The 55,531-nt window shown below is 37.9% G+C and overlaps 3 protein-coding genes across 3 annotated transcripts; 2 read left to right on the top strand and 1 right to left on the bottom strand.

Moving 5' to 3' along the window:
- The first annotated feature begins 19,069 nt into the window (after positions 1-19,069).
- On the top strand, positions 19,070-31,464 carry LOC100888183. Its single transcript, XM_030978806.1, has 11 exons — positions 19,070-19,163; positions 20,910-21,032; positions 23,816-24,013; positions 24,806-24,900; positions 25,505-25,618; positions 26,775-26,807; positions 27,842-27,953; positions 29,174-29,216; positions 29,599-29,730; positions 30,795-30,820; positions 31,403-31,464. Exons 1-11 carry the CDS (start codon positions 19,088-19,090, stop codon positions 31,462-31,464), a joined length of 1,014 nt encoding a protein of 337 aa, XP_030834666.1. The 5' UTR covers positions 19,070-19,087.
- Positions 30,983-46,478, bottom strand: LOC591617 (oncoprotein-induced transcript 3 protein). The gene is made up of 11 exons (XM_011666488.2): positions 46,338-46,478; positions 45,465-45,578; positions 42,468-42,584; positions 39,331-39,450; positions 38,584-38,697; positions 37,514-37,704; positions 36,163-36,331; positions 35,468-35,678; positions 34,306-34,405; positions 33,212-33,381; positions 30,983-32,307 (listed from the first exon to the last, which is right to left on the bottom strand). Exons 1-10 carry the CDS (start codon positions 46,411-46,413, stop codon positions 33,226-33,228), a joined length of 1,368 nt encoding a protein of 455 aa, XP_011664790.2. The 5' UTR covers positions 46,414-46,478; the 3' UTR covers positions 30,983-32,307; positions 33,212-33,225.
- Positions 46,479-50,857: 4,379 nt separating this feature from the next.
- LOC105438542 (allatostatin-A receptor-like) lies at positions 50,858-52,799 on the top strand. The gene has a single exon (XM_030978996.1). The coding sequence runs from the start codon at positions 51,090-51,092 to the stop codon at positions 52,323-52,325; it is 1,236 nt and encodes a 411-aa protein (XP_030834856.1). The 5' UTR covers positions 50,858-51,089; the 3' UTR covers positions 52,326-52,799.
- The last annotated feature ends 2,732 nt before the right edge of the window (positions 52,800-55,531 follow it).

Below are 55,531 nucleotides of genomic sequence, written 5' to 3'. Positions count from 1 at the left end.
ATCTGCTCTACGTGTTTATTTAAAAGAGACAGTGATCATCAAAAAGGTTAGCACAACCGAAAAAAACAAAGTTTAAATCGTTATGTATCCGTTGAGAATCTCTTGGGTATGTTCCGGGTTTCGCTTCTTAAAGATGCACGATAGCAATGAGAGAGAGGGTGAGAGAGAAAGAGAGAGAGGGGGAGAGAGGGAGGAAGAGAGAGAGATAGAGAGAGAGATGGAGAGAGAGAGAGAGACAGAGGGAGAGAGAAGGAGGGAGGAAGAGAGAGAGGGGGATAATTTTTCTGCAATATTTACTATAATTCGCAAAAAGAATTTTGTATAACCCAAAACAAATCTTTATTTCTGAATTGGGGGTGCAATAATTTGTAGAACGTGCTCTGAGTGCTTGCAACAATATGGGCACATCCTGCCAGCCCCTCCTTCTTCTAGATCCATCTATGATCAATCTATCGTTTATAGATTGTAGAATATCGAATAATTATTAAGAATAAGAGGGTGGTAATACTTTACTTTGTAGTTACTGAATAACAGCGTTGCTTTTTCTGCTTCCCACTGCGTCGAATGCCACTGGACCCTAAAGTAAAACAAAATTATAATGATAATAAGGATAATATTTGACAGTATTCATAATAAGAATAGTTGATTATGAATGTATAATACATTTTTCGTTGTTTTATTAAATACTATTTGGAATGAAAGAGCTAGAGATGTAATATTAGAGCAACGGCGATTCGTGTAGAATTGTACTCTAATTCTGAAATCAATCAAAAGACCGACACTGACCGACACAGAAAATTATTTTGTGTAGCGCCCTCTGCAACAAAACTCAACTATTTTAAGCTTTGAATATTGGTCTTGGGATCTTCATTGGCGGTTTCAATAGCGATGGTATTATAGCCTTCTGCTTCTGCTTGCATCATAGTGGCTAGTTCCACCATTTCCTTTTAAATAACAAAGGGGAAATGAATCTTTAATAATAATAATAATAATAATAATAATAGTGGCTACTTGTATAGCGCACAGGTCCACCTTTCGGTGCTCATGGCGCTTATTTTTAGTATAGTTATTTATAAATAAACACTCTTCTTATGCTTTTTTTTTTATTTTCATTTGTATCATTATTGTTATTTTTCTTTTTTAATTATTATAATTATGATGATGATCACCATTATTGCTATTAAAATTGTCGTTACCTATACTGCAACTACATGAACTACTCTGAATATCATTGTGTAATCGGGAACTATTGTCTGAACTTTGCCATTTTTCCCACCGATAAGATTTTATCCAAGTACATGTATCATTTCAAAAGCGTAATACAATTCGGTAAATAAGACAATGTATCCAACTAAAAGAAAGTAAGGTTGTTCGACCTCATAGGCGATAATTTCACGGTCAATATATTAAATGAATAAATATTGTGTTGAGCCATATAAGCAGCATACCGTATCCAAGCAACTCTGCACGCACCAGCGTGTACCAATTGTTTGCAGGCTCGAGAAATCGATATTACACTTAAGTTGTTGTAACAATTTAGAACAAGGCAATGTAACATACAAAGTATTAATTGAATAGGAGTATAATAAACATTCTTTGGACCGCTCATTGACTTTAAAGCTAAACTCTACCTGCATCTCAAATACACTTTTGACGTGAGCGACAACGAGCTAATATTGAAGGTTTAGTAATAGTTATAACATCAGATACAATCATAAGTATGATAAATACAGTGCAAAAAAAGCTAACTAAGGTGGGGGGTCTACTAAAAAGCAAAGCTTGTATTATTTAGGTCCCAGTTAATAGGTTTGTATATAAATTAGGGTATCCGAATAAACATAAGGTATTAACAAAAACATATGTTTATACGAGGGTAATATATTCTTTAAGTGACATATTTTACTAAACATAAACAATTGAGAAAAAAAAGGAAAGAGTTCTGTGCTTTCCTCAGCATAACCAAATATATATCATTAAATAGAAGGATCAGTGCTTTTTTCAGCACTGTTATCATTAGTTCAAACCAGTTTTTGCCTTATCATATCAGAAACATTCCACGTTGGTACTGTATAGACGCGTAAGTTGACGAGTTTCCTTATAGAGGCCAGCTATATTAGTTTGGCTAGTAGGGATTAGACACAGTTACAGCACAGTGGACATCGACCTGTACAAATAATCAAGAAAAACGATTTATTAAACAATTGTTGAACAATCATGAATATATCCGGAAGGAAGATAAAACAAGATATATTTGGGTTAGGCATCATGCTTGGTGCATCACTGAGGCTGCGTCGAAGGCCTGATGATCGGTATTTACTAGTTACACTCATAGTTACAGCACAATGTCCATGTACCTGTACAATGAAACTGAGAAAAATGGTCTAATTCACAAACAAATTATATTAGAAAGGTAGATATAGGCAAAGTAGATAACAAAAACTAGAACGAGTGTTAGACATCAGGGCTGGTAGATTGTGGAAGTCATGTATATGACGAAGTCGGCGAGAGAAGGCCTTACAATCTTGTTTGCACCCTGTAACACGAGTGACGCACATGTTTACAGCACGATTGATGCGCACCTGTCAATTTAAAAAAGGAAAGTGGTTAAATTGGCAAATAAATCATATTAGTAAAGTAGAACATAATTATGCAATGAATCGAGAAAACTTTTAAATAGAATGCATTTTACGAAATAGTATGACCTATAAAGCAATCAATGTTCACAGACCAATGTTGTATACAAATTGTTTATTTCCAAAAAAATGGATAGGACCAGGGCGTGTATGCATATCACATAGACCATAGCATCTTATTAAATAACTCTATGCACGCACCTTAGCTGGGTTTGATTGACACGATCTTACGATCTTCAGTAGATCAAGATGGATGCCCACTATACCGATCCAGACCTACTAAAACTCACGCCTATAGCTGGTCCCTTATATTTTGTGTTGCAAAGTAGAGTAGTAACTGTTCTTTGTACATTGTGTACTTTTAGCAAGTACTAGATGTACTTTATATAAAATAGATCAAATTTGAAATGTAATTCTTTGTTTCAAAGAAAGGACTTATGGTGATTGTGCATAAGACCCATTTGTAAGTGTATAGGTTGATGTTATTGCTTCTCTATTGAAATAATTGTTTACATTGTGAATCTTACATCAGAAGCGCAATTTGATTTATTTTACATTGTCAACAACTTAAATGGTAACCCCTATCGCAATTGAAAGTGCTCAAGGGGTTACAATTTCAAAATACTTGTTTAGGAGGACAATTTTCCAGACACCCCTAACATCCTCGTTTAGGGGGTATCTGGAAAACCTGTGGCCATGCATGCTTACAGTATTTCTCCATGACTGAGACCCCGGGACTTAAAGATATGCTCTTTCTCTCAAGTTTAGTTTCTGTTAACAAATAAAATATTATTTAATTTCTAGATCATTTCGCACGAATCTGTCATTTACCTTGAGTCTTGATGGAAAAGGAAATAATGCCTTTAAACTTTTTTCTTTCGGGTTTTTGTTTCCGTTATTAACGTGCAATGTCCAGAAGAACTTTCTGATTGAAATGTGGACACGGACAAATATGTGTACTCGCTTGTGTAAGCGACAATAAAAAATTTAAAAAACAGGTTGGTTTGCCTTGTTTATTTTTTTCTTGCTTTTTTTTTTTTCCCGTGTTCACGCACAAAAAATTGCTAGCCTTCAAACAACAAATGGTTCCCATCCAGATGTCTACAATTATCGGGTGTTTATGTGTTTTTCATTATTCAACGTGTGAAGATGGGCGCGGTTATCATATTGGTTCCATGTGGTGATATAACGCAAACATTTAGATACAGTGGCGGATCTACGTGGGATTGGGGGGTTTACCCCCCCCCCCCCCTTGGGTTGCAAAGTGAAAATGTGATGTTCATAGAAAAACGTCATGATGATAACGCTGGATATAACTGTGTATTACACTGTTACTTAATTTCAAAAGACGTTATCATGCACTGCTTTTTATGGTCTCAATTGTGTAAGTAGATGCCAAGAAAACATCACTTTTTAAATTAGCTCAGCCGGCTACCGCTGGCGGTAGGAAATGGCATTCATAAGCATGCGCCGGCTGCCGCCTTTCGAATGGAAACCGAGCCTCAAATCCCAGCCTGGCGCAAGCCGGCTGGGCTAATAAGTGAAAAATAATTGCCCCAGCCAGGCTTCGGCCGTAATTGCAGCCTTGATGCGCCAATACGTGAGGCGGCAGCCTGCTGGTATCGATATTTTTGACGCCTCGCCTTACCAGGGTTCAAAATAGCAACACCCAAATTTGATCGATCGGTCTGTGTAGCTCTAATAGAAGCGCCCAATCACAAACAACATACTTGTCTGTTTGCGTGTACAAGGTGGTTGTGCTTTCAGGTAGCTCTACTTTGTTGATCAGAAATCTTCTATTTTGGACTAAAGGTAAGAGTTTATATTTAATATTGTGTTTCAGGATTCAAAAGAGAATCGTAATTCAATTCAATTTCAATTTCAATTTATTTGCTCATAAAAATCCAGAAAACACGTGCAAACATTCATAAATCAACATGATACAAAGGATAAAATTCACAAGAAAAATTAATAACAAAGTATACATTTAGATTAAGTATGAGAGGGACAGCAAGAAAGGAACAAGCCTTGTGATTAGCTGACCCTGTAACATAATACATTAAGGACGCTACAAAAAATAACAAATCACTTACAACAACATAAAGGGGGGGGGGTATACCTATACATTTAAACAAACAAACTTGGTGAATACCTGTCTAAAATAAAGTGCCTAGATTTTGACTTAAAAACATTTAACGAAACTGCTTGTTTAATATCTGAAGAAAGAGAGTTCCAGATTTGGGGTCCTTGAAATAATATTGAATTTTTAAAAGATGAGAGCCTCGGTTTGGGTAAATGAAAATCATTAGCATTTCTTGTATTGTATCCATGATATTCATTATTGAACTGAAAGAATGTTTTAATATAGTCTGGCAAGAGGTGATTGTTACATAAGTACATAAATATAAGTACCTGAAATACATATATATCATGAAATTTCAAAACACCTGATTCAATAAATAAAGGGTTGGTATGGGCAAGGTAAGGTGCATGAGACATATTTCGTATTGCACGTTTTTGTAAAATAAACAATCTATCAATGTGATTATTACTTGCATTACCCCAGACAAGAATACCATAACTAAGATACGGATATACAATTGCATAATAAATCATTTTTAAAATCTCCTTTGGAAATGATCTTAAACAATACATTATTCCTATATTTTTTGCCAGCTTATTGCACAGACTATCAATGTGATTTTTCCATGTAAGTTTATGATCTATTGTAATGCCTAAAAATTTTACTGACGTTACACACTTAATATCTGTATTGCACAATCTAATTGAAAGATAATCTGGTATCAATAAATTACTAAAAATAATATAACTGGTTTTTGCTACATTGATTATCATTTTATTTGCGTAAAACCACTCAGATATTAATTCAAGTTCAGAATTGAATAGATTATGTAAGTCCTGACAGTTAGGATGGGATAAAAACAGACTGGTGTCGTCAGCAAACATAATACAATGTAATAATTTAGATACTTTACTAAGGTCATTTATAAATAAAAGAAACAACAGTGGTCCTAAGATAGAACCCTGTGGTACCCCACATGAGATAGTCCCTTGCTGTGATTTGCATTTAGAAATTTCAACATATTGTTTTCTATTTGATAAATAACTTTCAAATAATTTAAGTACAATACCTCTTATGCCATATAATTCAAGTTTGTGTAATAAAATAGCGTGATCTACTGTATCAAAAGCCTTCTTCAAATCTAAAAACATTGCAATCATATATTTCTTGTTATCAAGAGCATTAACAACAGTGTGAACAAAATCAATAAGAGCCGATGACGTCGAATGTCCAGGACGGAAACCATATTGGTTCAAAGATAATATATTGTACTTGCTTATAAAATCAAATAATCTATTGTACATACATTTTTCTAAAATTTTAGAGAAAATTGGCAAGACTGATATGGGTCTGTAATTTGCAACATTTTCACTTGAACCATTTTTATAAACAGGAACCACACGAGCAATCTTTAATTCATCAGGAAATATACCTAAATCTAAGCATTGATTGAATATTGCACAGATGGGTTGACATAAAATATGTATAGATTTCTTTATAACCTTGATACTTATATCATCGTACCCAGGACTGCAATCTCTCTTTATATTAGACACAATATCAATGATCTCGGAACATGTGATTGGTTTAAAATAACACGTATTAGAATTCCTATCCAAATAACGACAAGGATTCAAATTTAAATTATTGCCCTGATCAACAGGATATTTCAATTCAGATACAATATTAATAAAATATTCATTAAATACATTACAAATTTTGGAGGTATCATGTAACACCTGATCATTAGATATCAAAAAATTAATACTGCACTTTTTATTTACACGACCCATTGCACAATTAACTATGTTCCAAGTCTTTTTCATATTCCCTTTGGCTGTTGCAAAATTTTCCATGAAATAGTGTTTTTTAGCTTGTTTAATCATATTATTGACTTTATTCCGACATTTTCTGTACACTTCTTTTCGATACGGTGTTGGGTTTCTCAGATAAAGTCGATATGAACGACATTTTTTCTTTGACAACTTACGAATATCAGGATTGATCCATGGTTTATTTTTTTTGGGTGTTTTTTTCAAACATTCTAAAGGAAAACACAGATTATATACATTTAAAAACCTCTCTAAAAATTGCACATAATTTACATTTGGATTGTTATTATGGCAAGACCATTGGATCATCTGAAGGGATCTTAAAAAACAATTTATACTTTTATCATTGATTATTCTTAAAGGCTTATTCAAATTTTGCTGAGATTGAATATCATTCCAGCTAATACAATATACAGGTAAATGATCGCTGATGTCTGTTATAAATATTCCTGATTCAACATTGTCTACATTATTAGTAATTACATTATCAATCAAAGAAATTGTGTCGTCAGTGATTCTGGTAGGATGGTCTATCAACGGATACATATGATGCGACAATAGTAAATTGATGAAATTATCAACATGTTGCACTTTACCTACATTCAATAAATTGATATTGTAATCACCTAATAAATAAATTATTTTATTTTCCCTATTTACAACGCTAAAAACATTTGAAAATCTCTCTAAAAAATCATCAACAGACTGATCCGGAGGCCTATAAATTGACCCAACAATTATACCAGAATTCTTATTGACAATTTCCACAAATACACTTTCAATACAGCTATCGGTCTGTTCTAAGTCGGGACGTCTTATATATTGCACATTATTGTTTACAAAAATCCCAACTCCTCCACCCCTTCTTGACAAGCGGCTAACGCCTTCAAATTCATAACCATCTATATTACACAAAGGGTGTATGGTGTGCTCCTGGAGCCAGGTTTCTGTGACACATAGTACTGTAGGCTCTAGTTTCACACTGTTTAAGAATTCAGTGATATTATCAAAACTATGAAGAAGACTTCTTGAATTAAAATGGATACATGAAAGTGGATTTGCAGATTTTGCTTTGTTTGTAATGTATGTATTAAACTCATCAGGTGTAAAATATTTCTTACAAGGACAAAAATCAATATTATCAAGCGATAAAAATTCATGCAAGGTGTTTAAGTCATGGTTGCATTTACTTAGGCATTCTCTCAAATTGTTACAGGTAGACATTTAACAACAACCAAAAAACAAAAAAAAACAAAAAAATTGATGTTCAAGAAAACAAACAAACAGTACTGAACAAAGGCTAAGTCACCTTAAAAATGTACTTAAAAATGTACTTAAAAAATGTATTTAAAATCGTACATAAAAATAGACATAAAAATGGAATATGTAAAATAAATAAAATGCCTATATAGGTATCGGAGGAATGGATTGGTATATTTTAGTAGTCTGCTTTATCAAAAAAGCTGCATGAGTTGTAGAAGTGAGACATTCCAACAAGGTGTTATACAGTACATCATGAATGTGTTTTAATGTTTTTCAGATCTCCTTCACTTGCAATAAGTTTGGTGATGCTCTTACCTCCGGTTGCGTTGATAAGAGCAATGATTCGACCGTCGGAAGACCATGCAGCTGTGACACCTGAAGTCTTACGTGTTGCAGACAGAAGTTTCTGGTTCTCAACTGTCAAGTCTTCGACAATTACTATCCCTGTTCCTTTCAATTTCTTTCTATTGTAGATGACCTCTCTCCTCTTCCTGTAGGTTGTCAACTTGACAATTATGGGACGTGATCGGGCCTTCCTAGCTGATGAAGCATCAGTCAACGATGTACCTGGTGCTGATGGCTCACTGTTATCATGCAGCCTTCCTGTACGGTGAGTGCGATCTAGGTCTCTCACTGGATCCAAGGTTACACCAAGCTTGCGAGTGATGACGTCAGCTACAAGGGCATCTGTGTTTTCCCCTTTCTTTTCTTGCAGACCAAATATCCGGATATTTGATCGTCTAGAGTACTGTTCCATTGCATTGATGGCAGATTCCATTCGGTTGATATCATGCTGTTGATGAACAATTGTTTCTTTCAGGTGTATAACTTCTTTCTCTTTCTCCTCAAGGTTCTTCAGGACATCAAACATATCTCCCTGGATTTTCTCAATTGAAGTAAGAAATTCACCCATTTTCTTATCAATAGCTTTACTAACAATGGCATCCAGGAGGTTAGTGAATTCATCATTCTTGACTAAGTCTCTTATTACCTGACTAGTTACAGCAGCTTGTTGTCTTGTATTAAGTGATGCAGCCATTGTGATGATAACGAAGTCCAATGAGCATTCAACTGATACAGGTGTGTAGAATGAAGAGAATTCACCTATTCCTTTGAATAGACCATCGGAAGTTCAGTGCACATGTTTCAGTGTAGCTCTAATTCCAATGTGAACTGCACTCTCAGTTAAAAACAACCCCATAAAAACCAGCACATGGGACCAGAAGATAAAAAGGAAGACCAGTTTGAAGATGTCTCACTTTTCAATCCAATATTCTCCAAGCTAAATCAAAGTTCTATACATCCTACATTCCGCAGATATCTTCTATAAGTTATAATCGAGGATAAGGAGAGAGCTAGAGCGGAATAGTGTTTGTAGTTAAAAGTGACGAGAGATAGAGAGAGAGAGACAGAGAGAGAGAGAGATTTTTTTTCTCTTTTCCTCATACGAGGCACTTTATTATTTTATATCATTTTAACAACATTGCATATAGAGTTTAATAACAATATATATATATATATATATATTCGCAATCAAAAAACTGATATAATAAAATAGGGGAAACATAAGGAAAGTGGAAGGGAAAGATCAAGGCATGAATATAAATGCGTTAAAGGTTCAACTGAGAAAGATTTATCTTGATATTACTTTTTAATTGTTCTTGGTTTCTGTATTGCCAATTGACATAAAACGTAAAATCGCTTTTGAAAGTCATCCAAATTGAATAACTATTGAAGGATTTACTTCTAAGGTAATTAAGTATATACACCTTATAAATTGCATACTGTGCGTAAACAATTAGTACGTTCATGAACAGAAACTCCGGGTCTTCAATGTTGAAACCATTTAATATGATTTTTTTATTCCAACTCAACATCTTTTTGGAACAAGTTCGTTACCAGATGATGAATTTTTTGCCAAAAGACTGCGACTTGGCGACATCTTAGCAAAATGTGTATAAACGATTCTGATTCATTGCAATATGTACAAAACATATCGGATGTAATTTTCCACTTGTAAAGATTGTCTTTGAAGGGTAAAACTTTATGAAGCCGTTTGAAATTAAATTGTCTTACTCTGTTGTCTTTGATCTTTTTTAATTTAAAATCTAAAACATGCCTCCACTCAAAATTGATTGGTAGTTGCAGTATTTCATGCCAAAACAATGACACCGGAGGATTTTCTTTTTTGAACTCATTCAAAAGAATATAAAAGTGTTTTGCTTTCATGAGACTTAATTTAATCAAGTCGCAGTTCGATATCTCAAACATTCCTTCAGAAACTTCTGTTGCAATTGGATTAAAATTTGTATTTCTTATTTGTTCTACCCATACTTTTGGAAAACCTCTTTTTAGTTTCGAAAGTTTGAAGCTATCTAATAAAGAACTTGTACCCAAACGTTCGAAGAGATTGTTGCTTGACACCCATTGACCGTTTACAAATACATCACTAACTTTACAGATTCCGTTTACATTCCATTTTTTTTTAAATAAAACATTTCGTTCATGTTTAATGTTACTGTTATACCACAGAATTTCATTACATATGTCTCTTACATTCAGGAAATGAACATATCTTAATTCGCACCAGTATGTGAGTAAGTTAGCATAGAATAGAATATTGGTAACTTATACATCTTACATAGCGAGAACATGTCTTGAGCAGTTTACTTTCAAAATTAATGGTAGGTCTTGAATAAAACTGATCCAATATCTGAAAAGTATTCTGCATTGCGACTTACCTCCTTTCATATATTTTGAAAACCAAGATAATTGCAAAGATTGGAATTTGGTTTGGATATCTGCCATGTTTAAACCCCGGTTCTAGGACAATTACCCCCTGGGCAATCACTCCCCGGAAATTTAACCTCCGGAAAACTACCCCCGAAGGACAATTACCCCCCCGGAAAATTACCCCCCCCCGGAGAATAAACCCCGAGGACAACTACCCCCCCAAGGACAACTACCCCCTGAGGACAATTACCCCCCGGAAAATTACCCCCCAGACAACCACCCCCGAGGACAACTACCCCCGAGGACAATTACCCCCCGAGGACAATTACCCCCGAGGAGTACCCCCGAGGACAATTGCCCCCGATGACAACTACCCCCGAGGACAACTACCCCCCGTGGACAATCAGGATTCAATAGCAAAAGACGATCTGATACATTGAGAGATGGCTACGAGCCTATAAGACCCCCTTCATGAACCCATATTCGTTCAAATACTAGCACGTTGTCTTCCTCGATACTAAACATTTCCATTTAATACATATAAGTTATACAACGGCAGTACGGCTGCTGATTTCCACGAAGGATGGAAGTTTTAGGTAATTGTCAAGCGCTTCTCAAAATGCGTAGAAATACATTTCTCTTGAGCAGCGTTATTTAAACTTTTTGAGTCATGGTACCCTTTTAAGAAATGAAAAGTTTCTCCCAAATCCAAAAGTCTTCACAGACTATCTATTTTGCAAGACTCAGGCACCCGCCAAGTTCTATGTTCATGGGTGTCGATCCCGGGGGGGGGGGGAATGGATGGGGGGATATATCCCCCCTCCCTAATATTTCAGGTGGGGGGCTTGGCCTGTACAATCATTCCCCCCAAACAATTCACTATCAAAACAAAAAATGAAGAGAAACATTAATGATGAGAGCCCGATGAGAGTAGTTAATGGTTATTACTCGCAAGATGACCATCAATATACACATTTTGCTATCTCATTTTCATAATACATACGTAAATGAGACATCCGTATATGAGACAAGAATAAATTGAAATCTCGCTCATACGACTTAATCAGGAATTGATGAATTTATTCAATTTATTCAATCAACAGCATCATAGAAATGCAGTGCGCCAAATGCAAAGCCGCAGCGTTAAAAAGCAACGAGCTAAATGTCAAGCGCGAAGCGAAAAAGTGCAAAAAAGAAGTAGAGAGAGGGAGAGAGAGATAATGAGAGATAGAGAGGATACAGGCGCGTATACAGGGAGGGGGGGTCACCCCCCTCCCCCCCCAAAAAAAAAAGAGAAAGAGAGCGAGAAAGAAGAAAGGAAGAGGACGTAGAAAGAAAAAAGATTAAGAGTCGAGAACGGTACAACGAATCGTCATCTTTCTCTAATAATGTAATGAAACGTCAAAGCTTCGCGCGGAAGGGGGGGGGGGGATGGGGAACTGAATTCAGACAAGGATTAAGAGTCGAGAATGGTACAACGAATCGTCTTCTTTCTTTAGTAATTTCATGAAACGTCAAAAGAAAATGATTTTTTGACAAGGATTTAGAGTCGAGAACTGTACAACAAATCGTCTTCTTTCTCCAAAAAAATTAATGAAACATCAAAGCTTCCGCGCTTCGCACGGGGGAGGGGGGGGGGGGGGGGGGGGTGGGGGGACTGAATTCAGACAAGGATTAAGAGTCGAGAATGGTACAACAAATCGTCTTCTTTCTTTATTAATTGAATGAAATGTCAGAGCTTCCGCGCTACGCGCAAAGGAAGGGGAATTTCACTCAAACAAAGATTAAGAGACGAGAACGGTACAACGAATCGTCTTCTTTTTCTAATAATTTAATGAAACGTCAAAAGAAATTGAATTTAGACAAGGATTAAGAGTCGAGAACGGTACAACAATTCGTTTTCTTTCCCTAATAATTTAATGAAACGTCAAAGCTTCGCGCGGGAGGGGGGCGAACCATGGCCCTGGGAAGCGGAGTGCTGGGAGTGCTGCAGCACCCCCGGAAATTTTTCAGGGGGTGCATAGCACCCCTGCAATTTTTTTGTATGATATATTTAATGTAGACTACATCATTATGCTTCGTTTATGAAATTGTCACAAAGCCGACAGCCACAAATTATGCTTATTATTATTATTATTTAAAAAAAAAAATTCTTTCACAAAATCCTATAACATACCCGCGACACACGTGCGTGGTGACAGCTAATAGTACATGGGTCTGGTGCCATGCAAAGCTTGCAATATGCCAATCTATGTGTACAGTGATGATTGCATTTTTTGTGTGTTAACAATGGCAACCAGATTGCTGGAAACTGAATTCAGACAAGGACACGATACAACGGATACAATACAATCGTCTTCTTTCTCTAATAATTTAATGAAACCAGAAAGCTTCCGCGTGGGATAGGCGAAATGATTTCAGACAAGGATTCAGAGTAGAAAACGGTAGTACAACGAAATTATTTATGAAACGTGACAGCTTTCGCGCTTCGCGCGGGAGGGGGCTCAGGGGGGAGACTGAAATTAGACTAGGAATAAGAGTCGAGAACGATACCACGAATCATCTTCTGTCTCTAATGATTTAATGAAACGCGAAAGCTTCCGCGCTTCGCGCGGGAGGGGGGCAACTGAATTCAGACTAGGATGTAGAGTCAAGAACGGTACAACAACATTATTTATGAAACTTGAAAGGTTCCGCGCTTCGCGCGGGAGGGGAGAGACTGAATTCAGACAAGGATTAAGAGCCGAAAACAGTACAAAGAATCGTCTTCTTTCTCTAATAATTCAATGAAACTTCATAACTTCTGCGCTTTGCATGGGATGGGCGACACAAGAATTAAGAGTCGGGAACGGTACAACGAATCGTCTTCTTTCTCTAATAATTTAATGAAGTGTCAAAGCTTCCGCGCTACGCGCGGGTGACGGAAAACTGAAAAATAACTTAGTTCCTGGCCCCGGGTTAATAGTGTTAAATTTGTAGACATTGGGACATTGGAATTAATATACTTGTCGGTAATTGGTGGCTCGTTTTGTCGGTAATCGGTGGCCTCCCACCCCCCCCCCCCCCCCTACTGAAAAAGGTATAGCGATCGACGCCTCTGATAACAACACAGTTTATACACTCGAAATAATTTTTGCAAGTACTACTGGTGAAGTACCAGGCCCAGGGGCGGATCCAGCCGGCGGCAGGGGAGGTGGCCCAATTCGTGAGAAAATATTTAGCGGCGAAACAGCCGGCCGATAATTCGCATAGTGGGGGAGGGGGTGGGGGGGGGGGGGGGGGGGGGGGGGGGTAGTGAGCACTAATTTTTTTTTTTTTTGCTCCCGCAAATTGAAAATCGTGCCGGCCGATAATTCGCTCAGGCCCCCCCCCCCCCCCCCCTCCTGGATCCATCACTGGTGTCCAACAATTTTCCACAAAATAACTAAAATTTCTATTGTGCAAAATGGATGATTCCGGAGAGTCTTTGCATTTTAGAGTTCCTAGATAATATGCTTTCCATAAGACTCTCATTACCTTAGCCTGTTTATACACTCTTTTAATTCAATAGACTTGAAATTTCCCTGTGCATTAACCTGTACAACTATTATTACTTTTACCTCATTTATCTCTAATCTTTTTTTTTTAAGAGTACCTAAAAAGTTTGTAAAATAGGTGTTTGTAGTAATATTTTAATCATGAAGTTTGTATCGTTATGCACATAATCAAGAAACTAAGGTTACCTGTTTACGATTCTATTTCATATGGTGTTTTAATTATTATGATAATCAGAACGATTTGATTGCCGTGCACTAATCAAGAACCCAAGGTTACCTGTTTACGATTCAATTCCATATGGTGTTTTAATTATTATGATAATCAGAAAGGTTTGATTGCCATGCACAATTTTATAATCAAGAACCCAAGGTTACCTGTTTACGATTCTATTCCATATGGTGTTTTAATTATTATGATAATCAGAACGATTTGATTGCCGTGCACTAATCAAGAACCCAAGGTTACCTGTTTACGATTCAATTCCATATGGTGTTTTAATTATTATGATAATCAGAAAGGTTTGATTGCCATGCACAATTTTATAATCAAGAACCCAAGGTTACCTGTTTACGATTCTTTTCCATATGGTGTTTTAATTATTATGATAATCAGAAATGTTTGATTGTCGTGCGCTAATCAAGAACCTACCTGCTTACAATTTTACTATTCCAAACGGTGTGTTTATTGTAGCTTATTGTATATGCTAAGGAGTATAATCAATCCATCGGAGTGAAAACATGATTGGAATTAGTACATACAATCCATGATTGTGCAAATCGATATCTGGGGGCAGGCAACGTTCGGTCAGATTTTAGCTTTATAATTAAACAACGTTTTGCGTAACTTTTTAAAGTTTTGTTAACAAAAAAAAACCTATAGACGCCCTGTGTGTATTTGAAATTTTGGTTTATTTTGCTGAGAGAATATAACAAAATTGTTGCTGAGACATGTTGAAGAAAAATGGTTTAATGGAAAAAGGAATAGATTACACTTTTCTGCTCATTATTAAATACAGGGAGGGGAAGTCCACCCTGATATTAAGTTAGCTTCATTAGAAGCAGAACAATAATTTGGGTTTTCTGTTGCACGCAGAAATTTTGTGTATTCTTTCATCAATATTCCACTTTAAACGCATTTGTTTTGAAAACCCTCGCAGAAATGTCTTAAATTAGATCCTCTTTCACATTATGATACAATTACAAATTTTACCATCAAACTTTGGGGCTCCCAACGCTTGAAAGGCTCTACACCAGGCGCGGATCCAGGATTTCTTAGGGGGGGGCCCAAATTTGAAATTATGCGACCCAAATATCGGTACGTAATGGTGACCTGCATTGACGTAGAGTGGGGGGTGCAGGGAGGGGCGATTTCCCCCTCCCTCCTCCACAAAGCGCCAAAGATTTGACGTTTCATTAAATTATTAGAAAAAGAAGACGATTAGTTGTACCGTTCTCGAAAGTAATCCTCGTCTGAATTCAGTTTACCCCTTCCCCTCCCGCGCGAAGCGCCCAAGCTTTTACGTTTCATTAAATCATTAGAGAAAGAAGACAATTCGTATTACCATTCTCTACTCTTAATTCTTGTCTGAATTTGGTCTCCCCCCCCCCCCCTTCCTGCGCGAAGCGCGGAAGCTTTTACGTTTCATTAAATCACTAGAGAAAAAAGACGATTCGTATTACCATTCTTGACTATTAATTCTTGTATGAATTCTGTCCCACTCCCCTCCCCCTCCTGCGCGAAGCGCAGAAGCTTTGACGTTTTATTAAATTATTAGAGAAAGAAGACGATTCGTATTACCATTCTCGACTCTTAAAGCTTATCTGCCATAGTTTACAGGAGGGATTAGAGCGCTCTGCAAGGTCACTGGACAGGTGGTTATCTCATCAACTCAGCTCTCAGTTAACATAAGAAAAAGAGGATCATGGGGGACCAATGGTCACCGATTAGACTTTGGTTGTTATATAGAGGGCGCAAGTAGCTACAAGTAGTGCAGTGGGCCTTTAATTCTTGTATGAATTCATCCCATGTTTAAACGTTTCTTTGAACTTAAATCTATCTAATAACAAAAATAGGAAATCATGACCCCGGCCCCACCCCCCCCCCCCACTCCGAGAACGGACGGACCCCATGCGTGTTGCCAAAATGTCCTTTTCGTAACAAAAGAAAAAGGTCGACCCGTATTGACTTTACACACAGGACTTTTGCTGAAAAGGGGGGGGGGTGCTGAAAAAGGCTCGTATACAAAAGAAAAAGGTCGAGCCGTATTGACTTTACACACGGAACTTTTGCTGAAAAGGGGGGGGGGTCGGTTGAAACACGCATATGCGTACCCTAAATAACACTGAGTGGGGGGCCGGGATCATGACAAATGTTATCAAAAGCCTTTTTGAAATCTAAGAAAATCAAAATACCAGGAGAATTTCCATAGTAAAAGTAATCAATCACGTCTAAGACAAGACGAATATTCTGCACAGCAGAACGTTGTTTTAAGTATCCCGTCTGATCGGGAGAGACTAAAATTTCCATTTCATTATGCAAACGTTTACAAAACATTTTTGCAAGGATCTTGTAGTCGATGTTTAACAATGAGATCGGTCTCCAGTTATCTACTAAACGCTTGTCTCCCTTTTTATGAAGTAATGTTATAACTTGCTTCTGGCTTTCAGACAATTCTTGTTTTGCAAATCCTTCATTTAAACTGTCGATCAACATACACTTCAAGTCAGCCCAGAAACACTTGTAAAATTCTGCAGTCAGACCATCACTGCCTGGAGATTTGTTATTTCTCATTGAATTTAAAGCATCCAAACATTTTTTCTCTGTGATCGGTCCTTCACATAATAAAGCTTCTTCTTCAGAAAGAGTAGTTAAGTTTGTTGTTTCTAAATACTTTTTCATATCAGAGATATCATTAAATGTATGCTTAGAATACAATTCCCTATAATATTTAGTTATTTCTCTAAGAATATTTTCGTTTCCAGTAATTATTTTCCCTTTGTTTGTAATACAATCTAATTCCTTTCTCTTCCCATTTCTTTTTTCTCAATTGAGAAAGTACTTGGTTGACTTTTTACCCTTTTCCATCCATCGTTCTCGAGATCTAATAAATGCACCTTCACATAAATGTGTGTGCCATTTTTCAATCGTTTTCTTTATTTCTAGCATTCTGTCTATATCTTCTCTAGTATGGTTACTGTCAACTTTTCTGCAAACCTCTGTATATTCATTATACATTTTCTTGTACAGATTAAATTTTTCCTTCTGCCTCTGTTTAGAAAACTTCATGGCAAATTCTCGTATTTTTATTTTACACATATCCCATTTAGTTCTTGCATTCATTCGATTATGGTTAGTCTTCAGTAGATCAAGATGGATGCCCACTATACCGATCCAGACGTACTTGTCCCTTATATTTTGTGTTGCAAAGTAGAGTAGTAACTGTTCTTTGTACATTGTGTAATTTTAGCAAGTACTAGATGTACTTTATATAAAATAGATCAAATTTGAAATGTAATTCTTTGTTTCAAAGAAAGGACTTATGATGATTGTGCATTAGACCCATTTGTAAGTGTACAGGTTGATGTTATTGCTTCTCTATTGAAATAATTGTTTACATTGTGAATTTTACATCAGAAGCGCAATTTGATTTATTTTACATTGTCAACAACTTAAATGGTAACCCCTATCGCAATTGAAAGTGCTCAAGGGGTTACAATTTTAAGATACTTGTTTAGGAGTACAATTTTCCAGACACCCCCTAAGATCTCGTTTAGGGGGTGTCTGGAAAAAACCTGTGGCCATGCATGCTTACAGTATTTCTCCATGACTGAGACCCCGGGACTTAAAGATATGCTCTTTCTCTCAAGTTTAGTTTCTGTTAAAAAATAAAATATTATTTAATTTCTAGATCCTTTTCGCACGAATCTATCATTTACCTTGAGTCTTGATGGAAAAGGAAATAATGCCTTTAAACTTTTTTCTTTCGGGTTTTTGTTTCCGTTATTAACGTGCAATGTCCAGAAGAACTTTTTGATTGAAATGTGGACACGGAAAAATATGTGTACTCGCTTGTGTAAGCGACAATAAAAAAAAAAAACAGGTTGGTTTGCCTTGTTTGTTTTTTCTTGCTATGTGTTTCTTCCCATGTTCACGCACAAAAAATTGCTAGCCTTCAAACAACAAAGGGTTCCCATCCAGATGTCTACATTATCGGGTATTTATGTGTTTTCCATTATTCAACGTGTGGACATGGGCGCGGTTATCATATTGGTTCCATATGGTGATATGACGCAAACATTCAGATACAGTGGCGGATCTACGTGGGATTGGGGGGTTTACCCCCCCCCCCCCCCCTTGGGTTGCCAAGTGAAAATGTGATGTTCATAGAAAAACGTCATGATGATAACGCTGGATATAACTGTGTATTAAACTGTTACTTAATTTCAAAAGATGTTATCGTGCACTGCTTTTTATGGTCTCAATTGTGTAAGTAGATGCCAGGAAAACATCACTTACGGGGGTTCAAAATAGCAACACCCAAATTTGATCGATCGGTCTGTGTAGCTCTAATAGAAGCGCCCAATCACAAACAACATACCTGTCTGTTTGCGTGTACAAGGTCGTTGTGCTTTCAGGTAGCTCTACTTTGTTGATCAGAAGTCTTCTATTTTGGACCAAAGGTAAGAGTTTATATTTAATATTGTGTTTCAGGATTCAAAAGAGAATCGTAATCGAGGATAAGGAGAGAGCTAGAGCGGAATAGTGTTTGTAGTTAAAAGTGACGAGAGAAAGAGAGAGAGACCGACACAGAGAGAGACAGAGATAGACAGAAGGAGAGAGAGAGAGAAAGAGAGAGAGAGAGAGAAAAGGAAACAAAAACATGAAACCTAAATTTACACATTTTATAGGCTTTGCCCTTTTCCAGTTGAGATAAATTGATATTATCAAGAAAGTTCTTGGCTTTATGATAACAGGTTGTTCTGCGAAAGACTCAGAAAAAACGAGAGATGATGACTGTTCAACTTATTCCGCTTCTTCTTGCAACTATCTTGTTTGTAACAAGCCATGCTGCTCCTGGGCTAGGTATGTTTAATGATTTTATAAACATTTTTAAATTTAATCAATCTCGTTCTTTTCCTGGCATCCATTTGTCTCCTTCAAATCTGACCGTTGTTTGTATGTAATGTTTTTTGATTTTGTCATTGCCAATTTAAAAGTAATGACAAAAATAATATTAATAATAATAAAGATAATAATAATGATAATAACAATAGATAACACTGATACTACTACAACTACTACTACTACTACTAATATTAATAATAACAATTATGATAATAATTATAATAATAATAATTATAACGATAATGATGATAACAATAATAATGATAATAATAATAATGATAGTAATGTCATAGAGAAGGTACCTATAATGCAGTTTATTGGAAAAGAAATCATGCAAAATGTCCAAAGAAATTCTCACTGTTACTACCAAATAAGGGTTAGAAGAAGACTGTACCCACACTGTGCAAAAACATTCAGCCATTTCCCTATATATTTGTTAACTGTATAATCAGTTCCAGTAGAACTATGCAACAAAACGTTATTAACATATTTGTTGAATTGACGGTTTGATTAGTTTGAAAAATGACTTTTAAACTGTACGTTTTGTCAAGAATATCATATCAACAGATTGTAAAATTATGTAGAGTTGTGATTGTTTTTGTAAACTTTGAAAAATGACTTTTAATCTGTAGGTTTTGTCAAGAATATCATATCAACAGATTGTAAAATTATGTAGAGCTGTGATTGTTTTTGTAAACTTTGGTTCCCCCAACGATTCGTACACAATAACCCACTGTAACAGCGTTAACGTCTACTGATCATGCGTGTCAACGTAGTTAATTGCATCTGTTGACTCCAGATAGAGATACCAACAAAACTTACTTCAGTTTCGTTAAAACTGTTGTTGTTCAAAAACAATCTGGATCACCCTCCAGGAGGAAAGACAGAAGCTTGTATTACGTGTTTGCAGGCGCGGATCCAGGATTTCTTAGGGGAGGGGGCCCATTTTTAATTTTTTTTTTGCTCCCGGAAATTTGGAAATCGCGCCGGCCGAAAAGTCGCTCAGTTGGGGGGGGGGGGGGGGGGGGGGGGGGGGGGGGGGGGGGGGGTAGTGAGCACTATTATTTTTTTTATTTTTTTTAATTTGCTCCCGAAAATTTGAAAATCGCGTCGGCTGAAAATTCGCTCAGGGGGGGGGGGTGGGGGTAGTGAGCACATTTCTTTGTTTTGGCTCTCGAAAATTTGAAAAGTTGCACCCCAGTGCCAGGGGGGGGGGCATCCCCCCAAAGGTAAAAATAACGTGTTTTTACATGTTTTTTTCCCAGGGGGGGGGGGGGTCGGGCCCCGCGTCCCCCCCCCCCCCCTGGATCCGCCACTGTGTGTTTGTACAAAATAATCCATGACTTGATGAACATCAACTACGAGGATTACATCGTAGGAACAAAACGTACAAACGTACATGCCTAACAATTATATGTTATCTTCCTAAGGACAGTTAAGGACTGGAACAGTCTTTCCCCCTTAAATCTGGGCTTAAACCCAACTTAAAACCAGCACCTTAAGTTGGTGGCCGCACATGACGACACACCTCAAGTTTAAACATATTTACGGCATCTTTGTGAGGAATCCTACCAAGTACCAAGTAGCAGTCCATTATGTCGACGGTCAAATCTAAAAGCCCCTAATGTATCGTATGTCAATAGTTATGTATGCCTTATGTTCAAAATATCCTAACCTCCTTGCAATATATTTCTCCCTAAACAGAGCAATATGGCGCAGACGGGAACCAGGTGTCGGTTAGTGGATTATCTGCTGGAGGATTCGTGGCCGTACAGGTGCATGTCGCTTACTCCGCCTCCATCATGGGAGTGGGCGTGGTCGCTGGAGGTAAGGCTTTATCATGGGTGTGGTCACTAGTCGTAACCATTCATCTGTGGTGCGGGTATAGATGCTTGAGGTAAAACTATGGTCACAACCCCCAAAGGTAGCCTGCTCGGCGGCCGGGCGGCGAGTTTTTAGCCAATTTCACCGGGGCACTGCTTGTTTTGAGGACATCGCTCGGTCACCGCTGAAGTTTAAGCGCGGAGTTAAAATTCGGCGGCGCCTGCTCCCTTTTTAATCGCCGTCCAAAATACGCTCGGTGCCCGGGCGGTCCCTGCCCTAAATCGCTCGACGGCGAACGCTCGATTAAGTCGGTGTCCGGGTAGCGAGCGCCCGGGTACTGAGCTTATTTTGGTGCCCCGCCGATCCCCGGCCGGCTGCCGGCGATTTCTTTAAAATCAGCCGGTTGTTGGTTGGAGACCGCTCGGGAATAGGTGGGTCATCAGTCGGTCACCGCCGGGACGCCGACGGGAGATCGAAAGTGGACCGCAATGGAATCGCTGGTGCTCTACAGACTGCTCGACTTCTTTAAAAGCAGGCTACAAATCAGTCGGTCGCCGCTTTGAGTTGTGACCATAGCTTAAGCTTTTTAGCATGTTTACTGGAGCTATGCTCCTTGGACGAGGTTAATGGGGGGAAGGAGCTTAACCTGTATTGTTGAGTAGTTCGTTGGAAGTCAGCCTCTATTCTGGGTGTGTTCAATGGAGGTAAGTCTTTGATATGGGTGTGGTCGCTGGAGAAAAGTCTCTATTATGGGTGTGGCCGCTGACGCAAGCCCCTAGTATGGGTGTGTACAACGGTGGTAACCACCCGATCATTGTCATGGGTGCTGACGCTAGAGGTAAATTACTTGATGGTGCTTGCTGTAGTTAGGCTTCCTGGGCGTGGTCAATTGAGGTAAGCTTCGAATATGGGTGTGGTCACTGGTGGTAACATCCGATGATTGCATTGGGTTTTTACGCTGGAAGTAAGTTTCTTGATAGTGCTTGCTGTGGTTGGGCTTCTTGGGCGTGGTCACTTGAGGGTAGCTTCGAGTATGGGTGTGTTCAATGGTGGAAACCATCCGATGATTGCAATTGGTGTTGCCGCTAGAGGTAAGTTTATTGATGGTGCTTGTTGTAATGTAATGATATGGATATTCTCGTGTTTACGTTTTCCTCAAAGGTTCATTGACGTACATGTACAAGGCAAATTCCTGGTAGATTTCGCTAGAACTATGTTTACAAACATACATGGTGAATTCCTTGTATGCTATTTTTAACACCTGTTCCGAGACGTTGCGCTCTTAATTTTGGCTCTACTTTTTCGGCTTGGCCGATTGGATTAGGTGTCGCTGGGCGTGTCGCCACAGTTGACTTAAATTTAATTATGCAAATTGGGAAATAGATTTGTATTACAATTGGAAGGGTTTTTCCTTGTTGCCGGGTCTGTTCACACTATCGAAATAGTATGAGAGAGGAAGTGAGGATTACAGGTGTGTAATAGCCAGAAGCATGTGGGCTCGCTAGTGTGGACGGACATAGCAACATTTATCCCTTTTTATATTGATTGAATTAATTTCCAGGGTTGTTGGGTCTCCGGGTGATTTGCATCTCTTGTTTGAAAGATTAGAATGTAAGAGACACAGGTGGGTGCGTGAAAGAAGTATGTGAGGAATAGAGATGCGGATCATCCGGAGCGCCTTATATCCGAGGGGGTAAATTCGCCAAGAAATATAGGACCTTTTAATACGGAAACTAATTATGGGTGGATTGATATTACGCAATGCATCTGTGTGACACGCCTCAATTTTGGGGAGGAGGAGGCGTGTCAGTTCGGGGGGATAAAAACCGAGTTGCGTCTCTGGAGCGGGACCTCTTTTCCGTTACGATACCGACATGAGTTGCTAATTTGCTTCAATTGGGTTGCCCAGCAACCAAAAACATGAACTTCGTGGTTATATTAATTCTACGTTTATTTTAATAAATCTTCAACTCCAATCAAGAATTTGTTTTAGTGACTTTGCTTTATTTTCGTTTTCTACACTTCAAGAACTAAAGTTATACTTTAACATTTTCTGAGTCGGTACTAGGCGGGGCGGCTTTGGCCACCGGGCCGTCTCGCCGTGGATCGCTTCAGTAATTAGGCTACCTGGGCGTGGTAACTTGAGATAAGCCGATGTTAATGGTATGGGTGCTGGAGTTAAGTCTCTATTAGGGGTGTGTCCAAATGGGGTAAGTCTTTACTATGGGTGTGGTCGCTCTTGGTAACCATCCATCAGGGTGTGTGTGTGGTCACTGGCGGTAAGCCTTCTTCATGGGTGAATCGGTGAATCCAGTAAGCTAAGATGGAAATGGGGGAAGTAGAAAGGAAGGACGAGAAGAGATATTTTTTTCAAATGGAGGGTGGGAAGAAGAACATTCAAGGTAAAAAGGAGAGGAATATATAGAAAAGGAGGTAACTAAGAGCGAAGAAAAAACAGAAGAAGAAATAGTGAGGGCAATACATTTTTGTTTACCAGGAATACAAAGCTATACAATATTATTATAATTGTCTCTATCAGGCTGACTAGCGAAATAATAAAATGCGAGTTACCTCGGTAAATGTAAATTGTATCGACAGTTTGATCTGTCATCCGGGTATTGCACTAAAGATATTAAATATACTGATATATCGTACCACTTGGAAGCCTTATATACATTATAATCAATGTTAATGTTTTTTTTGTTTTTTTTTGTCGTTGGTTTTTTCCATTTATTTTAAATCCATTCTGCTTCTTTCTTGTTTGTTTTTACTTGTCAAAACTCCAGGCCCGTATTGGTGTGCTCGGCGCAGTCTGTTCTATTCTCTTACCCAATGCACGCTTACGGGTAATATCAATGTGAATTATCTCGCTGGGTGGGTTACGACATATGCTTATATCTTTAACTCTATCGATAACCCTGCAAACATGGCCAATGACAAGATATACGTCTTCCATGGATCAATGGACTCTGTCGTCCACGAAGGTATGTTTTGTGAATTCTTTCTTTTTTCTTTTTATTTAATTGTTATTGATTGGTTTCTTTATTACCAGGATGCATAATAGCGGGGATCACAAGGACGTTTTTTTTCAAAGGCTAAGAGTCCTATTTTTCAGTGTTTTGTGATTATCTGTTTTATTTACAATTTTTCTGCATATTCAGAAGCTGACGGCTATAAACAAACGTCTATAACGCATAACTTTAAGTCGTTTTTCATACTCGTGTAAAATTTGCGGGACAAAATGAGCGGGTCCATAAGTTACGGACTTGTAATAATGAATGCAAGTCCTGATATTGTGTTTAACTGATGTGAATTTCTTTTCGGTAATCTTTCTTGAGGGTTTGTAGTCCTGAAAAGGACTGTTTGGTATAGTCTTGAAAAATACTTTTGGTTATCTTTCTTAGCTAATAGTTCTAAGGAGAACTATAGCGCTTGGAGAGGATGAGTGGCGGGAGTGGCTCTAGAGTTACACTTTAAATAATGATATTATCGTTGTCCATTCATCTTAGAAATTCGGCGCAATGTACGCGTCGCATTGCGAGTATTAAAGTTTCTCATTAGGATTAGGGTTAATATACCAATTTGTATGATGCCCAGTTAATGTTTATATCAGTGAAGGAGATTGTTTATATTCATTTTTTTGTAATTCATATATACATATACATAATTATGATGTTATCAGTAATAAACAATACCTCAATAGCAGTGCAAAATTATGACTAATTTGGAGTTTCGAATTCTATGATATATTAACAATATGTTCTGTGTATTAACAGACGTGACCAAAGCTGCGGAGGAATACTATCAACATTTCAATACGGACAATGACAACTTCCTTACCGAGTATACCGTGCCTGCTGAACATTCTATGGTATGACATACTTGCATGCTTTTAATTTTTTTTTTTAATAAGTATTTAATAATAGCTAGTTCTTATATAGCGCTTTTCAGGACCGAAGGCCCTCTCAAAGCGCTTTACAGATATATATATTATTACCCCGGTCATAGGATTCAGGCTTACCCGCACACAATGTATGCACATTCTCCACTCCCTGGGGAGCATTCCAGCCAGGCGTCTTTTTTACAAGCGCACACGTGCTAATCTAACCACATTAGCTTTCGCATCCTACCGGGTACCCATTTACACCTGGGTGGAGAGTGGCAAATGTAGATCAATGTCTTGCCAAAGGACATTAGTGCCGCGGTGGGACTTGAACCGCGAACCTTGTGATCCACAGTCCGGTGACATATCCACTCGTCCACGACATCACATTCCTGATGACTGGTAACTAACGCATGGATATACCGTGGTAGTTGAAGATATCTGTTTGGTTACAAGCCATATGACCTCATACCTAATTATGAACAGAACTGCTGCATGTTTTTAATTTAATATTTGAATTACGGCTTAATATAATTGAAAAGATAACAAAAAAAAAGTTCGCATTAATGGTAAAAGTTCTTATTGATCACAGGTTCACGATGTGCATGGTAACGCATGTGGTTATAAAGGGATACCGAATATCAACAACTGTGGTTACAATACGGCCTATGAGATGCTGAACCACTTCTATGGACCAGGGCTCCAGGTACATCCCCACTTTTTAAAACATGAATAGGCATGAAATTAGTCGTAAACTAATCAAATTTAATGCACACATTATTCTTTGTTCAGTGCCTCGTTATAAATCATTTAATTCACCCTTTACGAATAGTTTTATTTCAATAGTTAGAATGCGAATTGCCTTCATGAAGTGTTGCAAGGTATGGCAAGTCATAATTTTGTCCCACCTAGCGGCAATTAATGTACGCAATTCGCTTTCTGCCTATTGAAATACAATCATTCGTAACAAGAGAATAAATCATTTGTTACATGGCACTTAACATAGATTTACGCATTAAAAGCGATTACGAAAATGATTAATTCAAGGTGTGTTAAAGGTGAATTCAATCAGAAAACATGCTGTTTTTTTCTCTTTGGAAAAAAAGACAAACTGTTAAGGGAAATCCTATGATTTCCTCAAACGCAACGCGGCCTTTGAAATTGAATGTTAAATCATTTCTACTGACCAGGGCTTGAGGAACATCCTCGATTGTTTAAAGCATGAATTGCAGTAAACTAACTGGCATTATAATTCAAGAAGGTATGTGTTAATAATCAAGTCCACTCTGACCCTATATTCATATAACCATATATATAGGGGGATCACTTTGAACAAAAGCAGAATAAATTTTATTTTTAAATAAATGACTAAGTAAAATCCAAAGAGAATATGAAACTTATAAATTTTGAAGTTGTAATCTAATAATTTCGAAACTTCAACTCTTTGACTTTCTTTTCGAGCACTTTCCCACTTGCTCGGCTAATATTTTTATAAGCTCAATAAATTGTGTCACTACAATACATCCACTAATGCAAGAAACAAGGAAGCACTTTTCTTTTAATGCTTATTATATACCTCTCTTACGTATATTGAATGAATCTAGTCATCTGATTGGTCGAAATTGGAGTCGTGATTTTAGCCATGCCCGCAAAGAAACGAACTATTGCCGCGGCGCGCCTCGTGGTCATAGCAGGATGTAACGTCCCCTTGAGCCTATGAAAACAGCTATGCCTCTCATAGCAGTCAATATATCTATATTATACCCATCCCATGTTCTCAGCTGACATATATAAACGATTAGAGTAATCATCTAATTTATTTTCTTCTTCTCTTTTCTTTGGAATGCTCTCTCTCTAACTAGAGACCAACAGCAACTACCAGTCAGGACGGAGATGTACGTATCGCAACACAATTTCATGTATCTGTCTTATCTTATTTCGCCTTGGTAATCGCGTTGGTGTAAACAAAAACAAAAAACCGTTGTACAAGAGGGCCTTATTCAATAATAATAATAATGATAATTATAACAATAATTATTAGAAAAGGAATAATAATGAATAATATATTAATGATAGCTACATCCATATTTTGCACGTATCCATTCCAGGCGATGCTTAAGGCACCTACAAAGTACTAATAATTACCCTGGCTTAAGCCCAGCTGCCCTTGAATATTTAAGGAACAAATCCCTACCAGGTACCCATTTATTGCACCTACAAGTAGGTGGATAGTGGCAAATGAAGATGTATTAGAACATGGCCACAATTTTTTTCTCGGAAATAAGTCAGTTTTATATAAGTTTGAGGTGATTTAGTACTAACGCCCTTCTGCTTAGCGCTTCATTTTTAACCTGAAATTCGAGCTAACGCCCTTCTGCCAGCCAGGCGACGGTTTGTTGACAAATTCACTAGACTATTGCAAAGAATCTCGGGAAATCAACTCTTTAAAGGGCATTTTCAATACCATTTTGTTTTGCTTATAGAACATATTGTTTTTGTATGTTATTGTAATGTTTGGACAGATAACATTGTGATAGGTAAGGCTTATGAAATTACCGAAGATTTATTTCTCGAAAGCCTTTGCGCTTTTAAAGATTGCATAATTGAAATCTGACAAGAATAAACATATTATGTTTTGTGTTTCAGTTTGAAGAAAAAAGACAGATAAATAAAATGTCAGTGTTGTGGAAATGACAAGGAAGAGAGAAAGAGAGGGGAGAGTGACGTGTGGGAGAAAGGGAGTTAATTTTTGTTTCTTTCTTTGAGTAGGGAAAAACTTTAATGCACGGGAACTCTTTCGAACTTAAATAAAAAGGAAATGTAAAATACAGGATGAATAAGTTATTAATTAATCTAAAGATAGATGGTTAATGTAGATAATATAATAGTGATTGAATATTCTACTGTGTTTTCTTTTCCTTCCTTACAGCTTTTGGAATTCGACCAAACGGAGTTTTTCCCATATGGAAACCCGGGACTGGAGAGTGTTGCCAATACCGGCTATGTGTACGTGCCCACCGGATGCCTCGTCGATGCGTCTCGTAAGTGACTATCTAAAGCTATGGTCACAAATCAGAGCGGCCACCGACCGATTTGTAGCCTGCTCGGTCATCGCTGGAATTTAGGGGTCGCCCAACGATTTTTTGAGAAGTCGAGCAGGCTGTAGAGCACAAACGATGCCCAGGCGCGGATCCACGGGCCCAATTTTATCGGCCCGGCTATGGCAAGCCCATTGTGTAAAAACTAGATATACTCAGTTTATCAGAAAAACTGTGTTTATCAATGATAAACTCAGTTTATCAACTGATAAACTGAGTTTTTCTGATAAACTGTGTTTATCTGTTGATAAACTGAGTTTATCTGAGAAAAACAGAGTTTATCTGAGAAAAACAGAGTTCATCTAGTTTTTACACAAAGGGCTTGCCATAGCCGGGCCGACAGAATTGAGCCCGTGGATCCGCGCCTGACGATGCCTGGGCGGTGCCCTGTCAATTTCCCATCGGTCGCCGGTCGATTTTAGTTCAAAACAGGGCGAAATCGGGTAGCTTTTCCGGCCTATTCGAGCGTTCGCCGTCGAGCGGTTTAGGTCAAAATTCGAAGCCGCTAGATCAAAGGCTGCCGACCGATTTAGAACTCACCGCTCGGTGACCGACTAATCTCCCAGCGGCGACCGGCCGGTGACCGGGCGGCGACCGCTCGGCAGCCTTTGACCCGTAGCGGCTTCGATTTTGGACCTAAATCGCTCGACGGCGAACGCTCGAATAGGTCGGTGGACTTAAATCGTGTCGGCGTATTTTGGGCTGCAGGCGCCTTCTCGGCGACCGAGCGATGCCCTAAAAAGAAGCGGTGCCCGGGTGGCCGCCGCTCGGTGTCCGGGCAAAATTGGCTAAAAACTTGCCAACCAGCCGTCTAGCAGGCTACTTGTGGGGGTTGTGACCATAGCTTTAGGGGCGGATCTAGCTTTAATCAGCACGAATGGGGAAGGGGCATAATTCACAAGTTAAGGCGCTGTTCAGATATGACGTGGTAATCTGCCGCAACAAAAGCCGTCGCTTAAAGATACATTAATAGTAACTGCGCGCAACAAAGATCATGCACGTAAACACAAAGCTCAATGAATTGTTAATCAAATTACACTTAACATCAGCATAAAAAAAAACCGCCGGGCGCATAATTTATCAAGTATTTCTGCTCATTTATTTCAAAATCGTGATTACTGTTCTATTCCCATTTTTGTTATTGTCACGTTTCTTTTTCCCAGTCTGCCGGGTACACCTAGCACTACATGGGTGTCTGCAGCAATAGTAAGTATAACGGCATTCCTAATCATTCCAAAACACACTACTTATTTTACTTGGATTGTATACTGTAGCAGTATCTTAAATAGAACGGCAGCTAATGTCATTTTTTGTTCGATTTAATGACATTTTTCACATTGTAAGCCTAAGGAAACTGTGGATATCAAGTTCCTTGTTACAAATATTATCTTGATATATTATCTTGATGTTACAGTGAAATTTTTAAGGCAAAGTTTATTATTTATACCCATGCTTATACATAAAAATAAGTGACATTTTAGGAAAAATATGCTTTAATAAGAAAACAAATTAACGTTTTATCTCAGAAGCCTCTGTGTCATAATTTTTTTCACACCAAAATCACACTTCATTCAAATAACTATATTAGCGGGTTGATTGGTGATCAATATACCACGCTCTCTGGCTACAACGAAGTGGGTGAACTGAATGACATCATCGTCATCTACCCACAAGCCACTTCAACACCGTTTGGCGGAAATCCCGGTGCCTGCTGGGATTGGTAAGATCACTTTCTACCATAAGTAATTCAAATTATTTTCAAATATATATATTGTTTTTCGTCTGTTCTCTGCTTAACACTAAACAATTAGAAAAGGTGAAAGTTCAAACTATAGACAAGGATATTTTAAACTTCTTCCAGCATCATATTTTTACGCATCTAAAAAAATAATCTAAAATCACATATGCATTTAAGTATATCCCTTCGATTCTATGTCATATAATATGCCATGAAAATGATTATGGTTGTTCTTACTCAGTCATTACTCTAGTTTTACAGGGCACCGTGATTATAATATACCCCCTTACACGCACACGAAAACACAAAGGTACAGACACTAGTTATCGATCTCTCTCTCATCAAACGTACAGACACTATTTATCGATCTCTCTCTCTCTCATCCCCATCAGGTTATTCTTTTCTTCCCCTCCCTCTCTTAATTCTCTATCTATTACCCCCCCCCCCCTTTATACTCTTTCTTACCCCGTCCCCTCTTTCTCACTCCTTCCTTGTCCCCCTCTCTCTCTCTTTCTCTCTTTCTTTTATAATTCACTCACTCCCTCTCACTGGATCTCGATTGACACCTCTTCCTCTACTCTCTTATAATTATCTCTCCCACTCTCCCATCTCTTTATATCCCTCTTGTCCCCATATTTCTCCCCTCCCCCCCCCCTCTCTCTCTCTCTCTCTCTCTCTCTCTCTTTCACTCCTACACCCTCTCTCTCTCTCTCTCTCTCTCTCTTAACTCCATCTCTCTCTCTCTCTCTTAACTCCATCTCTCTCTCTCTCTCTCTCTCTCTCTCTCTCTTTCTTTTATAATTCACTCACTCCCTCTCGATCTACACCTCTCCCTCTACTCTCCTATAATTATCTCTCCCATTCTCCCATCTCTTTATATCTCTCTTGTCATCATATTACTCCCTCCCCCCCTCTCTCTCTCTATCTCTCTCTCTTTCACTCCTACACCCTTTCTCTCTCTCTCCCTCTCCCCTCTCTTACTCTCTCTCTCTATGTCGCCCACGAAACTTGTATTCACCACATGTTTTCTTATCATCTTCTTACAGGTGGGGCTATGCTTCATACTCCTACGGTAAGATCCCAAATAATATTATATTATACGATACTGAAAAGAAGTGGAACAGAGATATGCACTTTCGTCGTTTACTGGCTATACGGTTTCTTTTCTGTGTGATTTAATTTTACAATGATCGGCTACATGATAAACAATTTGAAAACTAGCACTTTCATGTTATTCCTTTAAAATATTATCATGATTCATATTACGTTTAAAGGCATGTGTTTCGTCAAACAATGAACAATCTATACTTCAGCGATTAAATGATTTTATTTTGCGATTATTATTAACTGGAATATTATTTCGCTATTCAGTGAAATCATAATCGGGAACACAAATTAGTATTTGGAATAGTGATGATGTGTCTTGTACGAAAGACAACTCATCTTCGTATTCTGTGACAATTTTTCAAATTTGTTGAAACTGACTCATCTTCAAAGAATACATGGCCTAGGTTCTGACTTTATTAAAATTATACAAAACTCTTCAATTTTCTCTTCAAGTATTAATCCCATAAATTTCAACAACATATTTATTTCGTCGTTATAAATAGCTGTATTCAAATGTAATGGTATGTCCCATCTATGTCTCTTACAGCATCCAATCTGGCTCCGCAGATGGACTTCATGAAGCAGATTATTGACCGCGTCACGGCTTAAGATGATTCGGCTTGAGAATACTCCAGTGGAAAAATTGAAAACATTGAAAATGGTTGTATCTCAATTGATTTCTAAATATGTAACTATTATGAATGACCAGGGACCCGTTTCACAAAGCCTTTTTCCAATGACAAATGACAAAAACCAGTGACTAATCTGCTGATACCCAATCAGAAGCAAGGATTTCAGTAGCTTATAACAAAAACTGTCATTTGTCACTGATGACACGTTTTGTGAAACGCCCCCCTGATGATTATTATGGCGCCTAGAAACATAGTATTAGAGGCGCGCTACAAATTAACCTTAATATTATTACTATTATCTATTTATCATCAACACACAAGCGTGATAGATGACCGATGGGTTTCCGAATCATATGTCGAGGAGATCAAAATAAGCACGTACTGCTAAATGGTTGATTATTACGGTCTCATGGACCTTCAGACCTTCAATCCTTTAGACTAGACCTGACATCAAATACTTCGAAAATGTCTAAGGTCCGTTCCGAGAATGCTCAGAAAATAAGGAGGCTAGCGAGAGCAAATCATTTGGTCTCGTAGGGTAATTGCTGTTGAAAACCCTTAGTTAGGATTATAAAGGTTCATGAGACCAAAATAGCTGTATTTAGGTCAAGGATACTTGCAAACAAACAAGAAAGTTGTAGTCTTAAGGTCCAATATAATCCTTGTCAAATGATTTAATTGGTGGAAATATGTATATTCCATTTATAATGTTATCTATTTCGTATAGCCGTAGAGTATATATCTGTTTTACATCAGATTGGAAGCATGTCGTGATCCATCACTGCTGCTGCATCCAAAAGGAAAGTTCGATCAAGTTATCCTGCAAACAAAAAATATATGGATGGTAAATAAGATTTCAAACATTGCCGTTATTTCTCATGATCGCGACGAAATTGTTAAGATCTTCACCGTTACACAAAAGTTGTTTCTGGTCATTTTAACCTTTAGCAGGTACAGTGGAAAATAAGATAAATGATTAGTCATTTCTTCAGACAAATAATTTTCTTCCCCCTGCTTATATCTAAACTTGTAAATAAATGTGTTTTCCATTTTTTCCTCCACCCTTGATAGAACATAATATTGACATTTGGATTTTGGGCGTATATTTAACTTGTTTTAACTATTTCATGTGATGTACCATTGGTCAATGGATAAATATATATGATACACCAGCAAAGTTTGATATATTGGATAGCCTTCATTTCAGGGAGACTCTATATTCTTTGTATATGCTGTTAATTTGAGGCCTTTGCTTCTACCTCATTATGCTTTACATTATAGAAATAATCAAATGAACGTCCTACAATCAGTATCATTTCTAACTCTGTTTAAAATACACAAAACATTACACCCTTGTTATCATTAGTTCGAATCAGTTTTTGCCTCATCATATCAGAAATTATTCAGCGTTGGTTCTATATAGACACACAAGTTGACGATTTTCTTGTCACAATTACCAATTCAAATTGTAAGTATTGCTCTATCTTATGTCATAACCTTATAAAGCTACCCCTAACCCTAATTTTAATCGTCCGATTAAGAAAATATTCAGCTTTGATATAAAACGTGCAAATTGACGATTTTCCTTTTTAACTATTTTAAGTTGACAATATTACTCGATCTTATATGTCACAACCCTAACGCTAACGCTAACCCTAATATCAACCGTTCAATTCTGAAAATACCGGACATGCAAAGTGGCGATTTCCCTTTTACAAAATTACCATTTTGTGTATTCCTAATTGAGGGTAATCGGCTCACTCGAAATAGTGTTGGTCATCAGACTCTCTGCATCACGGAGGCTACGTCGAAGACGCAGAGGGCTGGCGGTACAACCTTGCTGACAACCGCTTCCATTAGTAACGCACATGGTTACAGCACAATGGACATGGACCTGCACAAAACAATCAAGAAAAATGATTTATTTCAAAAATGTTTATATCATGAAGGAAAATAAATTGATTTATTGGGTTAGATATCATGCTTGGTGCATCGCCGAGGCTGCGTCTAAAGTGATACAACATCGTTGATAATCGGTGCCACCAGTAACACTCATATTTACAGCACGATCGACGCGCACTTATAAATTGAACTGAGAAAAGTAATTTAATTAACATACAATTCATGTTAGGAAAGTGTAACCTATGCAATGAATCGTGAAAAACTTTTAATTTAAAAAAGTTACATTTTGCGAAATTAAATGTGACTAGCAATCAATGTCCACAGGTCAATTTTGTAAAAAAAAAAAGTTTACTTCACAGAATACAATTTACGATAATGGACAGGACCAAGACATGCAGACCCTAATGTAAAAACGTTAATATAATTTGGATTTGCATATCTCTTTTTAGCATTTTCACATGGAAATCCTCACCAAATATTTCGCCCGGCACTAATTTGTATCCTCTTTGCTTATTGCCTCAATACACATGTTTGAATTGAAACGCTCAATAGGAGTAAGCTACCACAAGGAACTGTTTTTTTTTAATAACAGATACAATTTGGTTTCCGATATTAAAATAAGAACATTATAAGTTATTGTCAATCTCTACGGCTGGTTTCCCCTACCTAAATTGAGATTTCATGTCATTAATGTTGTATAAAACTTCTTACCAATAAACAAATGACACTTTTTATAACAAAATTTCTTCTCAGCCAGTCAGATGCAGGTATTTCAGTAGCTTATAATAACTATCGTATCTTATTATTGATAACAAGTTTGATGAATCAGGTACCTGAGCTAGGTTTCGATTTGACACAATCATTTCGTAAACCCTGTCAGTTTTACAGACTGATTTCAAATTGTTGGCAAACTTACCTGAGGGTAAGCGCCTACAAATGCGAACGCCTGGAAAGAGAATCCTTGCTTGAGGGGTCCCAGATTTGTGAATATATTCAACGAATTATCGACGGGGCAACTAGGGAAAAATAGAATTCGTTCATAATTCAGTTACTAATAGAAATTATGAACAAAATATTTAATGATATTATAAAGTAATGAATATATATTTACCCCGAGAAAGCATGATAGGATATCAAGTTGTTAAAATAACATTTTTGAAAGATGTAAAATGGCAGGTTTATAATAAAAAAATGTTTATCTCAATATCGGATATAAGAAAGACTGCAACTTGATGAAAGAGCCCCACCCCATCAAAATAACTGAATCGGAAAAAGAGAACTCAAGAAGGAGGAGGGTCAACATGAAATTCATATTACCCACTAGAATACCTCCTAACCTATAATGTGTCGTGGTCTAGTGGATATGTCTTCGGATCACGTGGTTCGCGGTTCGAGTTCCGGCGCGGCACTAATGTCGTTTGGCAAGACATAAATCCACTTTTCCACTCTCCACTCAGGTGTGAAATTGATACGGATAGGAAAGAATTCCTCAAAAGTTGATAGCACCGAAATCGGTAGCCTATCAGAACGCGGATAATATTGGAGTGCCTTGAGCTCTTGCTTGGCGTGTATGTCCGCTATAGAAATATCCAATAAAATTTTGTCACCAATGACAATTTTGTCTAGGGGTGCTTATTTTTACCTGACTGCTAAGAAATCATAAATGCTTGTTTAGTAAGCAACCAGAGAACCGAAGGATTTAGGTCTCTCATGTATTCTCATCTACTGACCAATGACAGTAGCATGACTATAGTGCCTCACGTCACGCCCCTTATAGCTTATTCAGAATACAAAACATTTATGCGAAAATATGATAAAGAAATGTATCAAGAATCATCGTATAGTAAAATGAGGGGTTAGACTAGTAAACAAAATTCTTTAAAGAAAAATTATAGAAAAATTATAAAATGTTCGTGGGATGCGAAGTTCGGACAAAAATTGGAAAATGATTCTTTATCGAGTTTTCGTTCGAAACGATGCTCAAACGTTGGATCGTTCAGACTAGGATAAAAGTATTTACCCATCGTACAGCTGTGAGAACAAAGGGTATTTATTAATTAGTGATGTTAATGGCTTACCCGTCCACGAGGAGGTTGTATCGCAGTGTATCGTTAGCGTCCGGGCTAGGTGTGGCCCAACATTCATCAAGCAATACAGTAAGGCTAGCTGAAGATTCAAGGGAGACCGCATAGAACAGTTCATCTCGGATACGGACGTTTCCAGAAGATGGGAGAGCATCAAAAGTCTCGTTGTTGTATCGCTCCAACATCAATTCAAATTGAGCATATCCTGGTAAGAGAGAGGGAGAGAGATAGAGAAGACATGAAAATCCAAACATTAATAAAAAGACGATTAGAGATATGTTCTCGATGTGAAAGTCAGCATAGAGCTTTTTTTATTTTCCCAAAGTTTATTCAATGAAGAGGTGCTTTAAAATATAATTGTTGGAAACAAATATTGATCCATGCATGGAATGTAGACAGTGGCGTAGTTCCGGGAGTGCTCTGACTTGCCCCCCCCCCCTTTAACAAAAAAGACAACCGAGAGAGAGAGAGAGAGAGAGAGAGAGAGGTGGAGGATTGGGAGAGAGAAATGTAGGACGGGCTTAAGAAGCCACACCTACATCCTCCCCAATCGGTAGCCATGGTAATTCATAGTTTATACAGTGCACCTGGGAAAACCGCCCCCGCGATGTAAGTGCCCCTCAATTTTCTGCCCCCCCCCCCCCCTCCCTGCTACTCCAGTAAGTTCAGTTTCATTCAGTGTATCTCACCTTTGATTGCAGTAGCATTTTGACGTGTAATTCCATAGCCGGACGAACCATCGACGATTTCTTTCTTTCCAAGAATGCATTGCACAGGAAGTTGAAGAAGGTATTGTGTGGTGATTAAATTTTTCGTGTAAATTATTGTGTTGGAGAAGATAATGGTGTCACCAGCCTCCTAATAACGGGATGGAAAGTAGATGAAAAGAAAAACAAAGCTTTAAACCAAATTATAGTTTAGTGATTATCGGAAATCATCTGTTGTATAAAATACCAACAAGTACGGTGTTTTTAAGAACATAATCGTTATTATGTATTGCTTTCGAGTTTCAAGTTAACCACGCAAAATTAATAAAAGACAGTGACAAAAATAGTGCGAGGTTTATTACCAAGTGTCTCGGAGAGAACTTAAAGCCATCGGTCTCCCGGTTACTATACAAGCATACAGATGCTTTCATTACAGTCAGGTTAAAAAAACAAACAAGCAAATACTCTCTGACTGGGTAATACATTTATTTTGTTATAAATCCAATTTTGTGAATACGTTTTAGCTGGCGTGACTAAGGTGTGAACGCAGAATTTCATCTTTTTCGAAAATAGAATTTTGCACAAATTCTATAACTATTATTAAAAATTGTAATAATATATGAGATTTGCATGGCATCGAATTCACTTGAAATCGAATGCTCAAGGCGCACTTTTGAAGCAAAACCAAAGAAAGAGATCGCTTAAAAGCATCTGCATTATAAACGAAGGAGAAGAAGTAAGATAAAAGATACCGTAATGAAAATAAAGGAAAAAAATCAAATGCCAGATTAAACAGATGCGTTTTAAGATCATTTTTAAACATCTCAACTGATCTGCAGTTACGAACCTCTCTCGAGAGAGCATTCAACAAGCGAAGGCCTGCATGAGCAAAAGTTCTTTTTCTCCAAATTGGTATTGAGTTAAAGATAAAGTTGAGTTCTGGTAATGCGATATCATTGTGAAAGAAAAGGTGTGGAATGGATCAGAAAAAGTTGATCATGTAGCATGTAAGTATTGGTGTGTACTGCAAGGTTCTGGAGTCATCAAAATCATAATAAATTTGGCCCAGTCTTGGTAAGGTAACAAGCACTGTACACAGAAAGATGTATATAGGACTACACATCATTGGTGTTGGGGGCTATACCTTGATTTTCTTATCTTTCTGTGCTCATTACTCAGCCAGTATACATTTTCTTCCAAAATTGTTTGGCACTCGACATCTATTTGTAATCTCGAACATTTAGTGTAAGTTTCGTTTGATTCTGTGAGAATTTATTTTCTTATTTTTGTTACCAGAACTCAAGTTTATCTTTAAGGACAAATTGATAAATACCTCAACCGTTGTGCCGCATTCTCCGTATGGGGTAGACAGCATGATCTTGTAGTCATCCTGGAAGACACCAGTACAGGTATCCTCATTCAGATGGATGGAGCTAGCGTTATCCCCATCAACTAGAAGACTTCGAACCAGTGTGATCGTCATCTCTGTAGCGTCACAAGAAACTTCGATCTCGGAGCTGAAGTCTAGAAAAATGGATACCAGATCAACACATGAAAAAGAAACTCAATCTTACGTTCATACACTTGGGGGTGTTTCACAATGATCCTAAGTCAAACTTAACTCTAAGTTGGACTTAAATATTATGGAGAGCCATTTGAAGCCTTAAAATAAAGTATATTCAAAAGCAAAAATTCAAGTATTTTAGACTTTTCATAAATTCTACATCAAGAACATGAAATCTCCTTGATAATAGAAAATATGATTGATTTAAATCAACATTTGATGGCTTTTAAAATAACTTTTACCAAATATTTTCAAAGATGCTAACGGCTGTCCATAATTTGTAAGTCCAACTTAAAGATAAGTTCAACTTAGTATCTTTGTGAAACACCCCAAGGTTACAAGGCCCCCGGGAGTTGAATCCATCCCAAAGTAGTGGTTAATTAAGGAGGAAGTCCAGTCCACCCTGATATTAATTGGTTTTAATTGAAGAAGAAAAGTGAGAGGAACGAATCAATGAAAGTTTGAACAATTCCGATTAAAAGTAAGAAAGCTGAAGAAAGAAAGACAGCAACGATCAATACAAAAATGGCAACTCTGGGACGTATTTTTGTGAGATCCCCTTATATTAAAATAAAATCAGAAATTCTTACTTTCCCTTTTTAGAAAGAAATCGATTTTCATGCATTCTAAGTACAATTATTGAACATACATTTCTTTACAACCTTGAGTGAAAGAAATCTATTCTGCCATCAATAACGAAACAAATGAAGGTTTATTAAATTTTATGTATAGATTCAATTGGGGAAGACCTCGCAAGATACGTCACAGTGTTGCTAACTTGTGTTTCCCATTATGATATTTCAAACATTCATAACTTTCCTATTTGTTATCAATCTTACCCATTTCACAAAGCTGTCCTACAATTCCCTTTGGACAGGTGCAGACAAACCCTCCAACAAGATCTGTACAAGTAGCACCATTCTGACAGGGGGAACTCGCACAATCGTCAACATCTAGAAATAAACAAATTAGGAGAGATATGTGTCACCATATCATAATATGAATTGTGGGGCCCTCTGGGAGATCAGTATTGATACTGATGAGGCTACCCATGTAAACATCACATATAAAACGTTTCTTAAAACGAACAACATTATGAAGACAAACAACCTTTAGTGCTGAAAACACTTGTTTGTATTGCGTTTACGAACAGGTATCATTGTTCTGCAAAGAAGTCAACCGTCAACATCTACAACATATACAAATTATGAAAATATAAAAATTTTACGTGTACGGTGGTAGCAATATCAGTTAAACAAAACTGCACACCACAATGTCCCAGTAGGCCTAGATTGAGTTATGTAGATATTGATTAAAGATTGAAATTATAGAAACAAATATTAAGTAAAAGGCAAATAAATAAGAACACAAACAACACCAACGACAGAAAAAAGTAACTGAAAACTAAAAATAACCATACTAATTGAACAAACTTCATTGCGAGGAAAAAGCAATGTGGAGGGGATGACTCGATTACAAAAATAAATAAATAAATTAATTAATTAATTAATATAAAGATAAACTAATGAGCAAATTTACTAATTAATATTTTAAATAACTAAAATGAAATCAATAAAAGTCTTTACTATTTTCGCATTGCTCTCCGGAGGACCCAGGTAAGCAGCGACACATATACGATCCTGTTGCGGGTCGGTTCCGGCACTCTCCTCCATTCATACACGGTAGGCTGCGGCACGCATAGGCATCTGGTAAGGTGAAAATAGATATATGCCGTTGATATAGAGAAAATGCATTCGTGAAAACAGCCATTTGTTTTCATTTAATGAGGAAATAGTTTGCTAAACTTGAGTTTGGGTATTGGGTCATGAATTTGGTTCAATGAACATATTGGAAGCATATGCGATCCTTCAATATTCAGTGATCGTTGTCGCGGTTGACATTGAGTCTGAAGTTATGGAATTGTAAATAATAAACTCTTTATGTTATATAGCTCCCTCTTAAGGTCAAGATATTAATTAAGCCATAATTAAGCCAACTAGGCGTTGTGGCGTGCGCCTGTAATCCAGCTAACAGTGGAAGTTACAAACTAATTCAGCCGAGGACGCAGGTTCGAAACTGAGTCACGTCTTTCGGATGGTGACGTTAAAGGTCGGTCCCCAGACGTAAATAATCATATCTGATTGATACACGTCTGTAAAAACCCAATTACACACACACACACATAAAACAATGTTTTTTGACTAAAATCGACCAATTGGCTATTTTCGTTTGGAAATTATATATCACAACTACATATTCTGAGATTTTCATGGTCGCAGCTACAACTGTATGTGAAATTTATCAAAATTTACCGGGAGCACGGGTAAATTTTGATATTCAATTTTACTCGAAAGCAGAAGTGTTTTAGGGGCTAAATTTTCTAGTGCTTATAATACATCCACAGGAGCATCTAAATATATCAGAATTGTAAAGAATTACTATCCAACCAATTTACAAAATTTCCCAAAACTTTAACATATATTCATACAATTTCTTTTTATATAAAGAGCAATTCCAAACAAATATTGCTCGATGCGCTTCACATTATACATTAATGCCAATCACTGGCGTACCTATGGGGGGGCAGGGGGGGCAGAGTGCCCCCCCCTGACGGGCTCCAGGGGAAAAAAGAAAAAGGGGGAAAGAAAAGAAAAGAAAGGAAAGGAAAGAAAAGGAAAAAAAGGAAAAGGGAAGAAAAAAGGAAAGAAAGAGAAAAAAGGAAAAAAAGGAAAGAAAAAAGGAAGAAGAAGAGAAAAGAAGAAAAAGGGAAAAGAAAAGGAAAGGAATAAAAATGGGGAAATTAAAAAAAAAAAGACCATGGCCGTACGCACAAGGGGGGGGGGGGGCAGTTGACCCCAGATATTTTGAAAACGTACAGTTTTTTTCCTGAAAATGTAGTGTAGGCTTATACCAAATCCTTCAATTCTACTTTTGAAAATGCAAAAGTACCCTCATGACCAGTTCGGTCGCTCGAACTCCCTTCACTCCTTTTGCTTTTGAGATTCTTCGAAAAATTTTAACGCATCTTTCCCCCTCCCCCACCAGAAAAATATTCCGCATACGGCCCTGAAAAATTAAAAAAAATTAAAATAGGAAAATATAAGTGATATAACAAATTCGAAACTCTTCGCTGGCGCGAACTGCTTGCTAGCCTATTTTGTATTAAATGTTTTCACTTGCTCGTCCCCCTGAAAAAAGAAAAGAATTAGTATTGCCTAGAATACAATTGTGCCTGCCCCGACGGGCCCCGACCTGCAACCATGGCAACAATAAAACACAATATATGTACCAAATGTTACTAAAAGAGACTAATTCATTTTTCTCGCTCGCGAATAAAATTAATAGACATTGCTTTGGAAACAATTGTGCCCACCCTTGACCTGCAACAATATCATTAAAAATGGAAGAGTTTTTTCGCCCTCTCGCCATAAAGGAATTTAATCGCGTTAAACGCGATTGCGTCCATCCTGACCTGCACCAATAAAAACAAGTTTATTTATTAATTTCTATTAAAAGAGAATATTTGTTTTGCTTGCTCGCTATGCTCGCTCGCCAAAATGGAATTGACACCGCTAACGTGCCCGCCCCAACCTGCAACAAATGTACCAAACGTTATTCAAAGAAGTTTTGGTGTGCTCGTGCTCGCCAAAACGGAATTAACATCACCTTAGACATGATTGTGTAAGCCCTGCCCTGCAACAAAAAAAATCTGAAATTTATGAACCAATTATCATTACAAAAATTTTGCTCGCTCGCTACGCTCGCTCGCCAAAATAGAAATAACACCGCTTTTAATAATCACGTCCCTGACATGGAACAATGAACCAAAGTTTATATACCATATTTTCCCTATAAAAGAGAAGTGATTTTTTTTTGCTCGCTCGCTACGCTCGCTCGCCAAAATAGAAATAACACCGCTTTTAATAATCACGTCCCTGACATGGAACAATGAACCCAAGTTTTATGTACCATATTTTCCCTATAAAAGAGAAGTGATTTTTTTTCGCTCGCTACGCTCGCTAGCTCGTGGAATTATGTGCCCACCACTAACCTGCTACAATATCATTAAAAAGAGAAATGTAGGGGGTTGCCTGCCCGCCAAAATGGGATTGACATTGCCTTAAACACGATTGTGCCCGCCCCCTACCTGCAACAATGAAACAAATTTTATATAGCAATTCATTGTATTTTCGCTCGCTAGCTAAAATGGGTATAAAATCACCCTAAACACAATATTGTTCCCGCGCCCTGCATGGGACAATAGAACCAAGTTTAAGTGGCAATTATTAAAAAAGAAGTGATGTTTTTCTTGCTCGCTCGTTTGCAAAAAAATGAAATTAACGTCGCTAACAAGTGAATGTTCCCACCCCAACTTGCAACAATACCAGTTTATATACCAAACGTTACTTAAAGATTTTTTTTGCTCGCTCGCTAGCTAGAAATGAAAATTAGCATCGCCTTTTTTGTTTGTTTCGGTCGCTTGCCCCCCCTGACGGAGTACCCCAGGTACGCCACTGATGCCAATCACAAAGAACAGACTCAGAAAAATAGAGTAATAAACATTCAGTTATTGAAGAGGAATGTCTTTAAGTTCTTTTTTAAAGGATCACTGGAGGTGGAAGTGCGGTCAAAAGAGACGAGGGAGTTCCATTTGTTCGTGTTTTAAAGAGAGAAACTGCACTCTAAAAAAACACACTAAAAGGACATAATACTAGAAGAATACCTTTCTCGCAGTTCTTTCCCAGGAAGTTCCTCTTGCAGTGGCAAATAGGTCCTAAGTCACCGCTTGTTTTAATGTGGCAGGTACCTCCATTCAGACAAGGAGCGGCAACACATGGATCTGGATTGAAGGATGAAGGTATGACATAGAATAGACAGGACTCCATAAATGAAGAGTTTAATTCCAAAAGGAGCTAAATCCACTTTTAATATAAACTAGATGTTTATATCAGAAAATTGTTTACTTCAGAGCCTGTCTTTCAACAAAAATAATAACCTAAATTTTGCGAACAATTATGAAAAAAAAATGCACCTTCTAATATCACTTTTCCATAGACGCCTGTACGAAATCTGGTAAACAAATTCGTTTTTCTCTGAAGTTACATAAATGGATCTAGCTCCTTTTGGAATTAAACTCTTCATAATTATGTTTAGTCATTAAAATCGAACTTGAAAATGAAACAGTTTTATTAAAAAAAACATAAACCGTATCGCAATTCAAAGGTTGAATTGCGATACAAACATACCACAACGTATACAGGCGAACCTGTCCTTTAAGGCCACTCTATATAGAGAAACAGAAAAAGTGACTATCGTAGACAGGTGGCTTTTCTAAACAGGTTCCACAACACGCATTTCTCTCTCGACGGTGATGAAATGCTTGCCTACTATAGACAGGCGGCCTTTATAGACAGTTGGTGACTAAAACAGGTTTGACTGTATAATATATAGGCCTACACAAACGGCCATTATAACAAAACAGGCAAATAGATGCATACAAATAAAGAGTGCTCATGCTGTATGCAGCTCATATTATTTAATATGATAATAATGATATTTGATATAACAAAAGTATTAATGAATAACAGTCTGATAATGAATATGATAATGCAAGTGTTACATAAAACACTCAATGGCGTGGCGTAGCAAGGGTCCACCACTTGAGAGGTACTCATCATTAAGGGGCAACAAACTTTTACCGGGGTATGAAATGCAAAAGGACAGGGTCATTCAGTATTGCCTTAATAATAATACTCAGTTCTTATATAACGCTAATTAGAATCACTAAGCGCTTCCAAACTTAGAGATTATTACCCCAGCTTTAGCTGTGCTGCCATTGCGGCGCTCTAGCATTTCACTGAATTAATTCCTGCCAGGTACCCATTTACATCACCTGGGTTGAGTGTGGCAAATGTAAATCAATGTCTTGCCAAAGGACATTAGTGCCGCGGCGCGTCTCGAACCTTATACCTTCTTCCCCATATCCCCACCCCTCTCCCTCCTCCAATCCCCCTCTCTTTAGATACATTATATCGAATAGACAGAGAAAAAGACAGAGAGAGAGAGAGAGAGAGAGGGCGTAGGACCGGGGGTCAAATGCCATGTGACTCAGCTCTGTCCACCGTTACGTAATTCTGGTCAACTAAAGGCCAATCAAGTGTCACTCATCAACCGATTTTTGAAAACATCTTTCGAGTATTTTCCTTTTTTACCACAGTGACCGGATATTGAAGAGATATCCAGACAAGATAGTGTACCGTTAATGATGTGAGTGTACTCTTATGCTAGAAGACAGGATGTCCGGATACAGATAACGGTTCCTTCGGTGCGTTCGGTTATCTAATCAAGATAGGAAACCAGCCCTTTCGAATGTTACAGGAGAAAATACGCTTAAGTCAGACAATGGAGTTGATAACCCGATCACACAGCAATACCGATGAATAATCAACGATAATTTGGCTATATGATGTAATGTATTTTTTCCGTTCTATTATCTGTCTGGTGTCGGCCTGGTCAATGTGCAGTGGGAGTGCAACGGAGAACACTATCAAAGTTAAGATTTCGTAGAATATTACCTAATCCATTTAAAAATATGGATTGTTGTTCTTGTTAAAATCAATGGCGTTTTCCAGAGAGAGTGGGCGGAAGATATACAGACATTTATCCCCGCCCTGTCCCCTCCGAAAAGGAAAGAGATACAGATAAAATGCATTATGAATCTACTGTGGGGAAGACACGTGAGATTAACGCTCGTATCCCTGCTGCCATCAAATGGTGAAAAGTAGAGAAAGGAGGAAAGCAGGAACCCGTTTCAAAAAGCCCCTTTGCAATGACAAAAATTAGTGACAAATCTGTTTCTAACCAATCAGAAGCAAGGATTTCAGTAGCTTATAACACAAACTGTCATTTGTCACTGATGACAATTTTTGTGAAATGCCCCGCAGGGCAACCTGAAAGGAAGATGAAGTTCAGTTAGGAAACCACTTTGAGGGCCCTAGTTCATATACGGGGGATACCCCCCCCCCCCCCCTCCCCCCCCCCAAGTCTTTTTTAGACAATGTGTCTACATTTTGAGTGCGCAGTCGTACGGAATCATAATTAATGATCTACTAGAATCGCCCTTAAACTCCTTGATCTTATACATCGGCCAACAGACAGACCATCACTAAAATACGCCAGCGTTTCCCACTCCAGGGGGGGGGGGGCGTTTCACAAAGCTTTTTTCAATGACATATAACAACAATCAGTAACAAATATGCTGAAAACTAATCAGAAGTAAGGATTTCAGTAGCATATACCACAAATTGTCATTTTTCACTGATGACAAGTTTTATGAAACGCCCCCTGGTCATTCTGAGAGTAATTATAATGAGAACAACATTATTTAATATAAGGTGGCTTTTCCAGAGGATTCAAAGCAATGTCCCTTAGCAGTCTATAAACAAATCAGGATAAACTGTATCAACTTCTCAGAGGTTTTTCCGAAGAAGTCAGGTGAAGTACTATTTTGTTAGTGAGGTTATTCTATAGGCGTGGGGCATGGGATTAAAAGGACCTAGAGCCCGTCCTTTTTGTTCCTCTCCGGGTTGGGGAATGAGAAGGGAAGGAGCTGAAGCAATATGATGTTCTCTGCTGCTGAAATAGCGAGGAGATGCATAAAGGAGATGTGGCTGACATTATATTTAAGAGTAGATTATTAGATACATAGAGTAGAACGTACCGACTTCACAGTTTGTTCCATTGTAGCCATCTAGACAGATACACTGGTAGCTGGTTGAGTTGGTCCCTGAAGTGCAGGTCCCTCTATTCAGACAGGGAGATTGATCACATGGATCTGAGAGAGGGAGAGAGACAGAGAGAGAGATAGGGAGGAATTATTTAAAAGAGGGGTGTGAGAGAAAAAGAGACCAAGAGAGAGAGAGAGAGAGAGGGGGGGGGGTAAGGAGGTGAGAAAATGATAGAGGGGAAAATAGAGTAAGAAAGAGGGGTGATAATAACAAAGAGGAAGGGATGAGTGGGAGAGGAGAAGGAAGAAAAACAGAAGAGCGAGAAAAGAGATAGATGGATTACAGTCAGGACGAAAAAGAAGATATTATAGAAATAAAAAGAAGATCAGAAATAAAATATAGTTTTAGCAACAAAAAAAGGGACAAGGGACGACGCATCACGTACATAATATTATGTTTCCTAGGTTACGCTTAATTTTTTAACTCTGAACTTGAAACTTCAAAAAGCATATTCATCATAAATGTTATAAGAATTGGTTTATCGCAAATAGAAGGTAAAGGCGAAGTTTCCTGATAACATAAATAAGGAGATGTATATCGAATTGTCTCCGTCACGGTAAAAATGGTTAATGATGGGGATAAATGAATTAGGCAAATGAAAATAGTAGAGCAAATTCATTTTTCTTTTTTAGTCACACTGGAATGAAATGTAACTTAAGTATTGTTAACGGGTCACTTTTCATCAGCTTTGATGTCAACAACAGGTCCGGCGAACTACTGTATGAAAAGCGAATATACAAAATATTTAAAAAATGAAAATGAAAATGAAAAATGAAAAATCGAAAAAAGAAAAGAGGCCAACTTACCTGCTGCAAGCCCGATGCTACTTTGGAATAGAACAGCAAAAAGGCTGCATACAACCAGAAAGTGGAACTTAGCCATTTTGTCTATTGGGAGCAATCCTCGATCGTCACGCAATGCCGTTGAATAAACTACTCATGAAGCAACATTGCTTCTCGGGTTTTATAGGTGGCAGACCGGAAATATTATTGAAATCAGACCAAAGAGATAGACCAAGAATACATTGGCTAGACATGTTGGCCCGAATTCACAAAGCAAGGTTTGAGCTCAGACCAAGGTTTGAGCTCAAACCTCCTTTTCTTTCGCCAAACCTCCTTTTGTTCTTTACAAACCAGGTTTGTAAAAAACGCGTAAAACGCGTCATATGACGTACGAAAACCAAGGTTTGTCGACAAACCTCCTTTGTGAATTCGGGCCGTTATGTCAGATTAGCCCAGGGATTATGAAACTAAAAAACAACAACTTTGAAATGTGCATAGTATGCGAAACCTGGGCCCCGTCTTACAAAGAGTTACGATTGATCCAAATCAATCGCAAGTCCTCCAATCAATCGCAAGTTTGCAGTCTCCTATCTTTTATGTACATAGTTGCGATTGATATCTATCGCAAATAAGTTGCGATTAATATCAAGTCTTAGTAAGACGGGGCCCTGGGCTGCGGATGTTGTAATTGTTGTGAGCATGCAGAAGCGGATCTAGAGGGGGGGGTTGGGGGGGTTGAAACCCCCCCCCCCCCAAAAAAAAAAAAAAAAAAAAATCCGGGGACCATTTTTTTAAATCTTATCTTTTTTTTTTAACTTGTAATTTTATTTTATTCTATTTCTATGTATTTATTTCATTTATTATTATTATTATTATTATTATTATTATTATTATTATTATTATTATTTCTTTTTGGGGGGAGGGGGGGGGGGGTTGGGCGAACAAATGTCACAGAGTCCCTTGCCCCCCCCCCCCCATCAGCTTTTTTGAGGACACGGGCCACCGCCGAAGTGACAAGCTAGGCCAGCGTTGCCGATTCTCATCCCCAAAATCCCAACATTAAAAAAAAAAAAAAAATTGGGGGATTGTTGAAGTCTTTGGGGATGAAAAATAAATATTTGGGAATGAAAATAATATTGAGTTTTATGAAAAACGAATTTGGGGATTTTCTGTCAAAATTTGGCAACTTTGGGGATATTTTAAGTGTCGTTTGGGTGGGGATTTTGTGAAGATTTAACCTGGCAACGCACGCTGAGCTGGGCTGCTCATTTCCTGGATTACTTGTTCAAGTTGCTCACTTTTTTATCAGTCTGGTCTGAGTGTAGTGACAAGCAATATGGAAGCAAACAGGGCAAAGAAGTTGCGGCAATCCAGTCTCGCATCTTTTTTTACTGGAAGGTATGTTTGAATCATGCAAAAAAGTTGGCATACAGGGTAAATTACCATACATGGGGGTGTAATACGGACGTGTTCATGCACTGCTTTTTATGGTCTCCATTGTGTTAATAGATGCCAGGAAAACATCACTTACGGGGTTCAAATAAACACCCCCAAAAAAATCGGCTCGCCGCTTCGCGGCTCGTGGACGATGCTCTGCATCGTCATTATTGGTCAACCCCCCCCCTTAGCAAAAACCTAGATCCGCCCCTGGCATGCAGTCGGTAATTTAGGTAGTTTAGTATAGTAAAGCAATGGCCTCGCCTCGTGAAAGGAAGGTTTCGGGTTCGATGCTAATCAAAGGGGAAAAACCATGCGATACGAGTATTAAAAAAAGGTGTGCCGGCAAAAGGGATTTTTTTTTTTTAATTTGATTAAAATATTCCTTGCCCATGCTTTGCTCCCCTGCAAAATGTTAATCTTATTACGCCCCCCCCCCCCATACCAGTCGCCTCTGTCATTACATATCAGATGGATTATGTAACATGAAAACTAGACCAGGTCAGTGTGAAAGTAAAAATATCCTGTGTTATCAGCATTAGATGTCTATATAGGAAATAGATTACGACGTAAAAGTGGCTGCAGAGCAAAAAAGAGAGAGAGAGAGAGAGAGAGAGAGAATAGAAAGAGAGAGCGGGGACAGAGAAACATACAAACAGGGAGAGAGACAGAGAAAGTTGCAGAGAAAGAGGCAGGAATAAGGGTGAGAGACGGGGCAAGGAATTAGAGAATGAGAGAGCGGGGGAGGGCGAGTAGGGAATGGACTTGCATGGTCGCATTTCATTTTGATTTGTTCCAATCCATTCCTCTCTGACCGTGAGAAAAAAATGCAAGATACTGAGAGCCGCCCCCCCCCCCCCACAAAAAAGGGACTATCATACTTCCAGTAATGTGAGGATCAATTTCACTGGTACCATGTGGAACGATCATATTTTGACATGAAAAATGATACCAATATTGACAATATTGGTAGAGGACATTTGTTTAAGACGCCATTACGCCATTACGTCGAAAGGGACAATAAATTTTCAATTCAATTCAATTCAATTCAATTCAATTATTTTGACGCAAGGTAACTAATAATTGAAATTTGTCCAGTGTCAATGAAACTGTGTTTCTCACGAAAGAACGCCTGAAAGAAGGAAAATGTTTGTGGAATGTTATGTTCGCTGTTCAAGCTGACGTTTATTACAGCTTCCCAAAACTCAAGTATATAATATAGATCTATCCTTTCTGAATGCTTAATTACTGTACGTTATTTTTGGCAGGCTAAGCGCAATGCCAGTGGATGTAGGCCTACACGCATTCGTCTAAAATAACAAAATAGATAAATAAAACTTACTCAACGAAATTGACAACAATTTGATATCAGTTTTCATCTGAAAGGATTTCCAATCTACTGGTATCGGTGGAAATTGCCCCGCTTCATTGGAGGTATGCTAATTTATTTTGTTATTATAGTTTTATTTCAACAGGGTGGTCTCATTTCAAGTCCATTTATGGACCTGCTCTCCCAGAGAGCCCTGCATTCACATACAAACATGTATAATAAAAACATGAAAGATTAAACATGGATTACATAAAAGAACACATTAATAATTATAAGGAAAAAATAAAACTAATCCGTTTTATTTTTCATAAAGGGCTAGCCTCTAACCTACGTAAGCTAAGCTAAGCTGTTACCGTGAGCGATTCTATATGCCTTCTAGAAGGTGATGCCTACTAGGATACCACCTTCTTTTCTCTTCCTTGGTCTCCAGTATCTATGTGTTCCAATTGCAACAACAGTCCCCATGAGCGCCCCAGGTCGGAATTCCAGTTGATACCAGTTAACCTCCAGTTTAAACACCTTTACGGCGTCTTTTAGAGGAATCCTACCAAGTACCAAGAAACCAGTAAGGATTTCCAAATGGTATCTACTGGTTTGAACTGGGCTCAACTGGTCTCAACTGGTACCAGTTAAAACCAGTTGATACAATTTGTAAACTAGTAGAAATACTAGTTTGAAGTAGGACAAATAGAATACCAGTTGTTACAGGGACCAGTAGATTGGTCTCAGCTGGTACCAGTTGGAAAACAGTAGAAAATGCAAGTTTGAAATGGGACCAGTAGAACACCAGTTTAACTGGGACCAGTAGTCAACTGGTACCAGTTGATGATTACTAGTTGATTTACAAGTTGAAAAACAGTAGAAGGTTACCAGTTGATGATTACTAGTTGATTTACAAGTTGAAAAACAGTAGAAGGTTACCAGTTGATTTATCAGTTGAAAACCAGTAGATGAATACCAGTTTATTTACCAGTTGAAAAACAGTAGATGAATACCAGTTAATTTACTAGTTAAAAACCAGTAGGTGATTACCAGTTGAAAACCAGTAGATGCTTACCAGTTGATTTACCAGTTGAAAACCAGTAGATGAATACCAGTTAATATACCAGTTAAAAACCAGTAGGTGATTACCAGTTGAAAACCAGTAAATGATTACCAGTTGAAAACCAGTAGATGATTACCAGTTGATTTACCAGTTGAAAACCTGTAAATGAATACCAGTTGATTTACCAGTTGAAAACCAGTAAATGATTACCAGTTGATATAACAGTTGAAAACCAGTAGATAATACCAGTTGATTAACAGTTGAAAACCAGTATAATACCAGTTGATTTCCCAGTTGAAAAATCCAGTAGATGATTACCAGTTGATTTACCAGTAGAATATCAGTTGATTTACCAGTTGGAAAACCAGTTCAATGCATCTTTTGAATATTCATGATTAATTTGCATGTTTTCACGAAATTATAACTATCATGATCTGTCAACCAAATATGACAATGTACATCAATTATTGTGTGATTTATATTTTTTAAATAAATCATTGACAAATATATAATATATGTCTGATCATGTTTTAACTCTAATTTAAGACTATACGTAATTAATAACCAGGAAACAACGTGTATACTTTTCTATATGGACACGAAACAGCTATGAAAACGTAGCGCGCGGACGTCGATGGCTTGTGTAGGTAAATGTAGGCTAAACTTGATTTACAGTTTTATTATGTTTTGTTGATATATCAGGCGCTATACCCATGTTGTCAAATATCTGTGTGTGCATGCACATTTCAAGTAGGTAAAAATCTGCATACAGCCTCTCCGATTACATTATACGCCCATGCAGCTGAAAGTTCAAGCAGCTTTGAACCTTTTGTAATGAAAGCCATATTTGTATAATACTGTGAGATTTAGTGATACACAGTCGGGCTTGTCATAAGTAACTCGAAACCAGACGTACCTGCTATAATATTTGTACGTTGCTGTCTGAATGTAGGCCGCTCTATCAATGGCGACTAACATGGATGACTACGAATACGATGACGGACTCACAACAGACATCAAAGGAAATGCGTCTTTGGATTCATTGGATTCATCATGGAGTTCATACTCCTTTTCGTATATCTTTGACGACTGCGCGGAGTTGACTGTTGAAAAAGCGAGGAGTTTAATTGAGACCCACGCACTACTGTATTCTCAGACAGCCAAGGTCTATATTGGGTTCTTTTTACCCTTTTTGTTATGTGTTGGGGTGATAGGGAATCTGATTTTTCTTCACGTGATACGCAGCAAGCCTTACATGCGCACTGCTACCAACTGGATACTAGCAAATTTGGCTGTTGCTGATCTGATTTTTCTCTCCTTTGGTATTGGGGACAAACTTTGGATGTATCACCACTCCCCGTTTATCAATGATCGCTTCTCTTTCGGAGAGTTTGGTTGCCCGATCATCTTTACATTCATCGACGCCTCCTATTTCGCAGCGATCTGTATGGTAACTCTCGTGTCCGTGGAGCGATATTACGCGGTGTGTCGTAGTCATAGTGCGCGTACTAATACGCTCAGGTCCATGTTTATCGCTCTAGTGGTCCTATCATGGATCGTCAGTATCGGTATCGCTGCCTCATTCGTTCCTGCATCCAGTAGCATGTATGTAGGATGCCATGTTTGGCCTGATGTTGAACCTTACAAAAATCTGTCAATGAACATAGGGTTGTGCGCACCAGCCGACGGGTTAGAAATATACCCACTTTATGTGAACATTGCCAGAACGGTTCCTTTCCTTCTTTTGATTACTCTGAATATATGGCTCTACGCGTGTATTGTGAGAGGCATGACGCGTGCGGTCCGTCATACGCGCATTGTCGGACGTGCAGACACCAACCTTAAGCAGCGAAACCAAATAACAGGCATGCTTGTGGTCAACGGTCTCATATTCTTCATCTGTCTAGTACCCTTTGAGATCTTCTCTATCCTTCAAGCAGTTAACCTGATCCGGGATGGGGATGAACCCCTTTTCAGTAAGCGTGTTACGGTACCACTCCGATACGTTGCACAGGCCATGTCCTACATCAACAGCGTCGTTAACCCTGTCATATATATCGCAATGAGTAGAAGATATCGTGATGCTTTTAAGGACTCTCTACTGTGCCGAGCTACTGAGACGCAGACCACATCCTTCGCCACCAGTACAACTGCGATTCCGATTGGCCACTCGTACAAACCTGTTGATACTAAACTTTAATCTGGTAGCAGTTATTGAATTCAAGATTTTAAATAGTCCGGGGAATCATTAGGATTCCTTATACACGTACCCAACTAGATCTCTGCCGGGAAAGACTCACTGTAGTATAGAAAAGCCCAACGTGTTCATCAATGAAATAGCAGTTGGGCCATTTTACCTGCTCAATTTGTTGATGATCTTAAAATGGGTAACACAATTATGTGTTTTAGAAAAGTCTCTTTTACAACACAGTGGTTGATGTTCTCCCTGTCATGAGGACATATTCTTGGCTTCTTTCGCTGGGAAGAGGTGAAAAATAATTTGTGAGCGTTATCAATGTTATTGTGCAAGTGTGGAAGAACATCAGATAACAAACGTTCCCTGAAAAGCATGGCTCTTCAAACGCCTTAATATTCTAAATATGGCATGTATATAACAGCATAAAGATCAGGACGGATTTTTGTGCCACATGTTCGTGTAGTCAATATACATATTTCTGTGTACAGTGCTTGTAACTTTATCAAGATTGTGCCAAATTTCTTATCATTTTGATGATCCCAGAACCTTGTAGTACACACAATACTATGCTAGCTGATCAACCTTTTCTGATCTATTCCACACCGTTTCTTTCACAATGCAATCGCATGACCAGAACTCAACTTTATCTTTAACGCTAACCTTGCCATCGAGTCATTCAACATGGACAAAGTGTAATGGAGAATCTATCTTTTTTTAAATGAAAGACTTCTGTCAATATCTTTGGAATTCATCAACTTGTGTTCGTTCTTGCATTTACTGAGTCTTCGAGGTTAGTAAATCTCTAGGTTTCCATGTGCTATTTGTGACAAAAACATTACCACCTTACGCATGTGAAATGGTGCAATGGACATGACTGAGCAAAGATATCTTAGATAGTTAGCTGCTTAAAAGCATTTAAGGTTATCCTGTGGATTGAAACACGGTCCCGCGAAATCTTAGATACTTAGATACTATTGGTCCATGGTAATACATAGAAATTCTGTTTCCTTTGGCTTTGTTACAACGTACAACAATTTTACAATTACAATGTACATAGAATTTAAAACGATTCGCACTAAAGTTTTACAATTTTTATATATTTGCCTATATGCTTATGATTATTTACTTACATTATACGCAATGTAATTTATGAAAGCGTTACCATTATTCCTTAATGTTTTAATATCCGTATTGGTTTCAGAATATTGAAATAACAATAATATTTGCCTGGTATAGTATCATGACATGTATCCTGTAAAAGTACTTTGATGTATATCTACATAGTTATGAACTGTAAAATTAAGGGATATCAGATTATGAGGTGATTAAATAAAAATAAATGGTTTATAATTAATGCCTCTCATTCATTCTCATCAGTGTCATTTTTCGTCTCGAGTGAGTGCCCCTTTTTACCTCTGATACTTGCCCTGATTATTTCGACACGTGCTCTTTTCCTTTTCTAAGAAGTGTCATTTTCCCTTCTCCATAACATGTGCCCATATTTTAAAGGAACTAAGCAACCTTTTTTTCTGTAATTAGAAATTTGAAAACTCTACCGTATAGTCTAATTTGAGGACGAATGTTTGGACAGAGTGGATGGTCAGTTTAGCAATAAAAACTCTTTAGGCGAATAGGTCACGTAGGACGGTCACTCGAAATGTCCATTTAATGACATGAAAGGTAGATCTTAGGAGAGGGAGGAAAGACCAATGGACAGAAGAGCTAGTTATCCTCTGGTTGCAACTTTGCAGACATTTGACTTCCTCTCCATTCCAAAACCAAACTGGAAAGAAAAAAAATCACATCTAAAATTATATCCACAACAAATATGAAAGGTGTAATAGACATTCTTCTCTTCTTTCAGTCAGTCAGTCAGGTGGTGCTAGCTGCGTTGCTGGGGCCATCACAAGTTTATGATATCCTTCTCTATCTGCTCAGTATTGCTCTTGTTACTTCCTTGTACATCATAATGTGGATATCTTTCAATCAGGAACTAGCAGGTCTGCCTCTTCTCCGCCTGGCTTCCTCTGTTCCTAAGATAATAATAATAATAATAATAATCTTTTAGTCCACTCCAAATTTTATTAAACCGAAAATGGAAATTACATTTTTAAGGAACTTTCTGGTCTTTAAAGCCCGTCTTAAATTGTTGGAAGTCTCAAATTTGCCTCAAATTTGTTGGCAAAATTTAACTTAAATTGTATCATAATGTAAAAGAGGATACTATTTAAGACACACTTCTGCAAAGATTCCCCCCCCCCTCAAAAAAAAATGTGTTTGAAGACAAATATTGATAAAAGAATACTTAATTTGGGTTTTCAGTTGTACGCAGTAAACCTAAATGATGCATTCTTTCATAAATATTCGACTTCAAGCACGTATGTTTTGAAAATTCTTGCAGAAAATGTGTCCCCAATGTGCATTCAAACCTGTCAATATCATCATCCTTGCCCTCTTCATCAGCTTGAAGGAGAACAAAATCCTTTTAACTCAGCTATGAGTTGTAAAGAAATGTCTGAGCTTCTTACTAAATAAAGGACGGTCGAATATCTTAACCGTTTCCTGAGTAGAGAGGATTGACAGTGAAATGTTACAAAGATTGCTCCATTAGCACTGGCGTTACCATGGTAATGGCTTCATGATACTCGGCAGTGCGTGTACCACTACCTTCTATGATGATGGAGGATTTTTTTTCTCGTTTTTTAATATTTTTTTTACCTTGATTTCATGTTGAGGTTATGTGGTATCGACCACACGAGATACACATGATCTTCCATTATTTATTTTGAATTGTAATATGCATGAGCCGAACTATACACTCTAAAAACTGAAATGTTAAATGTCAATTTAAAAGGGCCGAGGAGTGACCACTCTTTCAAAATGTCAGATTGTTTCTTTTAACCTGCTAGATTGAACCTTTATAGTGTTGGATCCAGCATGTTCAAAGTTTTAATCTACCATTTTGAAAGAGTGGTCACTCCTCGGCCCTTTTAAATGGTGATTTAACATTTCAGTTTTTAGAGTGTACCTGTAGCCTGAAAATATACGTACATAATAGTAATTGATCAGTGCTAAAGGTTGAATCAAATTGGAAGCGTTTAAAGTAAAAATGAGATTGGTGAAGATTCACAAGATATGCAAAAGAAATCTCAGCAGACGTACAAGTAGGGACAGTCGGAGGTGATTCAGAAAAGCTCACGAAACAATAT

The sequence above is a fragment of the Strongylocentrotus purpuratus genome, unplaced genomic scaffold (assembly GCF_000002235.5).
Source record: "Strongylocentrotus purpuratus isolate Spur 01 unplaced genomic scaffold, Spur_5.0 spur5_scaffold_1, whole genome shotgun sequence".
NCBI lineage: Eukaryota > Metazoa > Echinodermata > Echinoidea > Camarodonta > Strongylocentrotidae > Strongylocentrotus > Strongylocentrotus purpuratus.
This window is presented reverse-complemented; position numbering and strand designations above follow the sequence as displayed.

Coding starts and splice junctions, on each gene's coding strand:
- LOC105438542 (XM_030978996.1), top strand. CDS start 51,090: ATGGCGACTAACATGGATGACTACGAATACGATGACGGACTCACAACA.
- LOC591617 (XM_011666488.2), bottom strand. CDS start 46,413: ATGGCTAAGTTCCACTTTCTGGTTGTATGCAGCCTTTTTGCTGTTCTA. Junction 45,579..46,337: donor TAGCATCGGGCTTGCAGCAG/GTAAGTTGGCCT, acceptor TCCCTCTCTCAG/ATCCATGTGATCAATCTCCC. Junction 39,451..42,467: donor GGGAAAGAACTGCGAGAAAG/GTATTCTTCTAG, acceptor TCACCTTACCAG/ATGCCTATGCGTGCCGCAGC.
- LOC100888183 (XM_030978806.1), top strand. CDS start 19,088: ATGATGACTGTTCAACTTATTCCGCTTCTTCTTGCAACTATCTTGTTT. Junction 25,619..26,774: donor TCTATGGACCAGGGCTCCAG/GTACATCCCCAC, acceptor CTCTCTAACTAG/AGACCAACAGCAACTACCAG. Junction 29,217..29,598: donor CATGGGTGTCTGCAGCAATA/GTAAGTATAACG, acceptor TAACTATATTAG/CGGGTTGATTGGTGATCAAT.